The following is a 71054-nucleotide window of genomic DNA, read 5'->3' on the forward strand; positions in this document are numbered from 1 at the left end:
TCCTAGCTTAAGGTCTGGTCTCTCTCGTGTCCTGCTTTAAGCTCCCAGTTTAAGGTCTGGTCTCTCTCGTCTCCGGTTTTAGCTCCCAGTTTAATGTCTGGTCTCTCTCGTCTCCTGCTTTAAGCTCCCAGTTTAAGGTCTGGTCTCTCTCGTCTCCGGTTTTAGCTCCCAGTTTAATGTCTGGTCTCTCTCGTCTCCTGCTTTAAGCTCCCAGCTTCAGGTCTGGTCTCTCTCGTCTCCTGATTTAAGTTACCAGTTTAAGGTCTGTACTCTCTCGTGTCCTGCTTTAAGCTCCTGGCTTAAGGTCTAGTCTCTCTCGTGTCCTGCTTTAAGCTCCCAGTTTAAGGTCTTGTCTCTCTCATGTCCTGCTTTAAGCTCCTAGCTTCAGGTCTGGTCTCTCTCGTGTCCTGCTTTAAGCTCCCAGTTTAAGGTCTTGTCTCTCTCGTGTCCTGCTTTAAGCTCCTCGCTTCACGTTTGGTCTTTCTCGTGTCCTGCTTTAAGCTCACAGTTTAAGGTCCGGTCTCTCTCCTCTCCTGATTTTAGCACCTAGCTTAAGTCTGCTCTCTCTCGTCTCCTGCTTTAAGCTCCTAGCTGAAGGTCTAGTCTCTCTCGTCTCCTGATTTAAGCTCCTAGTTTAAGGTCCGCTCTCTCTCGTCTCCTGCTTTAAGCTCCCAGTTTAAGGTCTGGTCTCTCTCGTGTCCTGCTTTAAGCTCCTAGCTTAAGGTCTGGTCTCTCTCGTCTCCTGCTTTAAGCTCCGAGCTTAAGGTCTGGTCTCTCTCATCTCCTGTTTTAAGCTCCCAGTTTAAGGTCTGGTCTCTCTCGTGGCCTGCTTTAAACTCCTAGCTTAATGTCCGCTCTCTCTCGTGTCCTGCTTTAAGCTCCTAGCTTAAGGTCTGGTCTCTCTCGTGTCCAGATATAAGTTCCCAGTTTAAGGTCTGGTCTCTCTCGTCTCCTGCTTTTAGCTCCCAGTTTAAGGTCTGGTCTCTCTCGTCTCCTGATTTAAGTTCCCAGTTTAAGGTCCGCTCTCTCTCGTGTCCAGCTTTAAGCTCCTAGCTTAAGGTCTGGTCTCTCTCGTCTCCTGATATAAGCTCCCATTTTAAGGTCCGGTCTCTCTCGTGTCCTGCTTTAAGCTCCCAGTTTAAGGTCCGCTCTCTCTCGTCTCCTGCTTTAAGCTCCTAGTTTAAGGTCCGCTCTCTCTCGTTTCCTGCTTTAAGCTCCTAGCTTAAGGTCTGGTCTCTCTCGTGTCCTGCTTTAAGCTCCCAGTTTAAGGTCTGGTCTCTCTCGTCTCCGGTTTTAGCTCCCAGTTTAATGTCTGGTCTCTCTCGTCTCCTGCTTTAAGCTCCCAGTTTAAGGTCTGGTCTCTCTCGTCTCCGGTTTTAGCTCCCAGTTTAATGTCTGTTCTCTCTCGTCTCCTGCTTTAAGCTCCTAGCTTAAGGTCTGGTCTCTCTCGTGTCCTGCTTTAAGCTCCCAGTTTAAGGTCTGGTCTCTCGTGTCCAGCTTTAAGCTCCCAGTTTAAGGTCTAGTCTCTCTCGTCTCCTACTTTAAGCTCCCAGTTTAAGGTCTGGTCTCTCTCGTGTCCTGCTTTAAGCTCCCAGTTTAAGGTCTGGTCTCTCTCGTGTCCTGCTTTAAGCTCCCAGTTTAAGGTCCGGTCTCTCTCGTGTCCTGCTTTAAGCTCCCAGTTTAAGGTCCGGTCTCTCTCGTGTCCTGCTTTGAGCTCCCAGTTTCAAGTCTGGTCTCTCTCGTCTCCTACTTTAAGCTCCTCGCTTCAGGTCTGGTCTCTCTCGTGTCCTGCTTTAAGCTCCTAGCTTAAGGTCTGGTCTCTCTCGTGTCCTGCTTTAAGCTCCCAGTTTAAGGTCTTGTCTCTCTCGTGTCCTGCTTTAAGCTCCTCGCTTCACGTTTGGTCTTTCTCGTGTCCTGCTTTAAGCTCACAGTTTAAGGTCCGGTCTCTCTCCTCTCCTGATTTTAGCACCTAGCTTAAGTCTGCTCTCTCTCGTCTCCTGCTTTAAGCTCCTAGCTGAAGGTCTAGTCTCTCTCGTCTCCTGATTTAAGCTCCTAGTTTAAGGTCCGCTCTCTCTCGTCTCCTGCTTTAAGCTCCCAGTTTAAGGTCTGGTCTCTCTCGTGTCCTGCTTTAAGCTCCTAGCTTAAGGTCTGGTCTCTCTCGTCTCCTGCTTTAAGCTCCGAGCTTAAGGTCTGGTCTCTCTCATCTCCTGTTTTAAGCTCCCAGTTTAAGGTCTGGTCTCTCTCGTGGCCTGCTTTAAACTCCTAGCTTAATGTCCGCTCTCTCTCGTGTCCTGCTTTAAGCTCCTAGCTTAAGGTCTGGTCTCTCTCGTGTCCAGATATAAGTTCCCAGTTTAAGGTCTGGTCTCTCTCGTCTCCTGCTTTTAGCTCCCAGTTTAAGGTCTGGTCTCTCTCGTCTCCTGATTTAAGTTCCCAGTTTAAGGTCCGCTCTCTCTCGTGTCCAGCTTTAAGCTCCTAGCTTAAGGTCTGGTCTCTCTCGTCTCCTGATATAAGCTCCCATTTTAAGGTCCGGTCTCTCTCGTGTCCTGCTTTAAGCTCCCAGTTTAAGGTCCGCTCTCTCTCGTCTCCTGCTTTAAGCTCCTAGTTTAAGGTCCGCTCTCTCTCGTTTCCTGCTTTAAGCTCCTAGCTTAAGGTCTGGTCTCTCTCGTGTCCTGCTTTAAGCTCCCAGTTTAAGGTCTGGTCTCTCTCGTCTCCGGTTTTAGCTCCCAGTTTAATGTCTGGTCTCTCTCGTCTCCTGCTTTAAGCTCCCAGTTTAAGGTCTGGTCTCTCTCGTCTCCGGTTTTAGCTCCCAGTTTAATGTCTGTTCTCTCTCGTCTCCTGCTTTAAGCTCCTAGCTTAAGGTCTGGTCTCTCTCGTGTCCTGCTTTAAGCTCCCAGTTTAAGGTCTGGTCTCTCGTGTCCAGCTTTAAGCTCCCAGTTTAAGGTCTAGTCTCTCTCGTCTCCTACTTTAAGCTCCCAGTTTAAGGTCTGGTCTCTCTCGTGTCCTGCTTTAAGCTCCCAGTTTAAGGTCTGGTCTCTCTCGTGTCCTGCTTTAAGCTCCCAGTTTAAGGTCCGGTCTCTCTCGTGTCCTGCTTTAAGCTCCCAGTTTAAGGTCCGGTCTCTCTCGTGTCCTGCTTTGAGCTCCCAGTTTCAAGTCTGGTCTCTCTCGTCTCCTACTTTAAGCTCCTCGCTTCAGGTCTGGTCTCTCTCGTGTCCTGCTTTAAGCTCCTAGCTTAAGGTCTGGTCTCTCTCGTGTTCTGCTTTAAGCTCCCAGTTTAAGGTCTGGTCTCTCTCGTGTCCTGCTTTAAGCTCCCAGTTTAAGGTCTAGTCTCTCTCGTGTCCTGCTTTAAGCACCTAGCTTAAGGTCCGGTCTCTCTCCTCTCCTGCTTTAAGCTCCTAGCTTAAGGTCCGGTCTCTCTCCTCTCCTGCTTTAAGCTCCTAGCTTAATGTCTGTTCTCTCTCGTGTCCTGATATAAGCTCCCAGTTTAAGCTCCGGTCTCTCTCGTGTCCTGCTTTAAGCTCCCAGTTTAAGGTCTGGTCTCTCTCGTGTTCTGCTTTAAGCTCCCAGTTTAAGGTCTAGTCTCTCTCGTCTCCTGCTTTAAGCTCCTAGCTTCAGGTTTGGTCTTTCTCGTGTCCTGCTTTAAGCTCCTAGTTTAAGGTCTGGTTTCTCTCGTGTCCTGCTTTAAGCTCCTAGCTTAAGGTCTGGTCTCTCTCGTCTCCTGTTTTAAGCTCCCAGTTTAAGGTCTGGTCTCTCTCGTGTCCTGCTTTAAACTCCTAGCTTAATGTCTGTTCTCTCTCGTCTCCTGCTTTAAGCTCCTAGCTTAAGGTCTGGTCTCTCTCGTGTCCTGCTTTAAGCTCCCAGTTTAAGGTCTGGTCTCTCTCGTCTCCTGTTTTAAGCTCCCAGTTCAAGGTCTGGTCTCTCTCGTGTCCTGCTTTAAGCTCCTAGCTTAAGGTCTGGTCTCTCTCGTGTCCTGATATAAGCTCCTAGTTTAAGGTCCGCTCTCTCTCGTGTCCTGCTTTAAGCTCCTAGTTTAAGGTCCGCTCTCTCTCGTGTCCTGCTTTAAGCTCCTAGCTTAAGGTCTGGTCTCTCTCGTGTCCTGCTTTAAGCTCCCAGTTTAAGGTCTGGTCTCTCTCGTCTCCTGATTTAAGTTCCTAGTTTAAGGTCTGGTCTCTCTCGTGTCCTGCTTTAAGCTTCCAGTTTAAGGTCCGCTCTCTCTCGTCTCCGGTTTTAGCTCCCAGTTTAATGTCTGGTCTCTCTCGTCTCCTGCTTTAAGCTCCCAGCTTCAGGCCTGGTCTCTCTCGTGTCCTGCTTTAAGCTCCCAGTTTAAGGTCCGGTCTCTCTCGTGTCCTGCTTTTAGCTCGCAGTTTAAGGTCCGGTCTCTCTCGTGTCCTGCTTTAAGCTCACAGTTTATGGTCCGGTCTCTCTCGTGTCCTGCTTTAAGCTCCCAGTTTAAGGTCCGGTCTCTTTCGTGTCCTGCTTTAAGCTCCCAGTTTAAGGTCTGGTCTCTCTCGTCTCCTGATTTAAGTTCCCAGTTTAAGGTCTGGTCTCTCTCGTCTCCTGCTTCAAGCTCCCAGTTTAAGGTCTGGTCTCTCTCGTCTCCTGATTTAAGTTCCCAGTTTAAGGTCCGGTCTCTCTCTTCTCCTGCTTTAAGCTCCTAGCTTAAGGTCTGGTCTCCCTCGTCTCCTGATTTAAGCTCCTAGTTTAAGGTCCCCTCTCTATCGTGTCCTGCTTTAAACTCCTAGCTTAAGGTCTAGTCTCTCTCGTGTCCTAATTTAAGCTCCTAGTTTAAGGTCTGGTCTCTCTCGTGTCCTGCTTTGAGCTCCCAGTTTAAGGTCTGGTCTCTCTCGTCTCCTGCTTTAAGCTCCCAGTTTAAGGTCTAGTCTCTCTCGTGTCCTGATTTAAGCTCCCAGTTTAATGTCTGGTCTCTCTCGTCTCCTGCTTTCAGCTCCCTGCTTCAGGTCTGGTCTCTCTCGTCTCCTGATTTAAGTTACCAGTTTAAGGTCTGTTCTCTCTTGTGCCCTGCTTTAAGCTCCTAGCTTAAGGTCTGGTCTCTTTCGTGTCCTGCTTCAAGCTCCCAGTTTAAGGTCTGGTCTCTCTCGTCTCCTGCTTTAAGCTCCCAGTTTAAGGTCTGGTCTCTCTCGTGTCCTGCTTTAAGCTCACAGTTTAAGGTCTAGTCTCTCTCGTGTCCTGCTTTAAGCTCCCAGTTTAAGGTCTGGTCTCTCTCGTGTCCTGCTTTAAGCTCCCAGTTGAAGGTCTGGTCTCTCTCGTGTCCTGCTTTAAGCTCCCAGTTTAAGGTCTCGTCTCTCTCGTGTCCTGCTTTAAGCTCCCAGTTTAAGGTCTGGTCTCTCTCGTGTCCTGCTTTAAGCTCCCAGTTTAATGTCTGGTCTCCCTCGTGTCCTGCTTTAAGCTCCTAGCTTAAGGTCCGGTCTCTCTCGTCTCCTGCTTTAAGCTCCCAGTTTAAGTACCGGCTTCTCTCGTGTCCTGCTTTAAGCTCCCAGTTTAAGGTCCGCTCTCTCTCGTGTCCTGTTTTAAGCTCCTAGTTTAAGGTCCGGTCTCTCTCGTCTCCTGCTTTAAGCTCCCAGTTTAAGGTCCGGTCTCTCTCCTGTCCTGCTTCAAGCTCCCAGTTTAAGGTCCGGCTTCTCTCGAGGGTGGTTCCTAGGTTTTCGCTGCCGAGGTGGGGTTTCATCTCCTGGTTTATATTATTCTATAATCTGTCCCCCAATACTCGGGGACCGAGGATCTAGCAAGGGGAACTGAGGGAAATCCTTATTGGTCATCAAATGGTGTTAGGGAACTTGAATGGACTGAAGGCCGATAAATCCCCAGGGCCTGATAGTCTGCATCCCAGAGTACTTAAGGAAGTGGCCCTAGAAATATTAGATGCATTGGTGGTCATTTTCCAAAATTCCATGGACTCTGGATCAGTTCCTATGGATTGGAGTGTAGCTAATGTAACCCCACTTTTTAAAAAAGGAAGGAGAGAAAAGAGAGAATTTGTAGACCGGTTAGCCTGACATTGGTGGTGGGGAAAATGTTGGAATTAATTATTAAATAGCAGCGTATTTGGAAAGCAGTGACAGGATCAGTCCAAGTCAACATTGATTAATGAAAGGGAAATCATGCTTGACAAATCTTCTGGAGTTTTTTGAGGATGTAACTAGTAGAATGGATAAGGGAGAACCAGTGAATGTGGTATATTTGGACTTTCAAAAGGCTTTTGACAAGGTCCCACACAGAGATTAGTGTGCATAATTAAGAAACATGCTATTGGGGGTAAAGTATTGACGTGGATAGAGAACCGGTTCGCAGACAGGAAGCAAAGAGTGGGAATAAATGGATCCTTTTCAGAATGGCAGGCAGTGACTAGTGTTGTGTCGCAGGGCTCAGTGCTGGGACTCCAGCTATTTACAATATACATTAATGATTTAGATGAAGGAATTGAATGTAATATCTCCAAGTTTGCAGATGACACTAAGCTGGGTGTCAGTGTGAGCTGCAAGGAGGATGCTAGGAGGCTGCAGGGGGACTTCAACAGGTTAGGTGAATGGGCAAATGCATTGGCAGATGCAGTATAATGTGGATCAGAGTGAAGTTATCCACTTTGGTGGCAAAAACAGGAAGGCAGATTATTTTCTGAATGGTGACAGATTAGTAAAAGGGGAGGTGCAATAAGACCTGGGTTTCATGGTACATCAGTCATTGAAAGTAGGCATGCAGGTAGAGCAGGCAGTAAAGAAAGCAAATGGCATGCTGGCCTTCATAGCGAGGGGATTTGAGTATAGGAGCAGGGAGGTCTTACTGCCGTTGTACTGGGCCTTTGTGAGACCACACCCTGAGTATTGTGCGCAGTTTTGGTCTCCTAATCTGAGGAAGGTTATTCTTGCTATTGAGTGCAGCGAAGGTTCACCAGACTGATTCCCGGGATGGCAGGACTGACATATGAAGAAAGACTGGATCGACTAGTCTTATATTCACTGGAATTTAGAAGAATGAGCGAGGATCTCATAGAAACAAATACAATTCTGACGGGATTGGACAGGTTCGATGCAGGAAGAATGTTCCCGATGTGGGGGAAGTCCAGAACCAGGAGTCACAGTCTAAGGATAAGGGGTAAGCCATTTAGGACTGAGATGAAGAGAAACTTCTTCACTCAGAGAATTCTGAACCTGTGGAATTATCTACCACAGAAAGTTGTTGAGGCCAGTTCGTTAGATATATACAAAAGGGAGTTAGATGTGGCCCTTATGTCTAAAGGGATCAAGGGGTATGGAGAGAAAGCAGGAATGGGGTCCTGAAGTTGCATGATCAGCCAGGATCATATTGAATGCTGGTGCAGGCTCGAAGGGCTGAATGGCCTACTCCCGCACCTACTTTCTATGTTTCTGTGTTTCTATGTCCCATCTCTTTGATTACACATTTGTCTGTGCTCTGCTGATTAGTTTATACTTGTTACTGGCTATGCGAAAGAAGGATAGATTAAACTTCAGTTTCAACTGGTAATTCATTTCCATGTTCAAGGCACCTTAATCTTACTCTCGGGTCTTCCTATCTTATGTTGCCATAGCCTGCATATTTCTACATTCCTCCCTTTGATCATGTTAAATCGAAGATTATCATGATCACCTGTTAATATCGTCATAAGGCCGCTCCCGTCTTGATTTGTGCAACGCTTGATAAACCTCAACACTCTCAAGTCTCAGCTTCAGCCTCTTTTCTACTTTCAACACACTTCTCCATGTGAGGCCTAAGCATACAAACACCACCACGATTAGGATCACTGTAAGGTGTGAATATTCTGATCCAAGAATGGATGTTGATGCTCTTTCCCCAATTCCATATGTCTCCTAATCTGAGTAAGGACGTTCTTGCTATTGAGGGAGTACAGCAAAGGTTCACCAGACTGATTCCCGGGATGGCAGGATTGACATATGTGCAAAGTCTGGATCAACTGGGCTTGCATCCACTGAAGTTTAGAAGAATGAGAGGGAATCTCATAGAAACATATAACATTCTGACAGGATTGGACAGGTTAGAGGCAGGAAAATGTTCCCGTTGCTGGGGGGGGTTCCAGAACCAGGGGTCACAGTCTAAGAATAAGAGGTAAGCCATTTAGGACTGAGATGAGGAGAAACATTTTCACTCAGAGAGTGGTTAACCTGTGGAATTCTCTACCGCAGAAAGTTGTTGAGGCCAGTTCGTTAGATATATTCAAAAGGGAGTTAGATATGGCCTTTACGGCCAAAGGGATCAAGGGGTATGGAGAGAAAGCAGGAAAGGGGTACTGAGGTTGAATGATCAGCCATGATCTTATTGAATGGTGGTGCAGGCTCGAAGGGCCGAATGGCCTACTCCTCCACCTAATTTGTATGTTTCTGTGTATGTCCCACCAGGTGTCGACTGGAATATTGTTTATTTCTTTTCCTATTCCTTTGGTATTTTGTTCCACCTTTACATAGGTTTGATGTACTAATTCCAGCTGGCTGTGGATCCTAAACAAATGTTCCTTTTCCAGTGAGATCATTATCATATTTGGCAATGTCGTCTCTCAGATGTCCCCTTAATTTGTCGGTCACATTGATTTCCACGGCTGGCCTTCTTTCTATGGTGATGATTTCTTCATTCCCCAGTCTCATCGGTATTTGGGGATATAGAAGGTGGAATCCTTTATGGGGCATACTCTATTCCCATAATGGTAAGTTTTTTCATTTGTGGTGATGCAGTAAGCCCCGTTTCCTTGGTAACTGGTTCTTTTGATTGATTTCGTAGTTGCTTCAATCTTCATAATGCAACTTATGGGTAGGTTTCCTTTGAACCCACACCTGGCGGTGTTGGTGGAATAGATTTTGTCTGGACATATCACCATTCACTCTGTTTGTTTGCATTGATCAAGTCTGGTGCCAACCAAGGTATCATTCTGTTCTACGGCATATGGCAATAGATGGTCATACCTCACCCAGACTTCTCCCTGTATTCTCCCTATATTCTGGACCTCCACCAAATTCATCTTTCCTTGCTCTACCATAATTGGTATACCTATAACTAGACCCAAGGTGCCAATACTGCTACTGCCCTTGCAGTCCCTGTTGAACCAAACTTTACTAAGTTTCCTCAGTTCACAATTGTTAATGTGACCATCATAATAATCCTTGCTTCTAACTCGTCTAAACAGTTGGGTATTGTTTATCCAGGTTGGTTAGCTAACATCAAATTTTCTCTTAGTTGATTCAAAACCCAATCCCTGTAAACACCACATAACATTCGGCTTTGGGTTATATTGTCCTGTCTCTGAGTTACCCAGATTATTTTATTGATGGTTTGAGCATGTCCTTCTAAAACTCTGACTATCCCATCCTGTGTCTGAACATCTTCCTTGCCTGCCTGTAATGAGGTTCGCTGATTGTCATTCAAATCCTTCAGGACTCCCTTTAATCAAAGTTTTAATTTCTGTATCTAATCCGTGCTGTACCTGCCATGGGAGTGTTTGATTGGACAGTGTTGAGGGAGTTTTCATCATGATTATAGGCAGTCCCTCGAAATTGAGGAAGATTTGCTTCCACTCCAAAAGTGAGTTCTCAGATGACTGAAGAGTCCAATACGAGAATTACAGTCTCTGTCACAGGTGGGATAGACAGTGGTTGAAGGAAAGGGTGGGTGGGGAGTCTGGTTTGCCGCATGCTCCTTCTGCTGCCTGTGCTTGTTTTCTGCATTCTCTCGGCGACGAGACTCGAGGTGCTTAGCGCCCTCCCAGATGCTCTTCCTCCACTTAGGGGCGGTCTTTGGCCATGGATTCCCAGGGTCGGTGGGGATGTTGTACTTTATCAGGGAGGCTTTGTGAGTGTCCTTGAAACGTTTCCTCTGTCCACCTGGGGTTCGCTTGTCGTGTAGGAGTCCCGAGTAGAGCGCTTGCTTTGGGAGTCTTGTGTCGGGCATGCGAACAATGAGGCCTGCCCAACGGAGCTGGTTGAGTGTGGTCAGTGCTACGATGCTGGGGTGTAGGCCTGATCGAGAACACTGACGTTGGTCCGTCTGTCCTCCCAGGAGATTAGCAGGATCTTGCGGAGACATCGTTGGTGGTATTTCTCCAGTGATTTGAGGTGTCTAGTGTATTTGGTCCATGTCTCTGAGCCATACAGGATGGAGGGTATTGTTATGCCTTTAGATGCTCTCATAATAACTCCAGGAGGCAATGTGTTGTACTTGAACTGTAGTGACCTTCGTCCTTTATTGATAACTCCAGAGAGAGGATCACACCTGGTGGCCTGCCTTTTATACTAGGCCAGGCACACCTGTACAGGTAACCTGCAAGTCTCCCACTGCGGTGCCCTCTGGTGGCACACCTAGTAATAATACAAGCAGTAACCATGTAGGATACGTGACATCACTCTCCCAAGCCTTTCGTGCAAATTGCCTCTGCATTGATTGTGCTCTGAGCTTAGCTCTATCTGGTTGACCCTTGGCGGGTCGTTTCTATCTTGGGTGAGTGGTTGGTTTTTCGTTGGGGGTAGTGTGCTGGTGGTTTCTGTTTGTGTGTCCATGACAACTCTCATTCTCCCCCCACTCCCCACATATAGATTATGCCGGAGGCTCATTACATTCATGTACATTCAAATCCAGAAACAAAATTTGCATTAATGTCATTACATTTGTGGTTCACTTGTAAGGCAAGTACATTCGACTGGTGAGATACATTCTTGTTACATACTGGGAATCGGTACGGGTGTCAGTACAGGTGCGTAAGGACAAGCTAGTTCCAGAACTGCTGGATGGTGTCCACGTAGTCTCGTGGTGGCCCGATGCCCAGTGCTGGCAGTGGGAACCCAGTTGGTTCAAGTTGCCTGCTCTCAAGGGCTTTTGTCGTTGCTCCTTGCGTCGGGTAGGTTCACAGATGCCTGTGACATCCCTGTCCTTTCCTTGTGCCCTGGGTTGCTGCTGCTCCAGGAGGAGCCGTCGTCTGTGCACTGCTAGAGAACTGCTGACTCGCTTGCCTGGGCATTATTTAGGTTGGGATCCTGGCTGGTCCCGGTCCCATTTGGGAGAACTGTTGCGGGTGACCCTTCGTTACCGGGTATAGCCTTGGTGGCAATGGGGTCTGGGGGCTGTGCCTTGGCACAGTTTGCTCTTTCAGGCTCGTGGCGGTTGGTGTCATCAGGTGCCTGAGAGCGGGAGCTGGTCAGGAGCAGGATATTGATACTGGTGCCGTTGCCCTCCTGAGATCGCTTGCTCTGCAGCTCATATATATTGGCTGCTTGTGGCCACACTCCATGGTGCATAACTCTGGTCCCAGGGATGCAGGCTACTACATTGGGTAGCTCACTGGACCTGTGTGCTCCCGATGGGTGTCTGCCCCACTGCATTGACTGAATGCAGTTGAAATCCTGCATCGCACAACATTTCATTACTCATTGTAAATAACCTGTAGCTCTGATCATGATAGCGCCTTTTCTTTGCTTATTGCATGTACACAATTCTGATCATTAATTGCACATTTTACATCTAACTCTTACATTGATTGAAAATGTGGGACTGTCCCTTTAAGTGTGGTGGGTTGCAGGCCTCCTTTAAGAGAGCCTTGCCACCTTTACCCCAATCCTCTTATCCATTTGGTGCCACGTGTTACTCGATCAGCGATACACCTCGTGGTCTGGCCGCGGCCATCTTTTTCTTCAGCGTTTCACCTCCTGGTTTGGGCGCCATCTTTCCTCCATCCATGATGTCGACTGCGGTGATCTTCTTCCCCCCACATTCTGCCACTGAAGCTGGGAAGTCGCCTTTGGATCCGATTTTCTGCCTCCGGAGTACTGCCACACGAGCCTGGAATGTGCGTTCTGGTCGTCTCAGCTGAATCATCTCCATGCAGTCATGCTGAGCGGCCTGTGCCTTGGGTGCTGTGCTGGTCTGCTCGCTGGTGCTGGGTCCACCCTCAGGTGAGGGCTTGCTTTGACTCTGAGCACGGGGGATGTCGATCGCTGGAGGGATGAAGTCTTCCCAACTCCAATGGATCTTCTCCATCCACCTTCTTCCAAGTAGCGTTGGTCCATCACCTGCAACAAACCACAGAGGTAACTTGTGCACCGCGCCATCATGGAGTACCTTTACATCCATATGACCAACGACTGAGATACGTTCATCGGTGTAGGTGTGCAGCTTTGTCTGAACTGGGACCAACTTGGGTCGTTCAGCTTGATTGCCCCAAATGGCATGTTGGCCTTCATAGCTGGGGGATTTGAGTGTAGGAGCAGGGAGGTCTTACTGCAGTTGTACAGGGCCTTGGTGAGGCCTCACCTGGAATATTGTGTTCAGTTTTGGTCTCCTAATCTGACGAAGGACATTCTTGTTATTGAGGGAGTGCAGCGAAGGTTCACCAGACTGATTCCCGGGATGGCAGGACTGCCATATGAGGAAAGACTGGATCGACTGGGCCTGTATTCACTGGAGTTTAGAAGGATGAGAGGGGATCTCATAGAAACATATCAAATTCTGACGGGACGGGACTTAGGTGCAGGAAGAATGTTCCCGATGTTGGAGAAGCCCAGAACCCGAGGACACAGCCTAAAGCAGTGGTTCTCAACCGGTGTGCCGTGAACCCTTCACAGGTGTGCAACCAAATTGTGTAAAAGTATGGTGGACTTCAGCTGGTTTCACAATGAAACGCAAACCATTTAACTCTGAAACAGAAGGGGAGGGGGAGAGAGAGAGACCGACAGACAGACACATATGTCATCTATCTATATGTATGTCGCACTTCTGTAGTGAACATTACAAATAACTATCTATTTATCTCTACTATTATCAAAAAAAACTATGTTCTAGAGTTGTACAAGTAATAATGACAAGAGACAACACACACAAACAATTTAAATATCCATACTCAGAACAAAATCCTTTGGCAAAATGTGTTTCCTTTGAGTACTCGACAACACCCCCACCCGGCCCCACCCCACTCCCTTACTCCCTCCCATTACTGATAGAGAAGTGTGAATGAGACGGTGTGTGTGTGTGTGTGTATGTATATTAACGGTTGTGTGTGTCTGTGTGTCTGTACCAAGGGCCTAACCAGGGGGGCACTTGGGCCATGGCCACCCCCAATCCAAAATAATAGTAATAAATTGAAATGTCATTTTACTACTAAACATGCACATCTTGCAACAAAAGATCAGTTATTTTAGGAGATTGATGGCAATGCAAATAAACAAGTGAAATATTTTGAAAAGAATGTTAATGTGTCAGATAAGGTTCAGATTGCTGTTTATGAAGTAGCTGAATTAATAGTGCAGAAAATGAAGCCTCATACTACAGCTCAGTCACTTATTTTACCTGCATGTCGGAAAATTGTTAAAATAATGCTTGGTGATGAAGCGGAACAAGAAATTGCAAAAATTCCGCTGTCTGACGATACACTTCAGAGAAGGATAAATGATATGCAATGTAACATTGAAGAAAATGTAGCCGAGAAACTTAGAAACTCGAATTTTGCTTTGCAAATCGACGAGCCCACTGACATTAGTGGTAAAGCACAATTATTAGATTTGTTCGCTTCATTCATGAACACAAGATATTGAACCAATTTCTGTGCTGTAGAGAACTTCCAGAAAATACTAGAGGTCAAGACAAATTTGATTCTGTGAATTCATATTTAGAAGACTTGAAAATTTCATGGGACTCGTGTTGGAATCTGCACAGACGGTGCTCCATTTATGGTGGGATGTGTCAAAGGATTCATTACACTTGCAAAGTAACATAAACCAAATATATTATTCACCCATTGCTTTTTGCATAGAGAAGCACTTGTTGCAAAGACATTACCGCTAGAATTAAAATCTGTGTTCGATCAAGATGTTAATATTGTAAATTATATAAAATCAAGAACTTTAAAAACTCGCTTGTTTAAACAGCTCTGCAAAGCTATGGATGCACAGCACGAATGTTTACTTTTGCATACAGAGGTAAGATGGCTTTCAAGGGGAAAAGTCTTATGTCGTGTATTTGAACTTAAAGAAGAATTGTCAGTATTTTTTGAAAGAGAAGTCAATGATACCTTTTGCAAATACCTTAAGAGTGAAATGTGGTGTGCTAAGTTAACATATTTGGCAGGTATATTTAATTGTCTTAACAGCGTTAATACCAGTATGCAAGGGAGAAATGAAAACATTCTCACCTCTACAGACAAGCTATTAGCTTTTCAGAAAAAAAATTCTATCTGGAAAAAGAGAGCAACAGAAAAAAACCTTGAAATGTTCCCTTTGATACCAAGTCACAGAATTAAAAACATTGCTCCTATCGTGATAGAGTATTTGGCATCACTGGAAGACAACATCAAAAAATATTTTCCATCTTTGGATGTAGAGAGGTATGATTGGGTAAGAAATCCATTTTCTCCAATTAGTACGTCAGATTTTGATTTTACATTGCAAGAAGTAGAAGAATTGACTTCTATTTCTACAGACCGCCCTCTTAAAATGCAACATTCAGATATGTCTCTTGATGCGTTCTGGATTTCTATTAAAGAAGAATATCTTGCAATATCAAAAAAAACCTTGAGAATTCTGATACAGTTTTCAACATCATATCTCTGCGAATTAGGATTCTCAACTCTTAAGAACATCAAATGCAAAAAACGGGAAAAACTTAGCGAACTTGAACACGAAATGAGAGTCGCCTTATTGGTTTTGTGCCCTAATATTAGTGACATAACTAAAAAACGTCAGGCTCAAGTATCACATTAAAATACTAATTAATCTATAATTAGTGTGAGGAATTATTATTATAGTTTATTATTTTGTTACTTGCAGAATAAAAAATAATTATCATACATGTGTACAATGTTGTATATCTTCATATACGGGAAATAAAATGTTTTTTACATTTTCTGAAACTTGCTTTGTTTTTAACCTGTGTTCACCTTTTAATCCCTTCAAGTGTGCCGCCAAAAATTCTAGTATTGGAAAGTGTGCCACAAACACAAAAAGGTTGAGAACCACTGGTCTAAAGATAAGGGGTAGGCCATTTAGGACTGAGATGAGGAGAAACTTCTTCACTCAGAGTTGTTAAACTGTGGAATTCCCTATCGCAGAGAGTCGTTGATGACAGTTCATTGGAATATTCAAGAGGGAGTTAGATATGGCCCTTACGGCTAAAGGGATCAAGGGGTATGGAGAGAAAGCAGGAAAGGGATACTGAGGTGAATGATCAGCCATGATCTTATTGAATGATGGTGCTGGCTCAAAGGGCCGAATGGCCTACTCCTGCACCTAGTTTCTATGTTTCTATATTTAAAATAAATCAAGATTGAATTTAATTAATTTTTTTTAAAATTAATTTTTTGAAAAATAAATTTACATATTTTAAAGGGCCTAAAAATAAACTTACCTTACAGGATTCAGGATTTTGAATACTTAAATTATTGAAAAAAATGTCTTTAAAAGTCTTACATTGATAGATGTAGGCCTTGCGCCTGCTTTTACCAGTCATAAATATTTCAGGGGCACTTGGTGGGCAGAAGTGGGGCAAATAGCCCAACTGTCCACCCACGGGGGCCTTTACTTCCGGATACGTGCGATCTGTCAACAGGATTCTTGGCAGATCGCAAGTTCTGGGGTTAGGTGCATGCACTTCGCAAACCTAAACCTGGAACTTGCTGGGCCCCTACAGGCAGGTGCACAACTTGTCCACATCCTGGGGCCGTGGATTCAGGGCCATTGTTTGCCACTAATGTGATTGACATCAGGTAATTCAACACAAAGCGGCAATCAAACCTGACATATGTTTGGTCTCAGCAGCTCATAAACCGTAGTGCTATAAACTTTGACTCGGTATTTTAAATTACTATTTTTTTCATTTAAATGCATAACATTTGATGTAAAATAATGAGAATGACCCCAGCTGTCTCGCATTGTTTGTTCAAATGGCTGTAACTAACCAGCAATTAAGTTACCCAATGGTGGCACTGAGGGAATCTCTGAAGCTCATATAAAGATCGCTTGACTCTATCACTGAGCATGTGCCGGGGCTCCTTGCATTCGGCTAAGACAGATATCATCGTTCCTAACAGAAAATGCACGAGCCAATAAGTGGCCAAGTATATGCGACCTTCTATCTCATTCTTGGCGCTGTTGGCGTTCCAGGTAGGTCATTAATGTTCTAATTATTGTTCCTCATCCAAAATGGTCTTTAATTGTTCCATTGTTGCTGCCGATTCCTGAATGAAATCTCAGTGTGTTTGTGTCTTTCCTACAGAATCACTTTTTCAGTAGAAGCTGCTCAATTAATGATTATCCTCAAAGTACATGTTCTCCTTTTATGACATTCTATTGCCAATGCTTCTTGGTCCATTTCAAAATTGTTACCTCGCCTTGTCCAAAGGACTGACTCTCATATTATGCAGACACTAAACTAGCAACCAGAATAAAATTGTTATTGTGTATATTGCAATCAGAATTGTGCTTGTATTAAGGTAAAAAGAGATGCATTTATTTCTATAGGTTGCTGCCAAATAATACTTAATGTAGTGGCAGATGGAATTTAATGCAGAGAAGTGTGAGGTGGTGCATTTTGGCAGAAGGAATAGGGAGAGGAAATATAGACTTAATGTTTCAGTTCTGAAGAGTTTTCAGGGTTAGAGGGACCTGGGGGTTCATGTCAATCGATCTTTGAAGGTGGCAGACCATACTGAGAGTAGTTAGCAAAGCATATGAGATCTTGGGCTTCATAAATAGAGGCAATGAGTACAAAAGCAGGGAAGTTATGCTGAACCTTTATAAAGCTCTGGTTAGGCCACAACTAGGGTATTGTGTCCAGTTCTGGTCACCATATTTTAGGAAGAATGTGAAGATATTTGAGAGGGTGCAGAGGAGAATTACCAGAATGGCTCCAGTGATGAGGGATTTAGCCAGAAGTTTAGCTTGCAGAAGCTTGTGTTGTACCCCTTGGAGCAAAGGACGTTGAGGGGAGATTTGATAGTGGTGTACAAGATTATGACGGGTTTGGATAAGGTAGACAGAGAAAGGTTGTTCCCATCAGCTGATGGTACAAGGACTAGGGGGCACACATTTAAGGTTTTGGGCAAGAGATACAGGGGGGATATGAGGAAGAATCTTTTTACCTAGCGAGTGGTAATGACCTGGAACTCCTGCCTACGAGGGTGGTGGAAGCGGAGACGATCAATGATTTCAAAAGGATATCGGACAGGTACTTGTGGGAAATAAACTTGCAGAGCTACGGGGATAGAGCGGGCGAATGGGACTGATTGGATTGATCTACAGAGAGCCAGCATGGACTCGATGGGCCGAATGGCCTCCTTCTGTGCCGTCATGATTCTATTACTCTATTTGTCAAAGGGAGCAGCATTTGTGCTTTGTGCCATTAGATACATAACTCAACAACTGTTTGTGGTAACTATATGTAATTATTTCTGACATTAATCATTAACCAGAACATGGTTTCGTGATTATTCTCTTCTAAATCTTTAAATGCTCAATAAAGATGTTTTTATCTCAGAAATATGAATAATCTCCTTCACAATGGGTTAAGGGTTTCGAAGGGGTAATTCTTGACTTTAAGGCATAAGGTAAAACGGGTAGTAAATGGGCTGCTGAGCCACCATCACACACTTTACACAAACACACAAAGTCAACATGCAATGGGGCAATTGAGACTTTGTGCCAGAGTATAAAATAGGTGATAGTGAATTGTCAGCTTGTTTAATATCACCCGATTATTGTTTGTATTGAAGTAAATGTAGCACAAAGTCACATTTATCCCCAGTGGATGTAGCGACAATGCAAAACTCATTAACATTTAGCGATGAGAGGAAAGGACACTGGGATGATCTTGATCCTGTGCAATGGTGTAAAACTGATGATGTTTGGAGCCATTTCCATTGGGATCAGACTACCCATGAATCTGCCTTCTCCTTCTATCTTTTGCAGCGAATGTATTGGCGATTGTGATCCTGACCCGGAGGAAGTGCGGTCTCTCCAAATGCATCACTTATTACCTGGTGGCCATGGCTGTATCGGATCTGATGGTTATTGTGACGAGTGTGATACTGAATCGAATATTTAGCGTGTATTTTCCAGCCAGCTTCCTGTCCATCACTCCGGTGTGCTGTCTCAAGACTGTCCTACTTTATGCCACCAAAGACAGTTCTGTCTGGCTAACAGTCGCGTTCACCTTTGATCGGTGTGTCGCCATTTGTTGTCAGAAGCTGAAAACCAAATACTGCACTGAGAGAACGGCGGCTGTGGTAATCGGAGTGGTCTGTACACTGAGCTGTTTACGAAGCATCCCCTGGTACTTTGCATTTACCCCTTTGTATGTTTTTAACAATGTTCCCTGGTACTGCAACTTCAAATCTGACTTCTATACTTCACCTCCATGGATAGCGTTTGCGATGGTTAACCTTGTCGGAACCCCTTTTCTTCCAATATTTTTGATTTTACTGTTTAATGCATTGATTGTAAGACATATTTTAGTGTCCAGTCGAATCAGAAGGGCACTCCTAGGCAAGAAAATTGCTGAATGCGGCAATGATCCTGAGATGGAAAACCGAAGGCAATCCATCATTTTGCTCCTTGCAATATCCGCCAATTTCATACTCTTGTGGTTGACATTTGTAGCACATTTCATCTTTGCTCGAATCAATGCCTCTTATATTTACAGCACATCCAGCCCCATGTTTGTCTTTGCAGAAGCCGGATATGTGCTTCTCCTTTTGAGCTGCTCCACAAACACTTGCATTTACGCAGTGATCCAGGTTAAATTCAGAGAGGAGATGAAATACATCATCATATATCCGTTGAGACAAATTGTTAAATTATTTAAACCGTAAGAGGTTAGACAAGCACGTGAGAGAAGTGAATAGAGGGTTATGCTGATGGATTTAGATGAGGAAGGACGGGAGGAGGCTCGAGTGGAGCATAAGCGTCAGCATGGTCTGGTTGGGCCGAATGGCCTGTTTCTGTGCCATATATCCGATGTAATCCCATGTAAGTCCTCTGAAATAAATAGGGAACAGATCGGACAGTGAGTTGAACAGACTGCAATTTACTATTTGTTTTCCTTTCTTCCTGATTGAACCATTCCCTTCTTTTTTATGCTTACATAATTTGATGTGCTTGCATACTTTGGTTGATTCTCTGTCTGGGATTGTGGCAGAAATACAATGATCCCTGATTACTGTAATGTGGTTACATGAGGTTGGACACCAGATTCATTCGCTCAAGTCATGTCCCAGCTGAACTTGCCTGATTTGTTGCTAAGCCATGTTGCTTTTTCGCTAGATTGTTAGTTGAAATAAAACCATGTTATCTGACTATTCCACTAATATCTCCAAGTTTGCAGATGACACTAAACTTGGTGGCAGTGTGAGCTGTGAGGAGGACATTAAGAGGCTCCAGGATGACTTGGACAGGTTAGGCGAGTGGGCAAATACATGGCAGATGCAGTATAATGTGGATAAATGTGAGGTTATCCACTTTGGGGGCAAAAACACGAAGGCAGAATATTATCTGAATGGCGGCAGATTAGGAAAAGAGGAGGTGCAGCGAGACCTGGGTGTCATGGTTCATCAGTCATTGAAAGTTGGCATGCAGTTCAGCAGGCGGTGAAGGCGGCAAATGGTATGTTGGCCTTCATAGCAAGGGGATTTGAGTATAGGAGCAGGGAAGATTTGTTGCAGTTGTCCAGGGCCTTGGTGAGGCCCCACCTGGAATATTGTGTTCAGTTTTGGTCACCTAATCTGAGGAAGGACATTCTTGCTATTGAGGGAGTGCAGCGAAGGTTCACCAGACTGATTCCCGGGATGGCTGGACGGACATACGAGGAGAGACTGGATCAACTGGGCCTTTATTCACTGGAGTTTAGAAGGATGAGAGGGGATCTCATAGAAACGTATAAGATTCTGACTGGACTGGACATGCTAGATGCGAGAAGAATGTTCCCGATGTTGGGGAAGTCCAGAACCAGGGGACACAGTCTTAGGATAAGGGGCAGGCTGTTTAAGACTGAGATGAGGAGAAACTTCTTCACTCAAAGTTGTTAACCTGTGGAATTCCCTGCCGCAGAGAGTTGTTGACGCCAGTTCATTGGATATATTCAAGAGGGAGTTCGATATGGCCCTTACGGCTAAAGGGATCAAGGGGTATGGAGAGAAAGCAGGAAAGGGGTACTGAGGGAATGATCAGCCATGATCTTATTGAATGGTGGTGCAGGCTCGAAGGGCCGAATGGCCGACTCCTGCACCTATTTTCTATGTTTCTATGTTTCAGTGTCACACCGGGGACATCAGATAAATTAACACTGGGGATGAACACTGGGCCTTCCCGCTCTGCCTGGGGCTCAGTATCACACCGGGGAGATCAGATACCAGTACCAAAGTCACCACAGATCTTTCAAGAAGCCTGGGCTCTCCCTGCTCTATGTGGGATTCAGTGCCACACAGGCTGTCACCAGCCCGGCAGCACAGGACGGTGATGTTGCTCTGCAGTGTGGTCTGCAGAGCAACATCAGGCATCAGCTAACAGTATAGGCTGGGAATGAAGCCAAGGCTCTTTCTGCTCTGTGTGTGGCTCAGTGCCACGCTGGCTAGGAACAGATAATTCAATACAAGTCACAGATTGAGCCATGGCCCTTGCTGCTCTGTGTAGCTCAGTGCCACACCGGGAACAGATAATTCGATACAAGTCACAGATTGAGCCATGGCCTTCCTGCTCTGTGGGTGGCTCAGTGCCATGCCGGGAACAGATAATTCAATACAAGTCACAGATTGAGCCATGGCCCTTGCTGCTCTGTGTAGCTCAGTGCCACACCGGGAACAGATAATTCGATACAAGTCACAGATTGAGCCATGGCCCTTGCTGCTCTGTGGGTGGCTCAGTGCCATGCCGGGATGAGATGAGCTATCAGCAAAGGTGGCGGATGGAACTAGGGCCCTTTCAGCTTGGTGCGGGGCTCAATAACACAGTGTCTGAGATTGGGGAACTTAACATGGGACAAGGATGGAGCCAGGTCCCACCTGGCTCCATGTTAGGCTCATTACCTCGTATTGTGATCAGGTAACAGCAACCGGCAGTGATGGAGCCAGTGCCCACCCTGCTCGGTGTGGGACTGATTACCACACTGGGTGATATCAGATAACTCAGCACAGTCCGGGGTGGAACGTCGCCCCTTCCTGCTCTGTATGTGACTCAGTACCAGGCCGGTTGAGATCAGTTAATCCAACACATGCCGGAGATGGAGCATGGGCCCTTCCTGCTCTGTGTGTCAGTAATTAAACAAGTATTTTACAGCTACACTGCACAATGTAATGCACATTTTTTGATGACAAAAGCTTACTTACTCATTGGTGGTGCGCCTGAATATTACCTTGTGACATAGAAACATAGAAACATAGAAAATAGGTGCAGGAGTAGGCCATTCAGCCCTTCTAGCCTGCACCGCCATTCAATGAGTTCATGGTTGAACATGCAACTTCAGTATTGCAAATAAACTCTGTTATCTTCAACTTCTGGGTGAGTTTGTTTCTTTCCGGTGTCCGAAGTCACTGATTACACAAACTGAAACGTGTGTCCTCAATATCCTTATAAGCAAAACCGAGAAAGCCATGTAAATAGCAGCAACCAAGGGCTGCATTCCTTCTATAACTAAAATAACATGCTCAATGTGCTCAGGACAGATCGATCTCTGTGGATGGTGTGAGGACATTGCCTATGAATATATGATTTTGCTACACAAACGAACAACGCTCATGCCCCATAGATTGGTTCATTACAGTTATCTAGCAGAGGAATTTCATCTCCTGTCACTCCACGATCAGAGGGACATTGTTATTATTGATTACAGCATTCGTGTGGCGAGGACACTCTGGGTGTATGCACTGACAGGCCAACCCTTCCAGTTCTCAGGTGTAGTGTCAACTGGGAGATAATCGTGTTGTTTTCTGATGGAAAGCTGTACCGTACACACAGAACTAATCCCATACGGTGAGCAGTGGGGTGTTGATTTAATGTAATTCTTATCTTGGTATATGGTTCATTAAATCAAGCAGTGGTGATGTCAATGTGCCTAGACTGCTTCCATTTGGCTTGTATAATTAAGTTAGTTAATTTTCTTATGATGGGAGGTTAAACCAGAAATACCTGTCCATTGGCCTATTGAGTCTGTGCTGGTAAAGTATAGCGTGGTTTCAGCTGGACAAAGAGCAGGGAGTTTACCTCTGGTCCATCTTGGTTTCTGCCACTTGTGCACGAGCAACTCTCACTCATACCTTAGAGGGAACCTTAGCCTTGAATCTTACCAAGTCTCCCATAAGGTAAGTGACCGAGGTGTGTTCGTGTCAAGGATAGTGTGGAAGCCATGACAGGCAATGGCCGACTGTATGAGTACACATTTTCAGTAATTATGTTCAGAAATGTTAAGCACGGTGATGGGTTTACACATATGTAGAGCTCCAACAAAACAAAGCAAGTCTTGTTCAAAAAAGCAGAAGTTGTGATACGGTTATAGCAGAAGTACTTTTTCTCCGTCCTGTGCTTTTGATCTTTGTGTTGACAATCGCATTATCCTTAATAACATGGACGTACTGTAATAAAGTCTTGCTGCTAGTTCACAGAACTGTGACATGTCCAGCCTGGTAATTGCATCATAAGCCAGTAGTGAATTCTCTTTGTTTATTCCCTGAAATCCACCTCTATGTTGACCTTTTTTACATGAGTTTATTTACAGGGAACTGCAAAGTGCCACTTGAAGAATTGCACAGAAGCTGCCTGGAAACAGGCTAAAATATTATTATTTCTACAATAGTTTATCTGCTATATGGGAAGAAGAATTTTAGGAAAGATAGGCAAAATGGAAAAGGTCGGAGTTAGCCCTGATAATAAAGTATGAGATCAAGATGGATCTTTGTACATTTCTCAGCTATCAGTATGGATGGAGCTAAGAAACAGGAATGTGCAGAAACCCCGCTGGGTCTATGTTATAGGCCACCGAATGTTAGTTATAGTATTGGACAGACTATGTATCAGGAAATTCGAAAAGCATATAACAAGCGTAATGCAGTAATCTTGGAACTTTTATCCTCAGTTCATGGAATGCATTTAAGCGAGTTGTCAATACAAAATATGTCGAGGAACTAACTAAGGAATATGTTATTTAGAAGTGGCATTGTGTAATATGACACAGTACTCATACAGTTGGCCGTTGCCTGTCATGGCTTTCACACTATCACACCTGAGTTACTTACCTTACCTGAGACTTGGTGAGATTCAAGGCTAAGGTTCCCTCCAAGGTATGAGTAAGTGTTGCTCGTGCACAAGTGGCAGAAACTAAGTTAATTAGTAATCTTATAGTAAAGGATCATCTGGGGAAGAGTGATCATATTATGTTTGAACATCATCATTACCCAGAAATTGTGGTCGGAGGTATCCTGTGGGCAGATGCCTCCGATCTGAAAAATTTACCTGCTAGTCCCGGAGGCCTCGGAGACTTGTGGTCCTCGGCCTCTACGCAAAGGGCTGCTTAGAGACCCCCATATTCCAGGGACGTTTGCACATTATACGCGTTCCTGGGATCACGTGGTCTGGCCCAACCAATCCAAGGATAGGTATTCCCATTCATATTTGTGGTAAGTTCCATATATATGGAATCACCATATGTATGAATGGGAATACTCCATAAACACACAAGCACTTACTATAAATTTTATTTAAAAAATCACAAATTTGAAATTAATCAAAATGGAATTTAATGAATTAATGAAAACAAAAATTTAATTTTTTGAAAAATAAATGTACATTGTTTAAAGGGTCTAAAAATAAACTTACCTTATAGAATTTTAAATGTTTAAATTATTGAAAAAAAATAATTTTTCTGTTCATTAAAAGTCTTATGCTGATAAAAGCAAGCCTTATGTCTGCTGTTATCAGTTATAAGAATTCCAACTCAGTGCCCGCGGAGGCCCATTACTTCTGGATGCATGTGATCTGCAAGAGGTTCTTGACAGATCGCAAGTTCCATGTTTAGGCGACAGTGCTTAAACCCGGAACTTGCAGGGCCCCTACTTGCCTCGAATTCAGGGCCATTGTGATTTAGAATGTTATGGTTGAAACAAAACTGATTACCGAAGAATGAGGGGCTAATGACATGATGGTGGAAAAGATAAAGCCAGCATTTAAAGAAATAATTAATAATTCTCAACCAATATACTTTCCTTTGTGACAGAAAAACTCTATGGGAAAAGTGATGCATCCGCAGCTAACTAGAGAAGTTGAGAACAGTATTAGATTCACTAAATATATTCAAAAAGGAGTTGGATGAAGTCCTTACTACTCGGGGGATCAAGGGGTATGGTGAGAAAGCAGGAATGGGGTTCTGAAGTTGCATGTTCAGCCATGAACTCATTGAATGGCGGTGCAGGCTAGAAGGGCCGAATGGCCGACTCCTGCACCTATTTTCTATGTTTCTATGTTTCTATTAAAACAAGACACTTAGGGCGAGAAATTGGTCTTTTGGCAATAGCGGCATTTTCTCGGCATTTTTCACCAAAATTCTGTTACGAATACTGCTATTTTTTTGAAGGCAAAAGAATTCATGACAATCCAGCTTGGGCTGATCTCATAAACCTCGTAAATTTGGCATTGCACGAGGATTCGCTGTGGGAACCGCAGTCCTCGCCAACTTTAGTCCAAGGTTGATTACCACTGAAAAGACAAGCCTTGGGAGGGGGGGGAAAAACCCAAAAATTGCCAAAAAAATAATAAAAAAATACAAAACATTCACAAGACACTTATCTCGAGAATCGCTGAAAAAGAATTAAAAATGAAAAATTTTAACTTACCTTTTTTGCAGGTCTTCACACTGACCGCTGTTTCTGGGGCTGCAACGCAGGCTTTTCCCGGGCGATTATTTCACCCAGAATACTAGTACGCTGAATAGCCAATTTAAAGCGATAGTTTTTTTCATGTTGCAGCTTTTCAGCGGTATTTCAAAACGACCGGTGCACAACTTTTGCCAATTTAGGTGAATACCTTTTTCCGTCAAAAAAGGCGAAATATCACCAAAAACACGGATGCAAGGCTGGCCAATTTCTAGACCTTAACATTTTGCGAAAAAGGGTAGTATGGCTGAAAATCAGCAAGGTGTCACCAACAAATTGATAAAGAAGGCATAAATAGAATGAGAGAGAAACTTGCAAAACATATAAAACAGATTGTAAGAGCTTCTGCAATATGTAAAAAGGAATAATCAAAATTAAACAGGAATCCCCGAGAGGCAGAGACAACAGAAATTGTAATCATGGAATCGTAGAAAATTACAGCATGGGAAGAGTCCATTTGGCCCATCATGTCCGTGCTGGTCAACAAAGAGCTATCAAGCCTAATGCCACTTTCCAGCTCTTGGTCCGTAGCCCTGTAGGTTACTGCACTTCAAGTGCACATCCAAGCACTTTTTAAATGTGGTGAAGGTTTCTGCCTCTACCATCCTTTCAGGTAGTGACTTCCAGACCCCCACCACCCTCTGGGTGAATAAGTTTCCCTTCAAATCTCCTCCAAACCTCCCCCCCAATTTCTTTAAATCTATGCCCCCTGGTTGTTGACCCCTCTGCTGAGGGAAATAGGTCCTTCCTATACACTATCTATGTCCCTCAAAATTTTATGCACCTCAGGTAAGGTTTCCCCTCAGCCTCCTCGGTTCCAAAAAAACAAATCCATCCTATCCATTCTTTCATCATAGCTAAAATTCTTCAGTCCGGGCAACATCCTCGTAAATCTCCTCTGTAATGTCTCTAGAGCAATCACATCGTTCCTGTCATGTGGTGACCAGAACTGCACGCAGTACTCTAACTGTGGCTTAACCAGTGTTTTATACAGTTCAAGCATAACCTTCCTGCTCTTGTATTGTATGCCTCGGCTAATAAAGGCAAGCATTCCACATGCCTTCTTAACCATCTTAGCTAGCTGGCCTGCTGCCTTCAGGGATCTGTGGACCTGCACTCCAAGGTCCATTTGTTCCTCTACACTTCTCAGTGTCCTACCATTTAATGTGTATTCCCTTGCCTTGTTAGTCCTCCCCAAATGCATTACCTTACGCTTCTCTGGATTGAATTCAATTTTCCACTGTTCTGGCCACCTGACCAGTTCATTGATATACAGAACCAGTGGGAAGCTGTTTAACCTACGCCGCCTCCAGGCCAGGTCCAAGATCACACCAACCTCTGTCGTTGAGCTGCAGTATGCGGACGATGCCTGTGTGTGTGCACATTCAGAGGCTGAACTCCAGGATATAGTCAATGTATTCACTGAGGCATATGAAAGCATGGGCCTTACGCTTAACATTCGTAAGACAAAGGTCCTCCACCAGCCTGTCATCGCCACACAGCACTACACTCCAATCATCCAGATCCAAGGCGCAGCCCTGGACACCGTGGACCATTTCCCATATCTCGGGAGCCTCCTATCAACAAAGGCAGACATTGATACGGAGATTCAGCATCGCCTCAAGTGCGTCAGCGCAGCCTTCGGCCGCCTGTGGAAAAGAATGTTTGAAGACCAGGCCCTCAAATCTACCACCAAACTCATGGTCTACAGAGCTGTAGTAATACCTGCTCTCCTGTATGGGTCTGAGGCATGGACGATGTATAGAAGGCACCTCAAGTTGCTGGAGATATATCACCAACGATGTCTCCGCAAGATCCTACAAATCTCCTGGGAGGACAGGCGCGCCTCGCCCAGGCTAACATCCCCACTATTGAAGCACTGACCACACTCGATCAGCTTCGCTGGGCAGGCCACATAGTACGCATGCCAGATACGAGACTCCCTAAGCAAATGCTTTATGTGGAGCTCCTTCATGGTAAACAAGCCAAAGGAGGACAGCGGAAACATGATAAGGACACCCTCAAAGCCTCCCTGGTAAAGTGCTGCATCACCACTGACACCTGGGAGACCCTGGCTGCAGACCGCCCGAGGTGGAGAATGTCCATCCGGGAGGGCACTGAGCTCTTTGAGGCTCGACGCAAGGAGCATGAAGAGGCCAGGCGCAGGCAGCGGAAGGAGTGCACGGCAAACCAGCCCTACCGACCCCTTCCCCCGACGAATGTCTGTCCCACCTGTGACAGGGTCTGTGGCTCTCATATCGGACTGTTCAGCCATCAAAGTACTCACTTTGGGAGTGGAAGCAAGTCCTCCTCGATTTCGAGGGACTGCCTATGATGATGATGATGATATATTTCTGCAGTCTACAGCTTGCTTCTTTATTGTCAGCCATACAGCCGATTTTAGCATCATTTGCAAACTTCTTAATCATACATTCAAGTCTAAATCATTGATTATAGACCACAAAAAGCAAGGGAACTACTACTGAGCCCTGTGGATCCCCACTGGAAACAACCTTCCAGTCACAAAAACACCCCCCATCAAACATTACCCTTTGCTTCCCGCCTCTGAGCCAATTTTGGATCCAACTTGCCACTTTGCCCTGGATCCCATGGGCTTTTACTTTCATGACCAGTCTGTCATGTGTATCTAAAGCTTTGTTAAAATCCATATACACTACATCATACACACTGACCTCATTGACACTCCTGGTTACCGCCTCAAAGTTCAATCAAGTTAGTCAGACATGACCTTCCCTAAACAAATCCGTGCTGACTGTCCTTGATTAATCCGTGTCTTTCTAAATGAAGATTTATCCTGCCCCTCAGAATTTTTTCCAATAATTTTCCCAACACTGAGGTTAGGCTAACTGGCCTATAATTACTTGGTCTATCCCTTTCTCCATTTTTAAACAAAGGTACAACTTTAGCACTCCTGCAGTCCTCTGGCACAACACCTTTAACCATAGAGGATGTGAAAATGATGGTCAGAGCCTCTGTTATTTCCTCTTTTGCTTTGCTTAACAGCCTGGGATACATTTCATCTGGGCCTGGGGATTTATCCACTTTCAAAGCTGCTAAGCCACTTAATACTTCCTCTCTCACTATGTTTATTTCATTTAATATTTAACACTCCTCCTCCCTGATAGCAATGTCTGCATCGTCCCTCTCTTGTGAAAACAGACACAAAATATTCACAGACAGATTAACATTATGGTCTCTAATAGGCCCCACTTTTTCTCTCGTTATCCTCTTAATGTGTTTATAAAACATCATTGGGTTTTCCTTGGTTTTACTTGCCAACATTTTTTCATGCTATCTCTTTGCTTTCCTGATATCCTTTTTATTTTCACCCCTGCACTTTCTATACTCCTGTCGAATTTCTGCAGTATTGAGCACTCGGTATCTGTCATAAGCCTCCCTTTTTTTCTTTCTCCTACTCTGTAGTCCCTGTATAATGGGGAATAAGGAAATGGAAGAGATATCAAACAAATATTTTGTATCTGTCTTCACGGTGGATGAAAAAAAAATACTGCAAATAGTAAGGAACGAAGTTTGTCATGAGAACGAAAAGTTAAAGTATTTAATATTATTAAAGATTTTAGATGCTAGAATGGTCCCTATGGATTGAAAGACAGTAAATGTAACCGCACTATTAAAGAACAGAGGGAGAGGGAAAACTGGGAAGTGTAGACCAGTTAGTCTGACATTAGTGGAGAGAAAGCAGAGTTAATGTTTCGCGTCGATGACCCTTCGTCAGGACTGACTGACCCGCTGAGATTTCCAGCATTTCCTGGTTTTATTCCAGTTTCCAGCATCCGCAGTATTTTGCTTTTGTATTGAGTCCGACATCAGTACTAGGGAAAATACTAGAATCTATTATTATGGATGTGATCACAGGACACTGGGAAGAAAATCTTAATGTGGAGAAATTATAATGGGGAATAACGAAATAGCAGAGGCTTTAAACAAATATTTTTTTTATCTGTCTTCACAGTAGAAGACACAAAAAGCTTACCAAAAACTAATTGGGAACCAATGAAATGGAGGAGAATGATAAAGATCAGTAGAGAGAAAGTACTTGAGAAAATAATGGGACTAAAAGCCAACAAATCCCCTGGACCTGATTGTCTACATCCTTGGGTTCTACAAGAGATGGCTGCAGAGATAATGGCTGTATTGGTTGTGATCTTCCAAAGTTCCCTAGATTCTAGAACGGTCCCAGCGGTTTAGAAGGTAACAAATATAACACCGCTATTCACAAAAGGAGGGAGAGAGAAAACAGGGAACGACAGGCCAGTTAGCCTGACATCAGTTGTCGAGAAAATGCTGGAATTCATTATTAAGGAAGTGGTAACAGGGTATTTAGAAAATCATAATATTATTAGGTGGAGTCAACATGGTTTAATGAAACGGAAATCATGTTTGACAAATCTATTATAGTTTTTTGAGGATGTAACTAGCAGGGTAGATAAAGACAAACCAGTGGGTCTAACGTATTTACATGTTGAAATGACAATTGTCAGGGTTCCACACACAATGATGTTACACAAGATTAGTTCTTGTGGTATTAGAGTCAATATATTAGCATGGGTTGAGAATCGGTTCATGGTCAGAAAACAGACAGTAGGAATGAAGGGGTTATTTTCGGTTTCACAGGCTGTAACTAGTGGGGTACTGCAAGGATTAGTGCTCGGTCTCAGCTATTTACAACCTACATCAATAGCTTAGTTGAGGGGACCGTGTGTAAAGTATCCAACTTTGCTGATGATGCAAATCTAGACAGGAAGGTAAGCTGTGAGGAGGAGACAAAATGGCAGCAAAAGGATATAGACAGGCTGAATTAGTAGACAAGAAAAAGACCGATGAAGCATAATTTGTGAAAATGTAAAAATTACTCACTTTGGTCGGATGAGTAGAAAAGCAGAATATTATTTTTCAGAGCTGGGAGTCCAGTAAACAGTAGTCAGATGGATTTGCATTTCCATGTATGGGAATGACAGGAAGTTCACATGCAAATACAGTAATCAATTAGGATGACAACAGGTGTGTTAGCCTTTCTTGCCAGCGGATTGGAGCATAATAGTAAGGAAGTCTGGATGGAATTATATCGGGTTTTGGTGAGACCACACCTGGAATACGGTGTAAATTTTAGGTCTCTTTCCCTAAGGAAGGATATGGTTGCTAAGTGCAGGTGTAACAAAGGTCCACTAGATTGACTCCTGGGATGGTCCTATGAGGAGAGAGTGTCCAAAGCTGAGAAGAGAAGTGATCTCATTGAAATTATAAATGTCTGTGAAAATTTGTCAATGTAGTTGTCAGCATAGACAGCTGAGAGGCTGTTTACCCTGGCCAGACAATGAAGAACTAGGGGAGCTGATCGCCGGATAAGGAGTCGGCCATTTATTACTGAGATGATGATAAATAAGTTGTGAATCTTTGGAATTCTCTAGGCCAGAGGGCTGAGGATGCTCAGTCTTTGAGTACATTCAAGACTGATATCGGTAGATCTTTGGACACCAAGGAATATAGGAGAAGGGCGAGAAAATTAAGTTGATATAAAGGTTCAGCCAGGATCTTATTGAAAGCTGGAGCAGACATGAGGGGCCGTATGGCCAGTTCCAGGTTGAATTGTGAAACCAGTAAATCAATAGTGGATCTACTGAGCTAGAAACCTGACAATCTCATTCGCTGGATATTTCACCATATTCTTTACCTCCTCCCTGAATTTACTCTGTGTCACTGCATAAATAAAGGTGTTTGTGCAACAGCTCAAAAGCAGGAGCATAAATCCGGTTTCTTGAAGGATATAAACCGGGTCATTGTAACCGGTGTAAGAATAGGTATTAGTAATCCGATAATACAAGTAGTGGATCGTGTACGTCAGCCATAACAGTATAAAATTGCCAGAGATACTGAAGAGTAAAATGCTGGATTTTCTCCTGTTCTCCATCTCAGGGTCGGGATTGTTTTCAGAGCCTGGGTTGCCCCGCAATACCCTGCGGACTCTGCTGGCCACTAATATGTATCTCACGGTCAGAGCATTGAGTAGCAGAATGACGATAAATGGCAGAAAAGGAGTGGCTATGCATCCGAAGTAAGAAAATGCTAGCCAAAGGGGTGAGGTATAAAAGACTGACCTTATCCGGCAGTACCAGGGCAAATCGTTAATTATATACAGAGGTTCATACACAAAGTACCAGGGGATGTTTTTTAAACAGCTCAGAGTGAGCACCATGCCCACAATCGCAGCTGCTGTGTTCTTGGTGCAATAATAGTTTTTCAGCTTCTGCCAACAAATGGCTATAAAGCGGTCAAAAGTGAAGGCAACAGTTAACCAGACAGAAAAGTCTCTGGTTGCATAAACGAGGGCGGTTTTGGTCCGACATACCAGAGTGAGCGACAGGTAATTTCCGGGAAAGTAAATGTCGATGATCCGATTGAGTATAACCCCAGTGATAACAACCAGCAGATCCGCTGCTGCCATGGCCACCAGGTAGCAGGTAATGCATTTAGAGAGTCCGCACTTTCCCCGGGACAGGATCACAATCGCCAGCATGTTAACTGTAGGGAAGGATAGGAAATCAAGAACATTATTGGCGGCCTTTACTGGAGAGAAACAGCACATCAGAAATTGGAGTCGACCCTGACTTTTAGTGACAGTACAGAGTGGGTGATAGTGAATCGGCACTGGCAGACCATTTTCCTTCTCTCCCCATGGAAGTCAATGGTAATAAACATTGGGAGAGATATAAAACAGACTGCACACTCACTCTCACTCGTTTCACACGATTTGACAAAATCAAGATCTGGCCCTGTGTTACTGCATCCCACAAGGAAACATTTGTTTTATAATAAGTGGATCTTTGGAATTGTAACATTTGAAAATCCAAAAAAACTGCAACTGTTCTGGGAACGGTTCTTTCTGAACAGTAAGAAAAAAGATTTGTTAATTGCTGCCCTACCATATTAGACAAAGGAATTTGAGAATCACATAATCGATGATGCTACAGCCCAAGGTTAAAAGCATTGGCTACACTGATTACTACAAATGTATATCTTTTGAATTCAGGTAGTAATCAATTCATTATTACGGGAAATAAGCAATTTAGCTACTTGTTAAAATTGCTCTTTACAAAAATACCACTGAAAATATCAGTCAGGGTATAAATCCGACTATTAGCTCTTTAAATTTTTATAATCATTGAAGTCACTGGGTGCCTGACTTAAATCAATCCAATCGGCATTATAAATGTTATCACAATGTAAACAGTACCTTATATTTGGATTTAAAAAACATTTTGTTCACAACTTAGTTTAATTAATGCTTTGTTGCATACTCAAATTCTAACAACACAACCTTGCTCATTCTCATATTACAACCTTTGTTATTTGCTGCAGGATGTTCTGCAATTGATGTAAAACATTACATGCACCGAGCTTCAATCTTCCCTTTAGAATTGATGGGAAGGTTTCATACATTGCAGTGTGTCCTCAGGACAGAGTACATTGTAATACGCTTAATTTTCCTGAGATGTGTTGATGGGTTCGAGGACCAGTACAGTGCCTTATGTTAGACCGAGCTACACAGAAAGGGAAATCTAGAATTCTGTCTCGTCTCATCCGTCCATTGATTGTGAGGCAGGAAACCCAGCCAGACTCCGAGATACTGGTGGAGGGAACAACTCCAACCATTGTTCTTCCTTATGACCTTCACCCTTGGAAACCGTGTGAGTGGGACATTCCAGTGGGGACAGGATCTCGCTGATCAATAAAATAATCTCTGTACTCAAAATACTGTTCGATCACCTGATCAGCTCATAAAGTGTAAGCCATGTTTATGAAGGCTGACCAAGGCTGTGGGATCTGATAACAGAGCAGGAGCAGATAAATTAAAACAATTGTTTATCAAAATGTAATTCCTTTATTTGAACTCCAGATATTGATCTACGTCCAATGGAAGTTTAAGTGAAATGCTGCACCTATCAAGACACATTTATAATCTGATGGACTGTTCATTCTGGTTATAAGACAGCAAGTCAGTTGAATAAGACTGTTTGAGAAATACAGTCTATGTTGGAAATGACATATCTATCATTTCAATTAAAAATATAAAATTATACTAACTGCACAATGTGAATTTAGGATAGGTTCTTCATTGAGTGATTACCACAGAATATGTGACAATTAACAAACACATCCACCCAGACAGATGGTCCTACCAGATATACAGCAAGAGTACTGAGACAGTTTAACACAGGTTTGCACAACTAGTCAGGTTGCGACTTACCTGGGATACCGACGGCGGCTAGAATTGGATAGTAAATTGCATACACCTGACCAGTCACTGGCTCATGCATCTTCTGTCACAAGAGATTACGTCTCAACTGCCTCAACACACGGTTTGTGGTAGAGTCAAGTTATAGATCAGGGAAGCCTCCAGTGAGACAATTAGGTCACAGCATTACTGATGTTATTTCCACTTGTTTGCACAAACAAACTCAGCAAATTGTTTTGATTCTAAAGTTTGTGATACAATTGATTGTTGTTCAAGTGTATTACATGGGTTTTGTGGGAAACACCCAAAAGGCCCATTGTTATTTTGGTCACAATCCTCCTGAAAACAGAATGGAATGGTGATACAGGCAATGTCTTGGAGTGGATCTCAAGCCCAGCTGCGATCTGTGGTGTGAGCTGAGTGAGCGGAGCTGCCCGCAGAGTGATGGTGGGGCTGGTGGAATTGCTGACAGCCCACAAGCTGGAAAGGTGGGAAATCAGCATGGGTTATGTTTCCCAATGATTATCCATTGATCCCTACAGGAAGTGTACATGTGCGATGCTGATCAATAGGTGAACATGCGGAATGTCAGTGCATTGCTTTGGAATGACCTCACTCAAGGCTGAGCATGGGCTCTGCCATATACAAACCGAGAAACGCTGCGATCCATCTTCCAGCAGCTTCAAATGCACTTGTCAATTCCATAAGCCCAATAATTTACCAGAAATTAACCGGCTATCTCCTGCACCAAAGCATAATACAGCATCGAGTCATTTCCAGGGCAGTGTTTTCATGTACTAAATGTGAAGACCGTCTTCGGCCAAATGGTATGTTGGCCTTTATTGCAAGAGGATTTAAGTATAAAAATAAAAGACTCCTTACTGCAATTATATCATCATCATAGGCAGTTCCTGGAAATTGAGGTAGCCTTGCTTCCAATCTAAAAGTGAGTTCTCAGGTGACTGTACGGTCCAATATGGGAATTACAGTCTCTGTCACAGGTGCGACAGACAGTCATTGAAGGAAAGGGTGTGTGGGGAATCTGGTTTGCCGTATGCGCCTTCCACTGCCTGCGCTTGCTTTCTGCATGCTCTCGGTGACGAGACTCGAGGTGCTCAGCACCCTCCCGGATGCTCTTCCTCCACTTAGGGTGGTTTTTGGCCAGAGGTTCCCAGGTGTTGGTAGGGATGCTGCACTTTATCAAGGAGACTTTGAGGGTGAGCTTATGGTCTACAGGGTTGTAGTGATACCCGTCCTCCTATATAGGTCAGAGATGTGGACCATATACAATAGACACCTCAAATGGTTGGAGAAATACCCTGCTGTCTCTGCAAGATCCTGCAAATCCCCTGGGAGGATAGGCACACCAACGTCCGTGTTCTCGATCAGGCCAACATCCCTAGCATCGAAGCACTGACCACACTCGACCAGCTCTGTTGGGCGGGCCATGTCTTCCGCATGCCTGACACAAGACTCCCAAAGCAAGCACTCTACTTGGAATTCCTACATGGCAAGCGAGCCCCAGGTGGGCAGAGGAAATGTTGCAATTATATAGGGCCCCGGTGAGGCCACACCTGGGGTATTTTGTACAATTTGATCACCTTACCTAAGGAAGGATCTACTTGCCATAGAAGGAGTGCTACAAAGGTTAACCAGACTGATTCCTGGGATGGGGGATTGTCCTGTAAGGAGCTTCTGGAGTTTAGAAGAATGAGATGCGATCTCATTGAAACATAAAAATGCTTACAGGGATTGACAGGGTATATTCAGGGAGGCTGGTTCCTCAGGCTGAGGAGTGGAGAACCAGAGGTCACAGTCTCAGAATAAGGGGTCAGCCATTTAGGAGATAGATGAGGAGAAACTTATTCACTCAGAGGGCGATGAATATTTGGAATGTTCTATCCCAAAGGGCTGTGGAGGCTCAATCTTTGAGTATATTCAAGACAGAGATCGATAGATTTTTGGATATTAAGGGAATCAAGGGATATGGGGATAGTGCAGGAAAATGGAGTTGAGGTAGAAGATCAGCCAGGATCTTATTGAATGGTGGAGCAAACTGGAGGGGCGGAATAGCCTACTCCTGCTTCTAATTCTTATATTCTAATGTTCTTATCTTTTTTGGCCAATTGAATTCTAAGAATTTTGTTGTGCTTATCAAACGATGCCCCTTGCATGTAACGTTCACCCTTTAACAGTGTGATGTAGTGTCTCTTTTGGAATAAGGAGTTTGACGGGGGGAATTAATCTCTATTTGGCGTATAATCGTTGTAGCTTTAGCCAAGGTAATACTCATAGTCCGAGTCTGTGAGTGTTGAGAAGGTATCAATTGTAGAGAAAATCACAGCGGATCGCATTCTACAAGAGCAGCCGGGATTTTGTGGTGGGAATGACTGTGAAACTGTCAGCGTTTGCCGCCATTACTCCTCTGAAAGTCACAGCAACTTCTCGAGTAAGCGCTTGTGCAGATAACATGAAAATGTCGAAGTTCTGGTCAGTGATTCTATGCTTCTTCACAGGTTCTTCTGAGCAACTCTCCGGGGCCGACTATCATTTCAAATCACCGTGCATTATAGTTCCTGGTGAAAACTTCCCCTATTCAGCTGCAATATTGTTGTTAAAAAAACCCTCACCAGAAAGTTGAGCCTTGTTGAAAGATGTGTAACTGGGTTTTAACAGCGTATTGACTGCAGAACAACATTTCTAACCCTGAAAAACTAATGTTATATTGTGGGATTTAAAATATTTCCATTAATGTGATCATATTTACATTATAAAACATAAGAACAGAAGAATTCGGGGCAGAGCGTACAGCCCCTTGAACATGCTTTGCCATTCAATAAGATCAGGCTTGATCTTCAGCCTCAACTCCACTTTCTCGCCCAATCTCCAAGTCCCTTATTTCCCCGAGGGTCCAAGGATCTAACGATATCAGGCTGGAATATATTCAGTGATTCAGCATCCACAGCCCTTTTTGGCACCGAGTTCCAAAGGTTCACAACCCTCTGCGTGTAGAAAATCCTTCCCCATCTCAGTCTTAAATGTGGGATCCCCTTCCTTAAACAATGCTCCCTAGTTCTAGACTTTCCAGCCAGGGGAACAATCGCTCAGCAATTACCCTCTCAAACACTGCAGAATGTTATAGGTTTCAATGTTTCCTACATTACAACAGTGACTACACTCCAAAAGTACTTCATTGGCCGTAAAGCACTTTGAGAAGTCCGGTGGTTGTGAAAAGCGCTGTATAAATGTACATCTTTCTTTCTTAAACTCCAGGGAGTCGCAATCGACTCAATCTCTCCTCACAGGACAACCCTCTCATCCCAGGAATCAATCAAGGGAACCTTTCTTGAACTGCCTCTGAGACATGTATTTCCTTTCTCAGTTAAGGAGACCATCCCTCTGCACAGTACTCCAGGTGTGGTCTCACCAAAGCCCTGCACAATTGTAATAAGGCTTCCTTACTCTTGTACTCCAACCCCCTTGCAATAAAGGCCAACATACCATTTCCTTCCTAATTGCTTGCTTTACCTGCATGCTGAATATCTGTGTGTCCTGAACGCCTTCTCTGAACAGCAATATTGAATAGCTTCTCTCCACTTAAAAATTATTGGGGTAGAAATTGTGATCGGAAGCTTTCCCCGGGCGGATGCCTCCGACCTGCAAAATATCTACGAATTGAACTGGTGGTCGGGGAGGTTCATACATACACATTCCTGGGTCTCTCTGGGTACGCACGTGTAGAGGCCCACGTATCCCAAGGGTGCATGCAGTTCGCAACCAATGAAAGAAGGGAATCTCCATTCATACTTATGGGGAGTTTGGTTTGTACGCAACTCCACATAAGTATGAATGGGAATCACTTAAAAAATAGACAACACATGAAATGAATAAATAAATACGTTACATATTTAAACTTCATTACAACTGAACAAAAGTTTAATTTTTTGAAAATAAATTATGGACTGAAAATTCTGGCCTCGCTGGGTGCATACAAAGTGTGCAGATACGGCAAGGCCTCGCAATTGCCAGGTATTCAGAGTGAGATGCACATGCGCCAAAAACGGCTTTTGCGATCGATCACAATTTCTCTCATCAACTCCTTTGCATCCCTGCAGGAAGGACATTCGCGTGGGAGAGATTGGGCTATTTTCCCAACTCATGTCCAGCGAATCTTCTTCAAACTTTTACGCCTGGTAAAAGCAGGTGCATAGCTTACCTTTACCAGCATAAGAGTTTTAAACCATATAAAAATTTAATTTGATCATTTTTATGTTAAAAACCTGTCCAGTAAGGTAAATTTATTTTTAACCCTATTAAAACACTTTAAAAACATTTGCATAAAATTGTTTTTTGTTCCAAAACATTTAATTACATTTCATTTCAATAAATTTTAAATAAGTAAGTTGTTTTTTTGTAGTTATTATGATGTGTTTCTTGTTTTCGGGGTTATTCTCATTGCTAGTAATGGGAACCTGTAAAAATGGAGTTCCCATTATTATCAATGAGAATACTACCTAGTGATTGGTGGTCCAGGCCCACGTAACTCCAGCATGTATGTATATACAGGGAAGTTATCTCCCCGTGCGCTGCAAAGCAAATGAAGGAATCTGACCGAAGGTGCTTCCGTGACCACCAGGTATTTCGTAAAAAAAATATCGAACGCAGGCATTCGTCCAAAGGAAGCCTCCGACCGCAATTTTCCCCCAATATCTTCTAACGTGGCTAAAAATAAACTTACCTTATTGGACAGGGATTTCATGTATAAATGAGCAATAACATTTCATTTTTCTATTTTTTGAAACTCTCACTCTGGTAAAACCAGGCCCCACATCTGCTTTTACCAGACATAAGAATTTCAAGGGCATTCACTGGGCAGAAGTGGGGCAAATAGCCCAACTCTCCACCCGCATATGCCCTTTCCTTTCAGGTTTGTATGATCTGTCAGGTAGATTCTTGACAGAACGCAAGTTCCGGGTTTCATCGCATGCGCAGTGCATACCTAAACCTGGAACTTGTGGAGTGTACACACCCACAGGGGCCAGAAATTCAGCCCCATTGTATTTTTCTATTCCTCCTACCAAAGTGTAAAACATCACATTTCCCGTATTATACTCCATCTGCCAACATAATGTCTCACAGCTTACTTTTCCACCTAGCTTTTATCGTCAACAAACCTGGATACATTGCAGTCGATCCATTCATCGAAGTCATTAATATATTTTGTAAATAGCTGAGGAATAAGCATTGATCTTTGTGGCACCCCACTAGTTACAGCCTGCAAACCAGAAAATGAACCATTTATCCCCACTCCCTGTATGTTGTCCATTAACCAATCCTCTCTCGATGCTAATATATTACCCCCCACTCCATGAGCCATTATCTTGCACAACAACCTTTTACCTTTTATGTGGAACATTTTCGAATGCCTTTTGGAAATCCAAATATATTACATCCACCTGTTGCCCTTCATCGATACAAGTACTTACATCCTCAAAAAGACACTAATAAATTTGTCAAACACGATTTCCCTTTCATGAAACCTTATTGACTCTGCTAAGTCATATTACGATTATCTAGGTGCCCTGCTTCACTTCCTTAACAATTGATTTCAGCATTTTTCCTGACGATTTCTGTCAAGCTAATTGCCCTGTAGTTCTGTTTTCTCTTTCCCTCATTTCTTGAATAGCGACGTTAGTTCGGAGGTTCGAGAGGTCGGTGAGTTCGGAAGGTCACAGTGGTCGGTGAGTTCGGGAGGCCACAGAGGTCGGTGAGTTCGGGAGGTCACAGAGGTCAGTGAGTTCGGGAGGTCACAGAGGTCACTGAGTTCGGAAGGTCACAGAGGTCAGTGAGTTCGGGAGGCCACAGAGGTCAGTGAGTTCAGGAGGTCAGGAGTCCGAGAGTTCGGGAGGCCACAGAGGTCGGTGAGTTCGGAAGGCCACAGAGGTCAGTGAGTTCGGAAGGTCACAGAGGTCGGTGAGTTCGGGAGGTCACAGAGGTCAGTGAGTTCGGGAGGTCACAGAGGTCGGTGAGTTCGGGAGGCCACAGAGGTCGGTGAGTTCGGGAGGTCACAGAGGTCGGTGAGTTCTGGAGGTCACAGAGGTCGGTGAGTTCGGGAGGTCACAGAGGTCAACGAGTTCGGGAGGCCACAGAGGTCGGTGAGTTCGGGAGGCCACAGAGGTCAGTGAGTTCGGGAGGCCACAGAGGTCGGTGAGTTCGGGAGGTCACAGAGGTCGGTGAGTTCGGGAGGCCACAGAGGTCAGTGAGTTCGGGAGGCCACAGAGGTCGGTGAGTTCGGGAGGCCACAGAGGTCGGTGAGTTCGGGAGGCCACAGAGGTCAGTGAGTTTGGGAGGCCACAGAGGTCGGTGAGTTCGGGAGGTCACAGAGGTCGGTGAGTTCGGAAGGTCACAGAGGTCGGTGAGTTCGGGAGGTCACAGAGGTCGGTGAGTTTGGGAGGCCACAGAGGTCGGTGAGTTCGGGAGGTCACAGAGGTCGGTGAGTTCGGAAGGTCACAGAGGTCGGTGAGTTCGGGAGGTCACAGAGGTCAGTGAGTTCGGGAGGCCACAGAGGTCGGTGAGGTGAGTTGGTAAGTATCTCTCTTTTCTCTATTTCTTTTGAATTAGATTTTAAACTCGATCAGTCTAACTAAGGGATGGCAGGGCAGCTCCGTCCCCTGGAGTGCACAACTTGCGGCATGTGGGAAGTCCTAGATACTTCGCGTGGCCTCGACAACCATGTATGCAGGAGGTGTCTCCAGTTTCAACTGCTCGAGCTCCGCATTTCAGAGCAGGAGTGGGGACTGGAGTCAATACGGTGCATCTGCGAGGCTGAGAGCTACGTGCATAGCACCTTTCAGGAGGTGGTCACCCCGCAGCTTAAAAGCGCGCAGGCAGAGAGGAAGTGGATGACCACCAGATGAAGTAGGAACGATTGGCAGGTAGTGCAGGAGTCCCCCCTGAGTCCATCTCACTTTCAAACCGATATTCGCCTGAGTATCGGTGAGGGCGATGGGCAGAGTGCAGCTAGAGCCAATTCCAAGGCACCACGTGTGGCTCAGCTGCACAGGGGGGAGGGACAAAGAATAAAACGCTCTAGTGATAGGGGATTCTACAGTTAGGGGAACAGACAGGTGTTTCTGCGATCGCAGACGTGATTCCCGAATGGTTTGGTGCCTCCCTGGTGCCAGGGTCAAGGATGTCACAGAGCGGACACAGGGCATTCTAGGGGGTGGGGGGGGGTAAACAGCTAGAGGTCGGGGTCCATATCGGGACCGAAGACATAGGGAAAAAGAAGGATGAGGTCCTACAGGCAGAATTCAGGGAGCTAGAAAGAAAATTAAAGGGTAGGACATCCAGGTAGTAATCTCCGGGTTACTACCCGTGCCACGTGCTAATGAGTACAAGAATAGAAGGATAGAGAGGATGAACACATGGCTGGAGAGTTGGTGTAGGAGGGAGGGCTTTAAATTCTTGAGGCATTGGGACCGCTTCTGGGGGAGATGGGACCTGGACAAACCGGACGGATTGCACCTCAACAACGCCGGGACCAATATCCTCGCGGGAAGTTTCACTGGTGCTGTTGGGGAGAGTTTAAACCAGCTTGGCAGGGGGCTGGGAACATGAGGACAAATTAATAGGGAAGGAAGTAAAGCAGAAATTGGATAGAAAGAATCTAGAAAGTGAATCTGTACGACAGAGGAAACAAGGCTTAGTAAGTAGTGATCAAAGAGATGTGCTCAATGGTATATACTTTAATGCAAGTGTAGCGAATAAGGCGGATGAGCTAAGAGCACAGGTAGGTACTTGGGATTATGACATTATAGTCATTACAGAAACATGGCTGAAAGAGGGCAGATCAATATTCCTGGTTACAGGATTTTTAGACTGATTAAATAAACTATTACAGCGGTGAGGGATGATGTGTTGGAGGGATCATCAAATGAGGCCATATGGGTCGAATTGAAAAATACAAAAGGGGTGATCACACTGCTGGGCGTGTATTATAGACCCCCAAACAGTGGGAGGGAGATAGAGGAGCAAATATGAAGGCAAATTGCTGTGAAGTCTAAAAACCATAGGGTAGTAATAGTAGGGGATTTTAACTATCCAAATATTGATTGGGACAAATATAGTGTGACGGATATAGAGCGTGCGGAATTCTTGAAATGCTTTCAACAGAACTAAAAGTCAGTATGTAGCAAGCCCAACACGAGAGGGGGCAGTTTTGGATTTAGCTTTGGGGAATGAAGTTGGGCAGGTTGAAGGGGTATTAGTGGGAGAGCACTTGGGTGCTAGTGACCATAATTTAGTCAGATTCAAGTTGGTTATGGAGAAGGACAAGGATAGGCCTGGAATAAAAGTTCCAAATTGGGGAAAAGCTAATTACGCTAAGTTAAGGTGTGATTTGGCCACATTAGACTGGAAACAGCTACTTTCAGGTAAATCAGTGTTGGAATAGCGGGAGGCATTCAAGGAGAGACCCGGAGGGCTCAGGCCAAACATGTGCCCTTAAAGAAAAAGGGTGGGAATAATAATTCCAGAGCCCCCTGGATGTCTAGGGACTTACAGGGGAGGATAAAGAAAAAAAGGGACGCTTATGTCATATACCAACGGCTAAATACAATAGAATCTTTAGAGGAATATCGAAAGTTAAGAAGCAACATTAAAAAGGATATCAGGAATGCGCTGAGAGAGCATGAACAATTCTTGGCTGGTAAAGTTAAGGAAAACCCTAAGATGTTGTATAAATACATTAAGAGTAAGAGGGTAACTAAAGAAAAGGTAGGGTCTATTAGAGACCATGAGGGTAATCTTTGTCTGGAGGCGGAAGATGTTGTACGAATATTTTGCATCTGTTTTCACCAAGGAAAGGGACAATGCAGATACTGCTATCGAGAAGGAGTGTGATATTCTGGATGTAATAAATATAGTGAGAGAGGAAGTATTAAGGGGTTTAGCAGCTTTGAAAGTAGATAAGTCCCCAGGCCGTTGAGCGAAGTAAAAGATGAAATAGCAGACGCTTTGACCATCATTTTCCAGTCCTCTTTGGATTTGGGCATGGTGTGGGAAGATTGGAGGACTGTTAATGTAGTATCCTTGTTTAAGAAGGGAAAAAGGGATAGGCCGAGTAATTACAGGCCTGTCAGCCTAACCTCAGTGGTGGGAAAATTATTGGAAAAAATCTTGAAAGACAGGATAAATCTACATTTGGAAAGGCAAGGATTAATTCGGGAGAGTCAGCACGGATTTGTTAAGGGAAGATCGTATTTGACTAACTTGATTGAATTTTTTGAGGAGGTAACCAGGAGGGTCGATGAGGGTAGTGCATACGATGTAGTGTATGTGGACTTTAGCAAAGCTTTTGATAAGGTCCCACATGGTAGACTGGTCATGAAGGTGAAAGTCCATGGGATCCAGGGCAAAGTGGCAAGTTGGATCCAAAATTGGTTTGGAGGTAGGAAACAAAGCGTAATGGTTGATGGATGTTTTTGTGACTGGAAGGATGTTTCCAGTGGGGTTCCGCAGGGCTCAGTACTGGGTCCCTTGCTTTTTATGGTTTATACCAATGACTTAGTTTTAACTATAAGGAGTATGATTAAGAAGTTTGCAGACGACACTAAAATTGGCTGTGTGGTTGATAATGAAGAGGAAAGTCATGGGCTGCAGGAGGATATCAATCTACTGGTCAGGTGGGTGGAGCAGTAGCAAATGGAATTTAATTCCGAGAAGTGTGAGGCAATGCATTTTGGGAGGGCTAATAAGGAAAGGGTATACACATTAAGCGGTAGGCCACTTAATAGTGTATTTGAACAAAGGAGTGCTTCTCTACGGAGCTCTGAAAGTTGCAGGCCAGGTGGATAAGGTGGTTAAGAAGGCATATGGAATGCTTGCCTTTATTGGCCGAGGCATAGAATATAAAAGCAGGGAGGTTATGCTTAAATTGTATAATACTTTGGTATATATCAACGATTTAGATTTAACTATAGGGAGTATGATTAAGAAGTTTGCAGATGACACTAAATTTGGTTGTGTAGTTGATAATGAAGAGGAAAGTCATGGGCTGCAGCAGGATATCTGTCATGTATGTACTTTTGGGATAACTAGCCACCAGATGGCGTCATTATTGGAGGCCATTGGGTTGCATGCAATGATGCAGCCCAAGTATAAAAGGCCAGCCATTTTGTATTGTAGGCACTTTGGGCCTTAATAAAACAGAGCCAAGGTTATACCTCTTGGAGTTAAACAGTACTCAGTCCAACAGTTATGGCATACATAACATTTGGCGACGAGAATACAAGAACCTTTGCATGCAAAAATGAGCACAATTGGATTATTGGAGTAATTCGTGGAGGGAGAAGATTGGGCATATTTTGTGAGCCATTTGAGCCAGTACTTCATGGCCATCAAAATGGAGGAGGTCTGCAACACAGATCGGCGCCAGGCGGTGTTCCTCACTGTTTGCGGTCCAAAGATTTATGGCCTGATGAGGAATCTATTCCTGCCTGTGAGTCCAACAGAGAAGACGTATGAATAATTGTGTTCACTGGTACAGTACCACCTCAAGCCAGACGAAGACGTCATCATCTCGAGATACAGATTTTATACACACATTCGCTCGGAGGGCCAGAATGCGGCGGAATTCGTTGCTGACCTGAGACATCTAACGGGAACGTGTAAGCTCGGCTGTGTTGGCAGTCGTGCTGCAGGACTTCTTTGTAATCGGCATCAACCACAAAGTGATCCTGCATAAACTTCTGGTGGTGGAGATGTTAGACTTGAACAGGGCCATCGCGATCGCTCAATCACTCATGACGACGAATAGAAGTCTAAAGCAGATATCAGTGAAAAATTTAAACTCGGCAAGTACTGTAAACATGATTGATTCGGCATTCGGCAGAGCAGTACAAGGCAGGGCCTACCCAACTGCGTACACGAAACTTGTGGTTGCCCAAACTCCGCCAGCAGGAATGCATCCGATTTCTCCGTGTTGGCGTTGTGGGGGAAATCACCGGCACCAGCAGTGCCGATTTAAGCAATATAGTTGCAAAGGCTGTCTGAGAGTGGGGCATCTCCAGCACAAGTGTCCGCAGATGAGCAGGCGTGCTGCAACACACCATGTGGAGGATGATAGTCAGACTAGCGCGGATCCAGATACGCAATCCGAGATTCCAGAGGAGGAAGTGTATGAACTGTACTCGTTCATAACTAAGAGCAAACCGATAATGTTCATGTGAAATTGAACGGGGTACCGATATCGATGGAACTGGACACAGGGGTGAGTCAATCGATAATGAGCCAGAGGGCATTTGACAAGCTGCGGGATACTAAGGCTGTGAGACCTAGGCTGAGTCCAATCAATGCCAAGTTGCGTACGTACACCAATGAACTCATAACAGCGATTGGCAGTGCCACAATTAAAGTGTCGTATGATGGTGCGGTTCACGAGTTACCGCCATGGATTGTCCCAGGCAATGGCCCAACGCTGTTCGGCAGGAACTGGCTTGAAAAAATCAGATGCGACTGGAATGACATCAAGGCGTTGTCATCGGAGGAAGATAAAAGTGCCCAAGTACCGAGCAGGTTCCCCTCGCTGTTCGAACTGGGCATCGGCAACTTCACGGGAGCCAAGGTGCAGATCCACGTGGGCTCGGATGCAAAACCCAACCATCAGAAAGCTCGGGCAATTCCATATATGATGAGGGAGAAGGTCGAAATTGAACTGGACAGATTCCAACATGAAGGGATCATTTAACCGGTTGAATTTAATGACTGGGTCAGCCCCATCGTTCCTGTGCTGAAAAGTGATGGCACAGTCAGAATCTGTGGAGACTACAAGGCTACGATCAACAGGGTTTCAAAACAGGATCAGTACCCTTTACCGAAGGCTGATAACTTGTTTGCCAGGCTAGCTGGGGGGGAAGTTGTTCACCAAACTGGACTTGACGTCAGCCTACATGACACAGGAGCTGGTCGAGTCATCGAAGAGACTTACGTACATTGACACGTATAAAGGACGGTTTATTTACCACAGGTGCCCTTTTGGAATTCACTCGGCTGCAGCAATATTCCAGAGGAACATGAAGCGTCCACTGAAGTCCGTTCCCAGAACCGTCATGGTCCAAGATGACATCCTGATCATAGGTCATGACTCCAAGGAATATCTGAACAACCTGGAAGAGGTTCTACATCATCTGGACAGAGTGGGACTCAGACTGAAACACTTGAAGTGCGTCTTCATAACACCAGAGATCGAATTCCTGGGGAGGAAAATTGCTGCTGATGGCATCAGGCCCACGGACGCAAAATGTGACGGAGCTGCGCTCGTTTCTGGGTCTACTCAACTACTTCGCTCAAAAATGGGCAAACATGCAGGAAACATATGGATCAGACAAAGCTGCGGCACACAGACAAACCGGAACAGTCGGAGGAAGAGACAATCGACAACCAACCAACCTACCCCCAGTCATCAGAGGACTCCAGGGTCATCGGTGAATTGGGACTTTCAATCACTGACATGTTCAATGAAAATGGACTTTCAATCCCTGACATGGCCATTGCCACTCCCACAGCTCAGCCACCCAGCCACCAATCACAACAGACTCGGAACACACACCCAAGGCTGGAGTTGAACTGAGACAGTCAACCCGGGAGTGTAAAACACTGGACCATCGCAATTTGTAAAAGACTGTGTTAAGATCTCAGAGGGGGGTATTCCCATGTATGTACTTTTGGGATCACTAGCCACCAAATGGCATCATTTTGGAGACCATTGGGCTGCATGCACATGGTGCAGCCCAAGTCTAAAAGGACAGCCATTTTGTATGTTAGGCTCTTTGGGCCTTAATAAAGCAGAGCCAAGGCTATACCGCTTGGAGTTAAACAGTACTCAGTCTAACAGTTATCGTGTACATATCAATCTACTAGTCAGGTGGGCAGAGCAGTGGCAAATGGAATTTAATTCCAAGAAGTGTGAGGTAATGCACTTTGGGAGGGCTAATAAGGAAAGGGAATACTCATTAAGCGTTAGGCCACTTAATAGTGCAGATGAACAAAGGAGTGCTTGTCCACAGAACTCTTTTTGGTTGGATAACGAAATAAACATTAAATCAAATGCCCCCCAATCTGGGGGACACTCCAAACATTTTTCAAACTGCCCTTTTTTTGGTTTTTTTTGTTTGCTTTTTTTTAAACTTTTTTTTGACTTTTTAAAAAAAAATTTTGGGCCATAAAATAATTAATTCTACAAGTGCCCCCTATAAAAGGGGAGGGGGACACTAAAACCAGCAATTAAAACAAATCAAACTGTAAAATAAATAAAATCAAATTAAAATTTGGTTGCCGGGGGTGATGATGCACTCCAGTCCCTCCGGTGCCCACCTCTCGCGGAAGGCCGCGAGCGTACCGGTGGACACCGCGTGCTCCATCTCCAAGGACACCCTGGAGCGGATGTACGCGTGGAAGAGAGGCAGGCAGTCAGGCTGAACAACCTCCTCGACGGCCCGCTGCCTGGACCGGCTGATGGCACCCTTGGCCGTGCCCAGGAGCAGTCCTGCGAGGAGGCCCTCGGACCTACCCGCTCCCCTCCGCACAGGGTGCCCGAAGATCAGGAGTGTGGGACTGAAGTGCAGCCAGAATTTCAGGAGCAGCCCCTTTCGATAATAAAACAGGGGCTGCAACCTCTTGCATTCAATAAAAACATGGAACACGTACTCTTCCAGACCGCAGAAATTGCAGGCGGCCTGGGGGCCCGTGAACCGGCTTAAAAATTTATTGCACGGCACTGCTCCATGCACCACCCTCCAGGCCAAGTCCCCGATAAATACTGGGAGGACTCCTGCGTAGAGTGCCCTCCATCGGGGACCCCCGCCTCCTCCAGACAGCAAGATGGTACGCCATGGCGTGTCCGGACGGCAGGCGAGGATGGCAAAGTTGAGAGTGTGCAGGGGCAGCCCGTACAGGAAACCCCTCCGCGTGGAACTGAAAGGCACGGAGGGGATTTCCCCGAGGCGGCTCAAGTTGTGAGGCGCCGGCTCCCGAGGGAGGTTCCGGGGTTTGGCGCCGATGAGGAATTCCGTCCGGATGGGGGTCAGTTCGGACGGGATCTCCCCACGTGCTTGAGCCTCCTCGATGCACCTAACGGAGTCAGGGCCGAGAGCTGTTTTTAGCGACTTGATGGCATCGGCCGCGCGGCGGACGTCGGCCGAATTTAGGCGCCGAGCCAGCGTGTCTGGCGCCATCCAGCCCGCTGCTCCGCCATCGAGCAGGTCCCTGACCCTGGTCACCTCACCAGCCACAGCCCTCTCGTCCGACCGCCACCCAAAACCTCGGTCGTGGAGGTACGGATTCCCGAGCAGCGGCTCCTGCAGGACAACCGCCACTCCAGCCGGTGGAGAGCTGCGCTTGGTGGAGACTTTGTTCCAGACCCTGGTGAGTTCCTTGTAAAAGACAGGCAGCTCCCGGAGGGCGGTCCTGACGCCCCCCAAGCTCACAAACAGGAGCTGCGTGTCGTAGTTGAGGCCGTGCTGCTGGTGGAAGAAATACGTCGCCAGAGCACGCCACCTAGGAGGGGGCTCGACGTAAAGGTATCTCTGCAGGGTCTGAAGGCGGAAAGTCGCGAGCTGGGTGCCGACGCACACCAACAACTGACCGCCCTCCCCAAGCGGGAGCCTCAAGACTGCGGCAGAGACCCAGTGCTTCCTGTTGTTCCACAAGAAGTCCACCAGCTTCTTCTGTATCTTGGCGACAAACGCAGGGGGAGGGGTCAAAGTGACCAGCCGTTACCACAGCATGGCGGCCACCAGCTGGTTTATGACTAGCGCTCGACCCCTGTAGGACAGCACTTGGAGCAGTCCTGTCCAGCGCCCTAGGCGAGCGGCGACCTTGGCCTCCAGCTCTTGTCAGTTCGCCGGCCAGGCTTCCTCGTCGGGGCTAAGGTAGACTCCCAGATAGAGGAGATGGGTCGTGCTCCAGGCAAAAGGCCTGAGCTCCTCCGGCAGGGTGTCCACCCGCCACTGACCCACCAGGAATCCGGAACATTTCTCCTAGTTGATCCTGGCGGAGGATGCGGCCGAGTAAATCTCGTGGCACTCACGCATCCTCCGTAGGTCAGCGGGATCCTCTACCGCGAGGAGCACATCTTAAGGAGGCAGAGCCAGTCCCGTCAACCTCGTCCGCAGGAGGCGCAGGAAAGGCTCCACGCAGATGGCATATAACTGGCCGGACATGGGGCATCCCTGGCGCACCCCTCTCCCAAAGCGAAGGGGCGCCGTCAAGGACCAGTTAACATTAATCAGACACTCCGCGGCGGCGTACAAAAGTCGGATCCGGGCGACGAAATGCGTCCCGAACCCAAAAGCGCGCAGAGTCCCGAACAGATAGTCGTGATCCACCCTGTCGAACGCCTTCTCTTGGTCGAGAGATAGGAAGGCGACCGACAGACCAGCCTCCTGGGAATAATGGATGAGGTCCCGGACCAGATGGATGTTATCGTGGATTGTCCGGCCTGGGACCGTGTGGGACTGGTTGGGGTGGATCATGTGGTCCAGCACGGCGTCAAGGTGAGCAGACATCGCCCTGGCGAAGATTTTGTAGTCCGTGCTGAGGAGGGAGACCGGGCGCCAGTTCTTAAGGAGGCGGAGATCGCCCTTCTTAGGCAGCAGCGCCCGGTCGCCAGACTTTCCCCCAGGACCCACGCGTAGTCGCCCCCCAGGACGTCCCAGAACGCCCTGTGGAACTCCACGGTCAGCCCGTCCAGCCCCTGGGATTTTCCCCTCGAGAGCCGGTCGAGGGCATCGGTCAGCTCCGCCAGGCTTAGCGGAGCTTCCAAATTTTTGGCGCCCTCCGGGCTGACCTTCGACAGGTCCTCCCACAAAACTCTACGCGCTTCTTCGCTGGACGGCTCCGGAGAGAACAGGGCCCCGTAATATTCACGGGCCCTGTTGTTGACGCCCTCCGGATCCGAGACGAGAGAGCCGTCGTCGGCCAGCAGCGTCAAGAGCTGCTTACGGACACTCTGTCTTTTTTCCAGCGAGTAGAAGAAGGGGGAGCCGCGGTCCAGATCCCGCAGGAACCGGATCCGCGACCTCACGAATGCACCTCGGGACCCGACGAGCTGCAGGTCCTTCAGCGCGGCCTTCTTCGCTTCGTACACCGTCCGCAGGGCCGGGTTCTCGACGACATGACAGAGACGGGACTCCAGGTCGAGCACCTCTTTTTCGAGGCGCCCGACCCTGGCCGCCCGCCTCTTGGTCGACCCCCTCGCGTACTCTTGACAGAAGACGCGGACATGAGCCTTGCCCACTTCCAACCATAGCCTCAAGGAGGGGAAGCCCCCCTGCTTCCTTCTCCAGTCGGCCCAGAAATGACGGAACGAGTCCTGGAACCGCACGTCCTCCAGCAGCTGGTTGCTAAAATGCCAGTACGCGGACCCCGTCCTCGCGCGGAGCGAAGCGAGCTCCGCCCACACCAGGTGGTTGTCCAAACACGGCACCGGCCGCATGGAGGCCGCCGGGACGCAGGAAACGTATGCCCGAGACACGTCAAGGCGGTCGACTCTGGACCATCCTGCTCCAGGCCTCACCCAAGTAAAGGCGCTGGAGTCGGGGTGGAGATTTCACCAGACGTCCACCAAGTCGAAGGACCCGACCAGGTCCCTCAACTTCTCCATCGCCGTCATGCTCTGCGGGCACCGGAGCGGTCCCTCGCCTCGAGGGTGCAGTTAAAATCCCCCTCGAGGACAATGCAGTCGCCGACGTCGACGGAGCCAAGAAGAGCGGACACCTCTTCGAAGAAGCGCGTTTGCTGCGGGCCGGGCTGAGGGGCGTACACGTTCACGAGATGGAGCGGCAGATCCCCCAGGCGAACCGTTACGTGCAGCAAGCGGCCTGGCACGGGCTCCTCGATCCCCAAGATCTCCGGCTGAAAATGCGGGGCCAACAAGATGGCCACCCCACAAGGAGTGGTAGTGAGGTGGCTCATGCGGACCTCTCCTTGCCATTCCAGGAGCCACGTGGCTTCGTCTCCCGGAACGGTGTGGGTTTCTTGCAGGAAGAACACCGCATATTTCCCCTCCCGCAGGAGCGAAAAATTGTTAAATCTACGGTGTGTCTCTCTGCCGCCGTTGATGTTGAGGCTGGCTATGGTTTTCTTCATGACAAAAGCATAGTGCAACCTCTACCTTAACCTATTGTGGGGGGGGATAGTGGAGTCGTTTGTTGACCTCCACTCCTTCAGCAGCCCAGCGAGGAACTTTTTGAGCCGGTGCAGCTCAAGGCCTTGCGCCTTTGATAAGGGCCCGCCCGCGGCCATGGTTTTAGCGGCGGCGCGGACGGAAGCGATGAGCAGCCCCGGCTCGGACCATCTTTCCCGGGCCAGATGGGTTCGGTTGTGGCGACCCTGGCTCTGGACCAAAAAGTCCCGGAGTTCCTTTGCAGGAATGAGGGGGGACTCAGCGGCGGGCACGAGGAGATCCACCGCCTCAATGGCGATGGACTCGAGATCTTCTCCCGAGTCCCCCACCGAGTCCCCGTCCTCCTCCGGGAGGTCGCCGCCAGCAGCCGGCCCGTCGACCGCACGAGGTACGGCAAACGGCCCGGCCGCTCCATCCGGCCCTGGCTCTGCCCCGATCCCACCCCCAGGATCGTCGGCAGAGGAGTCCCCACTGGGCTCTTTTAAAAGCGGTACTGGGTCGGGAAGTGACAGCGGAAGGGGTTCCTCCTCCGCCCCAGGAACCGGGGAACACGGAGAGACCTGGTCAAAGAAATGTACCAGGTTCACCAAGTCCTCCAGCCCCAAAGTAGGGGGCGAGGGTTGTTGTTCTTCCCCCTCCCCGCCGCCACCCCCCGGCCCAGCGTGTACAGAATCGTTAAAATTGTTCATAATTTCCGTTTCTTCCGGGCCGAGCGACTCCCGGGGGAAGTCGGTTAATAGCTGGGCGGGCTCAGGTTCGGCCTTTTCGGCCCCGCCCGCCTCAGTCCCCGGGACGCTCGACCCGGCGGCAACGCATTCCTCCGCTGGCCCCACGCCCCCCACGACAGGCAGATCTTTCACACCATCCCCGGGAGGCAGAGGCTGGGCAGCCTCGACTGCCTCACCCTCCCCGGGGACAGATTCCTCGCGCCTACGGCGCAGTTTGGGGGCGCTGGTGGGGGACGCGGGACACGCGGCGGGCACCAACTCCTCCGCGGAGGGATGTTGTTCCCCCTCCGCCTCATTGGAGCGGCGCCTCCTTTTGTTCCTGGGGGGCGCGGAGGCAGGGAGACCTCCATGTCTGCCGAGGCCTCCCGCTCCACCACCCCCCTTTTTCTTATCTTGCCCGCGCCCGAACCCCTCTGTGATATTGGTCAAGGGCTCGGGCATGGGCTCAGGGCACCCCGCGCTCGCCGGTGACTGGGTTGGGCTGAGCGCGGTAAACAAATTGTCTGGTGCACTGAGGGGACCCGCCTCGAGATGTTTCACCTTCCTCCGCGCCTTCTTTCCGGTCGGACGCTCGCCCTCCCCCCCGCCGGAGGCCGTGAAAACAAAGGCCCCCGACGATGCCCGCGCACCCACAGCTCCGACACGCGGACGCTACTAGGGGGAGGGGTGGCGGCGGCGCCAGCCTTGGCCGCCTTCGGTGGTTTGGCGACTTTGGAGGCGGGGCAGTTCTTGCGAACGTGCCCCACCTCCCTGCAGGCATGGCACCGCACGCCGTCCGACGTCCAGAAGACATGGTAGGCAGTCCCCTCGTGCACCACATTAAAATACCCCTCTGTCGTCTCCTCCCGCGCCAGCCGGACAAAGAGCTGGCGGCGGAAGGAGAACACGTGGCGCAGGCTGCTCTCCCTGAGGCCGAGCGGTATGGGGTTGATCCCCGACCTTACCTCCCCCAGTTGGTGTTGGTGAGGGAGGAGGAGCTCAGCGGGAACAAAGGGCGGGACGTTTGAAAGGATGACCCTCTGCGCTGTGGCCTCGAGAGGGTCCACCGGCAGGAACGTCCCGCCCACCGTGAGCCCCCTTTTCGAGGGCCAGGGACACCGCCCGCTCCGACCCCAGGAAGAACACGGCCTTCCCAGACATCTTGGAGGCTGCGACGATGGCCGAGGGGCCGACTACCCCAGCCATCGCCCGCACGCACTCCTCGATGCTCATTGTGGGGTGAGTGTAGCTCTTGACCCCGTGTTTTTTTGTGATTAGTCTGAACAGTGGCAGGGCAGCAGGAGGCGCAGGAGGCACCGTGGATGTGGACGCCGCCTGCGCATATGTCTTTGCTGGCCCCGCCACCAGCGTGGATGGGTTCGCCATCACGGGGTCCCTTTCAGGGCTACACCCACCCCAAAGTCACAGGCCTTAATGGTCTTAAATGGCCTCGTTGGTGTTTGAACAGAGGGAGCTCTGAAAAATGCACACCTCTCCCCTAGTTGATGATTGGGGAGGGGCCTTGCTCCCTCTGCTCAGTTGTCTTATAATTGATTTTTCCAATTAGGAGGAAAGGGCTCTCAGAGAGAGAGGGGAGAGACAGAGAGAGTGACAGAGAAAGAGAGAGGGTGGGGGGGGTGGGAAAGAGGGAAGCTGCGAGGGCAGGTCTCCCCTCACAGCGATGGGTGGGTGCACCCCCCAGATGGTAGGCAAAAAACACAGTCTTTGTAGATGGTCTTCGGGTGGGGGGAGAAGATGTCTTCACCTGGGACAGCTGGAGCCACCCAGGCACACACTCCCAACGATGTTAATTAGGATGATTAATCAGTCTTCAGCCAGGTAGCTCCAGCCATCCCAGGCTAGGCAATGGGGGAGGGGTGCTTCAGTGGTGTGTGGGGCCTAGTTATTTAGCAAGTCCCCCACACACACTTCCACACACACACACCCCCCGCAATATTCCGGCCCTCGAAATGGTCTTCTTTCCTCCCCCCACCGATACAACAAAGTCTTTCGGGGAATGCACCAAAACACACCCACCTTTGGATGATGAAGTTTCTCCCTCCTTCCACACTGGATAGTTGTTGTTCTTTCCCCCTCTCTCCAACTCTCTGCAGCAGTATTAAAGGTTGTTGAATTTTCTGCTCTCCTCCTCTCCCTCTGGATGAATTGGAATTGTAGTAAGCCCCTTCCTTCTCTTCCTGGGCTGTTTCACAGGGCTCACAATGGCCTTCCAGGCAGGAGCAACAGCAGCAACCTCCTTCTCTCACTACATCACAGCTCCAAGTGAATAGGCCACGCCTCCAACTGCTCCACCATTGGTCCACAGAACTCTTTTGGGAGGAAACAAAAACATTAAATTGTGTCCCCCCGATCTGGGGGACGCACCAAACATTTACAAGTCTCTTTTGTTTGCTTTTTTTGTAATTTTTTTTGTGTTTTTTTTAAAGTTTATTTTTGGGCACTAAAATCATATTGTTTCTCCAAGTGCCCCCTATAAAAGGGGAGGGGGACACTAAAAACACCGGCAATTAAAACAAATGAAACTTTAAAACATAAAATCAAATTAAAATTTGGTTGCCGGGCGTGATGATGCACTCCAGTCCCTCCGGTGCCCACCTCTCGCGGAAGGCCGCGAGCGTACCGGTGGACACCGCGTGCTCCATCTCCAGGGACACCCTGGCGCGGATGTACGCACGGAAGAAAGGCAGGCAGTCAGGTTGAACGACCCCCTCGACCGCCCGCTGCCTGGACCGGCTGATGGCACCCTTGGCCGTGCCCAGGAGCAGTCCTACGAGGAGGCCCTCGGACCTACCCGCTCCCCTCCGCACAGGGTGCCCAAAGATCAGGAGAGTGGGACTGAAGTGCAACCAGAATTTCAGGAGCAGCCCCTTTAAATAATAAAACAGGGGCTGCAACCTTGTACATTCAATAAAAACATGGAACACGGACTCTTCCAGACCGCAGAAATTGCAGGCGGCCTGGGAGCCCGTGAACCGGCTTAAAAATTTATTGCACGGCACAGCTCCGTGCACCACACTCCAGGCCAAGTCCCCGATAAATAATGGGAGGACTCCCGCGTAGAGTGCCCTCCATCGGGGACCCCCGCCTCCTCCGGACAGCAAGATGGTACGCCATGGCGTGTCTGGACGGCAGGCGAGGATGGCAAAGTTGAGAGTGTGCAGGAGCAGCCCATACAGGAAACCCCTCCACACGGAACTGAAAGGCACGGAGGGGATTTCCTCGAGGCGGCTCAAGTTGTGAGGCGCTGGCTCCCGAGGGAGGTTCCGGGGTTTGGCGCCGATAAGGAATTCCGTCCGGACGGGGGTCAGTTCGGACGGGATCTCCCCTCGTGCTTGAGACCCCTCGATGCACCGAACGGAGTCAGGGCCCAGAGCTGTTTTTAGCAACTCGATGGCATCGGCCGCGTGGCGGACGTTGGCTGAATTTAGGCGCCGCGCCTGCGTGTCTGGAGCCATCCAGCCCGCTGCTCCGCCACCGAGCAGGTCCCTGACCCTGGTCACCTCACCAGCCAAAGCCCTCTCGTCCGACCGCCACATAAAACCTCGGTCGTGGAGGTACGGATTCCCGAGCAGCGGCTCCTGCAGGACAACCGCCACTCCAGCCGGCGGAGAGCTGTGCTTGGTGGAGACTTTGTTCCAGACCCTGGTGAGTTCCCTGTAAAAGACAGGCAGCTCCCGGAGGGCGGTCCTGACGTCCCCCAAGCTCACAAACAGGAGCTGCGTGTCGTAGTTGAGGCCGTGCTGCTGGTGGAAGAAATACGTCGCCAGAGCACGCCACCTAGGAGGGGGCTCGACGTAAAGGTATCTCTGCAGGGTCTGAAGACGGAAAGTCGCGAGCTGGGTGCTGACGCACACCAACGACTGACCGCCCTCCCCAAGCGGGAGACTCAAGACCGCCGCAGAGACCCAGTGCTTCCTGTTGTTCCAGAAGAAGTCCACCAGCTTCTTCTGTATCTTGGTGACAAACGCAGGGGGAGGGGTCAAAGTGACCAGCCGGTACCACAACATGGCGGCCACCAGCTGGTTTATGACTAGTGCTCGACCCCTGTAGGACAGCACTCGGAGCAGTCCTGTCCAGCGCCCTAGGCGAGCGGCGACCTTGGCCTCCAGCTCTTGCCAGTTCGCCGGCCAGGCTCCCTCGTCGGGGCTAAGGTCGACTCCCAGATAGAGGAGATGGGTCGTGCTCCAGGCAAAAGGCCTGAGCTCCTCCGGCAGGGAGTCCACCCGCCACTGACCCACCAGGAGTCCGGAACATTTCTTCCAGTTGATCCTGGCGGAGGATGCGGCCGAGTAAATCTCCTGGCACTCACGCATCCTCCGCAGGTCAGCGGGATCCTCTACCGTGAGGAGCACGTCATCGGCGTAAGCCGAGAGGACGACCTCCACGCCCGGCCCTTGCAGAGCCAGTCCCGTCAACCTCGTCCGCAGGAGGTGCAGGAAAGGCTCCACGCAGATGGCATATAACTGGCCGGACATGGGGCATCCCTGGCGCACCCCTCTCCCAAAGTGAAGGGGCACCGTCAAGGACCCGTTAACCTTAATCAGGCACTCCGCGGCGGCGTACAAAAGTCGGATCCGGGCGACGAAATGCGTCCCGAACCCGAAAGCGCGCAGAGTTCCGAACAGATAGTCGTGATCCACCCTGTCGAACGCCTTCTCTTGGTCGAGGGATAGGAAGGCGACCGACAGACCAGCCTCCTGGGAATGATGGATGAGGTCCCGGACCAGATGGATGTTATCGTGGATTGTCCGGCCCGGGACCGTGTAGGACTGGTCGGGGTGGATCATGTGGTCCAGCACGGCACCAAGGTGAGCAGACATCGCCCTGGCGAAGATTTTGTAGTCCGTGCTGAGGAGGGAGACCGGGCGCCAGTTCTTAAGGAGGCGGAGATCGCCCTTCTTAGGCAGCAGGACGATGACTGCCCTGCGCCAAGAGAGGGGCATCTCCCCGGTCGCCAGACTTTCCCCCAGGACCCGCGCGTAGTCGCCCCCAGGACGTCCCAGAACGCCCTGTGGAACTCCACGGTCAGCCCGTCCAGCCCCGGGGCTTTTCCCCTCGAGAGCCGGTCGAGGGCGCCGGTCAGCTCCGCCAGGCTTAGCGGAGCTTCCAGATTTTCACCGACCTCCGGGCTGACCTTCAGCAGGTCCTCCCACAAAACTCTACGCGCTTCCTCGCTGGACGGCTCCGGAGAGAACAGAGCCCGTAATATTCACGGGCCCTGTTTTTGACGCCGTCCGGATCCGAGACGAGAGAGCCGTCGTTTTTCCAGCGAGTAGAAGAAGGGGGAGCCGCGGTCCAGATCCCGCAGGAACCGGATCCGCGACCTCATGAACACGCCTCGGGACCCGATGAGCTGCAGGTCCTTCAGAGCGGCCTTCTTCGCTTCGTACACCGTCCGCAGGGCCGGGTCCCCGACGACTTGACCGAGACAGGACTCCAGGTCGAGCACCTCTTTTTCTAGGCGCCCGACCCTGGCCGCCCGCCTCTTGGTCGACCCCCTCGCATACTCTTGACAGAAGACGCAGACGTGAGCCTTGCCCACGTCCCACCATAGCCTCAAGGAGGGGAAGCCCCTCTGCTTCCTTCTCCAGTCGGCCCAGAATCGACGGAACGAGTCCTGGAACCGCACGTCCTCCAGCCGGTTGTTAAAGTGCCAGTACGCGGACCCCGTCCTCGCGCGGAGCGAAGCGAGCTCCGCCCACACCAGGTGGTGGTCCGAACACGGCACCGGCCGCATGGAGGCCGCCGGGACGCAGGAAACGTACGCCCGAGACACGTCAAGGCGGTCGACTCTGGACCATCCTACTCCAGGCCTCACCCAAGTAAAGGCACTGGAGTCGGGATGGAGATTTCGCCAGACGTCCACCAAGTCGAAGGACCCGACCAGGTCCCTCAACTTCTCCATCGCCGTCATGCTCTATGGGCACCGGAGCGGTCCCTCGCCTCGAGGGTGCAGTTAAAATCCCCCTCGAGGACAATGCAGTCGCCGACGTCAACGGAGCCAAGAAGAGCGGACACCTCTTCGAAGAAGCGCGTTTGCTGCGGGCCGAGCTGAGGGGCGTACACGTTCACGAGATGGAGCGGCACGTCCCCCAGGCGAACCGTGACGTGCAGCAAGCCGCCTGGCACGTGCTCCTCGACCCCCAAGATCTCCGGCTGAAAATGCGGGGCCAACAAGATGGCCACCCCACAAGGAGTGGTAGTGAGGTGGCTCATGTGGACCTCTCCTTGCCATTCCAGGAGCCACGTGGCTTCGTCTCCCGGAACGGTGTGGGTTTCTTGCAGGAAGCACACCGCATATTTCCCCTCCCGCAGGAGCGAAAATTGTTCAATCTACGGTGTGTCTCTCTGCCGCCGTTGATGTTGAGGCTGGCTATGGTTATCTTCATGGCAAAAGCATAGTGCAACCTCTACCTAACCTATTGTGGGGGGGGATAGTGGAGTCGTTTGTTGACCTCCACTCCTTCAGCAGCCCAGCGAGGAACTTTTTGAGCCGGCGCAGCTCAAGGCCTTGCGCCTTTGATAAGGGCCCGCCCGCGGCCATGGTTTTAGCGGCGGCGCGGACGGAAGCGATGAGCAGCCCCGGCTCGGACCATCTTTCCGGGCCAGATGGGTTCGGTTGTGGCAACCCTGGCTCTGGACCAAAAAGTCCCGGAGTTCCTTTGCAGGAATGAGGGGGGACTCAGCGGCGGGCACGAGGTGATCCACCGCCTCACTGGCGATGGACTCGAGATCTTCTCCCGAGTCCCCCACCGAGTCCCCGTCCCCCTCCGGGAGGTCGCCGCCAGCAGCCGGCCCGTCGACCGCACGAGGTACGGCAAACGGCCCGGCCGCTCCATCCGGCCCTGGCTCTGCCCCGATCCCACCCCCAGGATCGTCGGCAAAGGAGTCCCCACTGGGCTCTTTTAAAAGCGGTGCTGGGTCAGGAAGTGACAGCGGAAGGGGTTCCCCCTCCGCCCCAGGAGCCGGGGAACGCGGAGAGACCTGGTCAAAGAAATGTTCCAGGTCCACCAAGTACCCCAGCTCCAAAGTAGGGGGCGAGGGTTGTTGTTCTTCCCCCTCCCCGCCGCCACCCCTCGGCCCAGCGTGTACAGACTCGTTAAAATTGTTCATAATTTCCGTTTCTTCCGGGCCGAGCGACACCCGGGGGAAGTCGGTTATTGGCTGGGCGGGCTCAGGTTCGGCCTTTTCGGCCCCGCCCGCCTCAGTCCCCGGGACGCTCAACCCGGCGGCAACGCATTCCTCCGCTGGCCCCACGCCCCCCACGACAGGCAGATCTTCCACGCCATCCCCGGGAGGCAGAGGCTGGGCAGCCTCGACTGCCTCACCCTCCCCGGGGACAGATTCCTCCTGCCTACGGCGCAGTTTGGGGGCGCTGGTGGGGGACACGGGACACGCGGCGGGCACCGACTCCTCCGCGGAGGGATGTTGTTCCCCCCCCCGCCTCATTGGAGCGGCGCCTCCTTTTGTTCCTGGGGGGCGCAGAGACAGGGAGACCTCCATGTCTGCCGAGGCCTCCCGCTCCACCCCCCCCTTTTTCTTTTCTTGCCCGCGCCCGAGCCCCTCTGTGATACTGGTCAAGGGCTCGGGTACGGGCTCAGGGCACCCTGCGCTCGCCGGTGACAGGGTTGGGCTGAGCGCGGTAAACAAATTGTCTGGTGCACTGAGGGGACCCGCCTCGAGGTGTTTCGCCTTCCTCCGCGCCTTCTTTCCGGTCGGACGCTCGCCCTCCCCCCCGCCGGAGGCCGTGAAAACAAAGGTCCCCGACGATGCCCGCGCACCCACAGCTCCCGGCACGCGGACGCTAGTAGGGGGAGGGGTGGCGGCGGCTTCAGCCTTGGCCGCCCTCGGTGGTTTGGCGACTTTGGAGGCGGGGCAGTTCTTGCGAACGTGCCCCACCTCCCTACAGGCATGGCACCGCACGCCGTCCGACGTCCAGAAGACGTGGTAGGCAGTCCCCTCGTGCACCACATTAAAATAGCCCTCTGTCGTCTCCTCCCGCGCCAGCCGGACAAAGAGCTGGCGGCGGAAGGAGAACACGTGGCGCAGGCTGTTCTCCCTGAGGCCAAGCGGTATGGGGTTGATCCCCGACCTTACCTCCCCCAGTTGGTGTAGGTGAGGGAGGAGGAGCTCAGTGGGAACAAAGGGCGGGACGTTCGATACGATGACCCTCTGCGCAGTGGCCTCGAGAGGGTCCACCGGCAGGAACGTCCCGCCCACCGTGAGCCCCTTTTCGAGGGCCAGGGACACTGCCCGCTCCGACCCCAGGAAGAACACGGCCTTCCCAGACATCTTGGAGGCTGCGACAATGGCCGAGGGGCCGACTACCCCAGCCATCGCCCGCACGCACTCCTCAATGCTCATTGTGGGGTGAGTGTAGTTCTTGACCCCGTGTTTCTGTGTTATTAGTCTGAACAGTGGCAGGGCAGCAGGAGGCGCAGGAGGCGCCGTGGATGTGGACGCCGCCTGCGCATATGTCTTTGCTAGCCCTGCCACCGGCGTGGATGGGGTCGCCATCACGGGGTCCCTTTAAGGGCCACACTCACCCCAAAGTCACAGGCCTTAATGGTCTTAAATGGCCTTGTTGGTGTTTGAACAGAGGGAGCTCTGAAAGAGGCACACCTCTCCCCTAGTTGACAATTGGGGAGGGGCCTTGCTCCCTCTGCTCAGTTGTCTTAATTGTCTTATTTCCAAATTAGGAGGAAAGGGCTCTCAGAGAGAGAGGGGAGAGACTGGGAGAGAGAGAAAGAGAAATGGGGGGGTGGGAAAGAGGGAAACTGCGAGGGCAGGTCTCCCCTCACAGCGATGGGTGGGCATTTTTCTGGGGTGCACTCCCCAGATGATGGAAAAAAACAAGACACAGTCCTTGTAGATGGTCTTCGGGTGAGGGGAGAAGATGTCTTCACCTGGGGCAGCTGGAGCCACCTAGGCACACACTCCCAACGATGTTAAATAGGGTGATTAGTAATACTTCAGCCAGGTAGCTCCAGCTATCCCAGGCTAGGCAATGGGGGAGGGGTGCTTCAGTGGTGTGTGGGACCTAGCTGTCAGCAAGACCCCCACACACACACATCCCCCGCGATGTTCCGGCCCTCGAGATGGTCTTCTTTCCTCCCCCCACCGATACAACAAAGTCTTTCGGGGAATGCACCAAAACACACCCACCTGTCGAAGATTGTAGAAATGGCTCTCCCTCCTTCCACACTGGATGGTGTTTTCTCAGGTTGTTCTTTTCCCCCTCTCTCCAACTCTCTATAGTAGTAATAAGTTGATAAATTTTCTGCTCTCCTCCTCTCCCTCTGGACGTTGAATTGTAGTAAGCCACCCCTTCCTCCTCTTCCTGGGCTGGTCTCAGGGTTCACTCTAGGCCTTCCAGGCAGGAGCAAAGCAGGTAGCCCCTTCTCTTACCACAGCACAGCTCCAACTGAATAGGCCACGCCTCCAAAGCTCCACCATTGGTCCACAGATCCCTGAAAGTAGCAGGCCAGGTGGATAAGGTGGTTAAGAAGGCATACGGAATACTTGCCTTTATTGGCCGAGGCATATAATATAAGAGCAGGGAGGTTATGGTTAAATTGTATAATACTTTGGTTAGGCCACAGCTGGAGTACTGCATGCAGTTCTGGTCGCCGTATTATAGGAAGGACGTGATTTCACTCGAGAGTGTGCAGAGGAGATTTATTAGGATGCAGCCTGGAATGGAGAATCTTAGTTATGAGCACAGATTGGATAGGCTGGGTTTGTTCTCATTGGAACAGAGGAAGTTGAGAGTAGACCTCATTGAGGTGTGCAAAATATTGAGGGGTCTGGACATAGTGGATAGTAAGGGTCTATTTCCATTGTTGGAGGGGTCAATTACGAGGGCGCATAGTTTTAAGTTGGTTGGTGGAAAGTTTAGAGGGGATTTGAGGGAGGGGCTTCTTTAAGCAGAGGGTGATGGGGATCTGGAACTCGCTGCCTGGAAGAGTGGTGGATGTAGAAAGCCTCACCACTTTTAAGAGATGGTTGGATGGGCACTTAAAGTGCAGTGACCTGCAGGGTTACGGACCTAGAGTGGTAATTGGGATTAGACTGGATAACCTTTTGTTGGCTGGCGTAGATATAATGGTAAGTACTGCAGGGAATTGAATACAGCCGGGGTGATCTCCTGGACTAGTTTCGATCACCTGGCTGGGTCGGAGAGGAATTTTCCCAGATTTTCTTTTCTTCCTAAATTGGCCTGGGTTTTTATCTGTTTTTTGTCTCTCCCAGGAGATCACATGGCTCCGGCTGGGATGGAGTGTAGAATGTTTCAGTATAAGGGGTGTCGCAGTTGTGTGAGGCGGCCTGGTTGGGCTGGGTGCACTTTGCTTTTCTGCCATTGTTCATTGTTCATTGGTTTATATGTAACCTTCAGGGCTGCTGACAGGGCTGTGTGGCTCATTGTCGGCCTGCATGGACATGATAGGCCGAAATGGCCTCCTTCTGTGCTGTAACTTTCTAAGTTTCAATGTTACATTTGTTAACTTCCAATCTGCTGGGACCATTCTAGAATCTAGGAAATTTTGCAAGATCACAACCCCACTATCTCTGCAGCCATCCCTTTTGAAACACGAGGATGTAGGCCCCTCATACCTATGTAATTGGCTTTATTTCAGTTTAAGACTCTCGTTTCCGATTGAAGTATTTCACTTTCTAACGCAACGTAAAATTTTAGCATTTTATGATCAATCTTCTCCAGAGGATGCTTTTCAATGAGATTACTCATTCACCCTGTCTCATTACACAATACAAGATCAAAAATAGCTTGTTCCCTGGTAGGTTTCATGGTGTTCTAGGAAACTGTCTTGAATGCATTCCATGAACTCCTCCTCCAGACTACCTTTGCCAATTTGATTTGCCCAGTCTACATGAAGAATAAAGCCCACCATGATTATTGTATTACCTTTATCATAAGCTCCTGCTATTTCTTGATTAATACTCTGGCCTACGGTATAGTTATTGTTTGGAGGCCTATAATCTGCTCCCACCAGTGTATTCTGCCTTTTGTTATTTCTTATCTCCACCCATACTTAATCTACTTAAACAATAAGGAATAAAGTTATGTTATATTTATTTCCTGAGGGAGATAGACGATGAGATAAAACAATTTGTTAAGTTGCTATTGTGTCTTGTCAGGAGGGAAGACCGACTCCCAATGCACCCCAGATTAATGGGGTGAAAGTTTTGTTTCTGTCGGCTGGAATATTACTTTGTGTGTGTGTTCCATACTTTACCCAGTGCCCAGAACACCCCAGTCTGTACCAAGCCATGTCCATAATAGTGAACCATCAAAGGGTAAGCAAGGGGCATTCACAGCTGTTGTCTGGATGGCTGCTCTGAGGCAGTTGAAACTTTTTATCAGTTCAGCAATAGACTCCTTTCTGAGTTAGAATTCTGATTAATGGCAGACAAAATGCCGTACAAATATTAGCATAGAGCCGCCCAACAGATCTCTTATCCGGTATTTAAGGGCAGCATGGAACGCCAGGACCCTCATGGACAACTACCAACAGCGACAGGCCGGAACGCCGCACCGCCATAGTTGCCCGGGAACTTAGACGCTTCGACCCGAAGCGAGACCTGGCAGGCAGGGCAAGGCCAGCTCAAGGAACAAGGTGGAGGTTATACCTTCTTCTGGAAAGAGAAACCAGAGGAAGAATGCCGCCTCCATGGAATCGGTTTTGCCATCAAAAACGAGCTGGTCGACTGCCTCAAAGACTCCCCCTGAGGGGTTAACGAACATCTCATAATTCTCCGACTCACCCTATCCCGGAATCAATGCACCACAGTCATCAGTATGTACACCCCAACACTCAATGCAACAGCTGAGAGCAAAGAGGGTTTTTACTCCAACCTCGAAAAATCCCTGTCCCGCGTTCCTGCGGACGACAAACTGATCCTCGCCGGTGACTTCAACAGCAGGGTCGGCAAGGACACAGCCCTATGGGGATGCATGATTGGCAGAGAGGGAGTAGGGAAAACCAACTCCAGCGGTACCCTACTCCTGACAAAATGTCTAGAACATGACCTTGCCATCACCAACACTTTGTTCTGCCAGCGGGACAAGTTCAAGGCATTGTGGCAACACCCTCGCTCCAAACAATGGCACCTGCTCGACTATGTCATCGTTCGAGCCAGGGATCGCAAGATGTGCGCATCACCTGTGCAATGACAGGAGCTGATGACTGCTGGACAGACCAGCGCCTAATTCAATTCATCATTGACATCAACATAGCCCCAAAGCGGCGAGGACAGTGCCGCAAAAAAGTCAACGCCAGGGCACACAAAGGCCCAGCTAACAGAGCCCGATACAGTCAACACCTCACAGCTAACCTGGTGTGCCTTGATAACCCCAGGACGCAGAATGCTCACAGCACTTGGTCTGCCCTCCAGACCTCCATAACCAGTGCCTGCAAAGAGACACTTGGTCACTCAACCAGGAAACACCAGGACTGGTTTGACGAGAATGATCAGGAGATCCAAGAGCTAATAGATCACAAGCGCAGAGAATTTCTGAGCCTTAAACAACAACCCAACTTGGGAGCAGCAAAGCAGCATCACAGATGACTTAAGGCCGAGGTCCAACAAAAAACTCGGGACCTAAAGAACAGAATGTGGATGGAGAAATCACAGGAGATACAGCAGCTGGCCGACAGCCATGATGTGTGATAATTCTTCACCGCAGTCAAGGCCACCTACGGCCCAAATACCCAAGGTCCCATCCCACCGCTGGCCAAGAACGGGGAAACACTTATCAAGGAAACCAAGGCAGTCAGGGCCCGCTGGAAGGAGCACTTCAAAGATCTCCTCAATCGAGACTCTGCCTTTGACTCGAGTGTCCTCGACTCCATCCCACAGCATGCGACCTGCCACCATCTCAGCAAAACCCCAACACTGCACGAGAAAAAGTCATCAGACAGTTTAAGGACAACAAGGCTATGGGAACGAATGAAATTCCTGCTGAGGCACTGAAGTAGGCGGAGAGGCACTGTTGGCACAAATGCATGACCCCCTCTCTCATCTGGAAGGTGGAGAGCATGCCGGGAAATCTCAGAGATGCAGTGATCGTGACCATCTTTAAAAAAGGGACAAGTCCGACTGCGGCAACTACAGAGGAATCTCCCTGTTATCAGCTACTGGGAAAGTCATCCCTTGAATCCTCTTCAACCATCTTCTCCCTGTGGTTGGGGAGCTCCTCCCGGAGTCACAGTGAGGATTTCGTCCTCTACGGGGCACAACGGACATGATTTTTACAGCACGACAGCTGCAAGAAAAATGCAGGGAACAGCACCGGCCCTTATACATGGCCGCCTTCAACCTTACAAAGGCCTTTGACACTGTTAACCATGAGGGTCTATGGAGTGTCCTCTTCCATTTTGGTTGCCCCCAAAAGTTTGTCAACATACTCCGCCTGCTCCACAGTGACATGCAGGCCGTGATCCTTACCAACGGATCCATTACAGATCCAATCCATGTCCGGACCACGTCATCACCCCAATCCTCTTCTCAATCTTCCTCGCTGCCATGCTCCACCTCACACTCAACAAGCTCTCTGCTGGAGTGGAACTAAACTACAGAACCAGTGGGAACCTGTTCAACCTTTGTTGTCTCCAGGCTAGATCCAAGACCACCCCAACCTCTGTCGTCGAGCTACAGTAGGCGGACGACATCTGCGCCTGCACACATACAGAGGCTGAACTCCAAGTCATAGTCAACGTATTCACTGAGGCATACGAAAGCATGGGCCTTACGCTACACATTCATAAGACAAAGGTCCTCCACCAAACTTTCCCCACCACACAGCACTGCGCCCCCCCCACCCCCGCAGTCATCAAGATCCACAGCGTGGCACTGGACAACGTGGACCATTTCCCATACCTCGGGAGCCTCTTATCAACAAGAGCAGACATTAACAAAGAGATTCAATACCGCCTCCAGTGCACCAGTGCAGCCTTTGGCCGCCTGAGGAAAAGAGTGTTCGAAGACCAGGCCCTCAAATCTGTCACTAAGCTCATGGTCTACAGGGCTGTAGTAATACCCGCCCTCCTGTATGGCTCAGAGACATGGACCATGAACAGTAGACACGACAGGTTGCTGGAGAAATACCACCAACGATGTCTCCGCAAGATCCTGCAAATCCCTTGGGAGGACAGGCACACCTACGTTAGCGTCTTCGACCAGGCCAACATTCCCAGCATTGAAGCACTGACCATACTTGATCAGCTCCGCTGGGCAGGCTCCATTGTTCGAATGCCAGACACGAGACTCCCAAAGCAAGCGCTCTACTCAGAACGCCCTCACAGCACACGAGCCAAAGGTGTGCAGAGGAAATGTTACAAGGACACCCACAAAGCCTCCCTGATAAAGTGCAACATCCCCACCGACACCTGGGAGTCCCTGGCCAAAGACCGTCCTAAGTGGAGGAAGTGCATCCGGCAGGGTGCTGAGCACCTCGAGTCCCATCGCCAAGAGCATGCAGAAATCAAGCGCAGGCAGCGGAAAGAGCATGTGGCAAACCTGTCCCACCCTCCTACCCTTTCCTTCAATGACTACCTGTGACAGGTACTGTGGTTCTCATATTGGACTGTTCAGCCACATAAGGACTAATTTTTAGAGTGGAAGCAAGTCTTCCTCGATTCCGAGAGACTGCCTATGATGATGATGATGCACTCACTTAACATAAATGTCTTAAAGCTTTATCGAACTAGCATAGAAAGCAATTCTGCATTGTAACCAGCATTGTGTAACAACATTGCAATTTGTAAGTCTCTGTCAGAGGAGCTACATGTCCACATTAATCCAGTGGAACCACTGGCTTGCCAGTGCAGGGATTTAAAAAGGGGAAAGACAACACAATCAAGTCCTAGTGCTCGGGAATGATCCTCTTCACAGGAGGAAATGGTGGGAGCTCAGTAAAGATGCCAGCTGCAGGGGAGGTTTTAGATTGAGCATATTTATGCTTCATTGTCGATAAGGAATAAACTGCTTTGAAAGTGTATATTATTCAGGTACAACCCAGATTTGTGTGGCCAATTTATAATGGGCATATCAACATTATAATTGTAAATTCTGCAAAACATTGGCCCTGAATTCACATCCCCTCCGGGTGCACACGAGGTGTGCACGCACCCATGGGTACCCCACAAGTTCTGGATTTAATCATGCGAAGCGCATGAACCTAAACCTGTAACTAGCGATCTGTCAAGAACCTCCTTGACAGATCGCACACCTCCAGAAGTGAAGAGCCTCCATGGGCAGAGAGCGGGCTATTTGCCCAACTCCTGCCCAGCAAATACCCGTTAATTATATGTGGCTTCAGACCCACAGCAAAGTGGTTGGCTCTAATCTGCCCTCTGATATGGTCAAGTGAGTCACTCAGTTGTCAAGACAGTGGCTCCACACTTTCTCAAGGAAAATTAGGGATGGGCAATAAATGCTTCCTGTTAGTGTTAGTGCTTCCACCAAGTGGTGTTCAACAGGGAGGTGTACTGATTCATCAGTTGGTGAAGGCAGCTCGGTGGTAATCAGTTGGAGGTTTCCTTTGACAATTTTTGACCTGTAACCACAAGACTTCATGGGGTCCAGACTCCCAGGGCCATTCCCTCCCGATTGTATACCACTGTCCCACCAACCCTGGTGGCTTTTTCATTCTTGTGAGACAGGACCTAACCAGGCATGAAAGGAAACTTGTCCCTTCCTGCTCTGTGTGGGACTCAGGCCCACTCTGGCTGGGACAAACTAGTGCAGCACAGGCGGAGATTGTAACGTGCAGCCTCCAGCTGGGTGAGCTGAGCTAACAGCACAGGCTTGGGATGGAACCCGGACACTTCCTGCTCTGTGTGGGGCTCAGCGATACACTCGGCACAGACACGTTGGGCCAAAGAGCCTGTTTCTGTGCCATACATTCGATGTAATTCGACTCATTGTACCTGCACTTGAGTTCGCTGATGCTGCCATCCCTTTCCACTGACCCCTGACACATTGCAGTATCTCACCCAACTCCCCATTTCCCCAGTGTGGGCTGGGTGGTCAGTGTGCATCTGAGATTGCCCCGTGGGTGGGGGGCCCCATGTGGGTGGGGGCCCTGTTGTGGGTGGGGGCACCGTGTGGGTGGGGGGCCTGTTGTGGGTGGGGGCCCTGTTTGGGTGGGGGGCCTGTTGTGGGTGGGGGGCACCGTGTGGGTGGGGGGCCTGTTGTGGGTGGGGGGCCTGTTGTGGGTGGGGGGCCTGTTGTGGGTGGGGGGCCCGTTGTGGGTGGGGGGCCCGTTGTGGGTGGGGGGCACCGTGTGGGTGGGGGGCCCGTTGTGGGTGGGGGCCCTGTTGTGGGTGGGGGGCCCGTTGTGGGTGGGGGCCCTGTTGTGGGTGGGGGGCCCGTTGTGGGTGGGGGGCCCGTTGTGGGTGGGAGGCACCGTGTGGGTGGGGGGCCCGTTGTGGGTGGGGGGCCCGTTGTGGGTGGGGGGCCTGTTGTGGGTGGGGGGCCCGTTGTGGGTGGGGGGCCCGTTGTGGGTGGGGGCACCGTGTGGGTGGGGGGCCCGTTGTGGGTGGGGGGCCCGTTGTGGGTGGGGGGCCCGTTGTGGGTGGGAGGCACCGTGTGGGTGGGGGGCCCGTTGTGGGTGGGGGGCCTGTTGTGGGTGGGAGGCACCGTGTGGGTGGGGGGCCCGTTGTGGGTGGGGGGCCCGTTGTGGGTGGGGGGCCTGTTGTGGGTGGGGGGCCCGTTGTGGGTGGGGGGCCCGTTGTGGGTGGGGGGCCCGTTGTGGGTGGGGGCACCGTGTGGGTGGGGGGCCCGTTGTGGGTGGGGGGCCCGTTGTGGGTGGGGGGCCTGTTGTGGGTGGGGGGCCTGTTGTGGGTGGGGGGCCCGTTGTGGGTGGGGGGCCTGTTGTGGGTGAGGGGCCTGTTGTGGGTGGGGGGCCCGTTGTGGGTGGGGGGCCCGTTGTGGGTGGGGGGCCTGTTGTGGGTGGGGGCACCGTGTGGGTGGGGGGCCCGTTGTGGGTGGGGGGCCCGTTGTGGGTGGGGGGCCCGTTGTGGGTGGGAGGCACCGTGTGGGTGGGGGGCCTGTTGTGGGTGGGGGGCCTGTTGTGGGTGGGGGGCCTGTTGTGGGTGGGGGGCACCGTGTGGGTGGGGGGCCTGTTGTGGGTGGGGGGCCTGTTGTGGGTGGGGGGCCCGTTGTGGGTGGGGGGCCCGTTGTGGGTGGGGGGCCTGTTGTGGGTGGGGGGCCCGTTGTGGGTGGGGGGCCCGTTGTGGGTGGGAGCCTGTTGTGGGTGGGGGGCCTGTTGTGGGTGGGGGCTCCATGTGGGTGGGGGGCCCGTTGTGGGTGGGGGGCCCGTTGTGGGTGGGGACTCCATGTGGGTGGGGGGCCCGTTGTGGGTGGGGGGCCTGTTGTGGGTGGGGGCCCTGTTGTGGGTGGGGGCTCCATGTGGGTGGGGGGCCCGTTGTGGGTGGGGGCCTGTTGTGGGTGGGGGGCCTGTTGTGGGTGGGGGGCCTGTTGTGGGTGGGGGCCCTGTTGTGGGTGGGGGCTCCATGTGGGTGGGGGGCCCGTTGTGGGTGGGGGGCCTGTTGTGGGTGGGGGGCCTGTTGTGGGTGGGGGCCTGTTGTGGGTGGGGGGCCTGTTGTGGGTGGGGGGCCTGTTGTGGGTGGGGGCCCTGTTGTGGGTGGGGGCTCCATGTGGGTGGGGGGCCCGTTGTGGGTGGGGGCCTGTTGTGGGTGGGGGGCCTGTTGTGGGTGGGGGGCCTGTTGTGGGTGGGGGCCCTGTTGTGGGTGGGGGCTCCATGTGGGTGGGGGGCCCGTTGTGGGTGGGGGGCCTGTTGTGGGTGGGGGGCCTGTTGTGGGTGGGGGGCCCGTTGTGGGTGGGGGCTCCATGTGGGTGGGGGGCCCGTTGTGGGTGGGGGGCCTGTTGTGGGTGGGGGCCCTGTTGTGGGTGGGGGGCCCGTTGTGGGTGGGGGGCCCGTTGTGGGTGGGGGCTCCATGTGGGTGGGAGCCCTGTTGTGGGTGGGGGCCCGTTGTGGGTGGGGGGCCTGTTGTGGGTGGGGGCTCCATGTGGGTGGGAGCCCTGTTGTGGGTGGGGGGCCCGTTGTGGGTGGGGGGCCCGTTGTGGGTGGGGGGCCTGTTGTGGGTGGGGGGCCTGTTGTGGGTGGGGGCTCCATGTGGGTGGGGGCTCCATGTGAGTGGGGGGGCTCTCCTGTGTTCACCCCTCACCCCCTCTCCTGAGCGAGGATCAGTGGATGGCAATCAGGAGCAGTCTCACTGGCTGATGCTTGTGACTTTCTAGCCTGAGAATTCCAAACTAAATGATCATTAAAATGACAATTGACAAGAAAACCATCGCAGGAGACTGCTAAATGTAACATGGTGTTTAAAGTGACATATAAGGAGGGCGGGTGAAGGATGGAACTAAAGTGATTAAAATTGAGGTACACCATTTAACCGCAACAGGGAATAAGGTCAGAACCCTGTCAAGTGTATACCACTGATAGCCAAAGCTTTCAAAACGAAGTTCAGAATATTGGGTCGTTCATAGAAACATAGAAAATAGGTGCAGGAGCAGGCCATTCAGCCCTTCTAGCCTGCACCGCCATTCAATGAGTTCATGGCTGAACATGAAACTTCAGTACCCCCTGGCATCACCTGTATTTGCTCGGCTGCATTACATCCAGTGAAGCGAAAACAATTTGTTTGTTTCAATGAATGTCACTAACAGCAGTAATGATGTTGCATAATTGTTATCTCACTGGGGACTTCCCTCAAGTATATATCAGGGGCAGTTTTCAGCACAGCGTGGTGCATGTCCCCACACTGCTGTCGTCACAGCATGAATCGAACCAAACATGCATGAACCAGTTAAGGGTGTGGTGTATGCCATTTATTATACAGCTCTTGCGGCTGTTGGTGTTCCGGGTAACTCCGTTTATTACCATCTTGTTCATTATATATGTTAGTGTTTGCCTTGTTCACTTCTTTTGCTGCAGGTGTTATAGACTGTCCAGCTCAGACAGAGGCCATTTTGCCAACTGATCTCTGCCAGGGTTAATGCTGCACATGAGCCTCCTCCTACCTCTCTTTATCTAACTCTACCAGCATAACCTTTTCTTCTTTTCTCCCCCATGTGTGTATCTAGCTTCTAGGCAAAAGGATGCAATGAAACTAATTGAAATCGAGGTGGAAACTTGCAATCGGGTCAGTCACAGCAATCATATTCGTTTCTTCCCCATGGTGTTTATCTCGCTTCCCCTTAAATGCATCTAAGATGAGCCACCTTGTTGAACTGCTGCAGAGCGTGTGGTGAAGGTGCTCCCACAGTGCTGTGAGGGAGGGAGTGCCAGGATTTTGTCCCAGCGACGATGAAGGAACAGCGATATATTTCCAAGCCAGGATGGTGTGTGACTTGGATGGGAATGTGGAGATTGTGCTGTTTCCATGCATCTGCTGCCATTGTCCTTCGAGGTGGTACAGGTCACGGGTTTGGGAGGTGCTGCCGAAGAAGGCTTGGCGAGTTGCTGCAGTGCATCTTATAGGAGGTCACAGATTTTTAAATACATATTTTAATGATTATTCAGTTTTATTATGAAACAAGTCTAACCAGTTGGTTGGAATACTGATGGGGTTGGGTGCAACAATGGATTAACTCCCCATTGAGACGAATAGAGTTAATATTAGGCTGTAAAACCGGCATACCACTCGATGTCATGGGTCACCCAGTTTAGTTAAAAATAGCTCAGTCACCACAAAGCGGGCGTGAAGGTGGCTGGATTTATCTCCATCCACAGCTGCAGGAATGTAACACTGAATTTCAGACAAAATCCTGATGTTTTCTGCTGGGAGTCTAGTCAATGATTTCCCTTTCTTGCAGTGAACATAATGGCGATTGTGATCCTGTCCCGGGGCAAGTGTGGTCTCTCCAAGTGCATCACTCGCTACATGGTGGCCATGGCTGTGGCTGATCTACTGGTCATTATCACCGGCGTGATAGTGAACCGGGTCATTGGCA

General features: G+C 49.1%; 2 protein-coding genes across 2 annotated transcripts; one reads left to right on the forward strand and one right to left on the reverse strand.

The window, feature by feature from the left end:
- Nucleotides 1–16048: 16048 nt before the first annotated feature.
- Nucleotides 16049–18823, forward strand: LOC139253253 (probable G-protein coupled receptor 139). The gene is made up of 2 exons (XM_070873468.1): nt 16049–16118; nt 17922–18823. Exons 1-2 carry the CDS (start codon nt 16049–16051, stop codon nt 18821–18823), a joined length of 972 nt encoding a protein of 323 aa, XP_070729569.1.
- Nucleotides 18824–30521: 11698 nt separating this feature from the next.
- On the reverse strand, nt 30522–33222 carry LOC139253254 (probable G-protein coupled receptor 139). Its single transcript, XM_070873469.1, has 2 exons — nt 33153–33222; nt 30522–31426 (listed from the first exon to the last, which is right to left on the reverse strand). Exons 1-2 carry the CDS (start codon nt 33220–33222, stop codon nt 30522–30524), a joined length of 975 nt encoding a protein of 324 aa, XP_070729570.1.
- Nucleotides 33223–71054: the final 37832 nt, after the last annotated feature.

This window comes from Pristiophorus japonicus, unplaced genomic scaffold (genome assembly GCF_044704955.1).
Source record: "Pristiophorus japonicus isolate sPriJap1 unplaced genomic scaffold, sPriJap1.hap1 HAP1_SCAFFOLD_483, whole genome shotgun sequence".
In the NCBI taxonomy this organism is placed as follows: domain Eukaryota; kingdom Metazoa; phylum Chordata; class Chondrichthyes; family Pristiophoridae; genus Pristiophorus; species Pristiophorus japonicus.

What these genes read in the sequence shown, in the direction of transcription:
- LOC139253253 (XM_070873468.1), top strand. Translation starts at nt 16,049, where the DNA reads ATGCACGAGCCAATAAGTGGCCAAGTATATGCGACCTTCTATCTCATT. An exon ending in TGGCGCTGTTGGCGTTCCAG is followed by an intron (nt 16,119 to 17,921) that starts GTAGGTCATTAA and finishes TATCTTTTGCAG; the next exon opens with CGAATGTATTGGCGATTGTG.
- LOC139253254 (XM_070873469.1), bottom strand. Translation starts at nt 33,222, where the DNA reads ATGCATGAGCCAGTGACTGGTCAGGTGTATGCAATTTACTATCCAATT. An exon ending in AGCCGCCGTCGGTATCCCAG is followed by an intron (nt 31,427 to 33,152) that starts GTAAGTCGCAAC and finishes CCTTCCCTACAG; the next exon opens with TTAACATGCTGGCGATTGTG.